This window comes from Bidens hawaiensis, unplaced genomic scaffold, assembly GCF_021521415.1.
Source record: "Bidens hawaiensis isolate Kalapana, Puna unplaced genomic scaffold, B.hawaiensis_p1.1 tig00000459_1, whole genome shotgun sequence".
Classification (NCBI taxonomy): domain Eukaryota; kingdom Viridiplantae; phylum Streptophyta; class Magnoliopsida; order Asterales; family Asteraceae; genus Bidens; species Bidens hawaiensis.
In genome coordinates this window covers 1,029,618-1,095,817 of record NW_027491031.1, presented here as the reverse complement: position 1 = coordinate 1,095,817, position 66,200 = coordinate 1,029,618, and the positions used below count along the sequence as shown (strand labels likewise).

The 66,200-nt window shown below is 35.8% G+C and overlaps 3 protein-coding genes and 2 long non-coding RNA genes across 16 annotated transcripts; 1 reads left to right on the top strand and 4 right to left on the bottom strand.

Annotated features, from left to right (window-relative positions):
* Positions 1–8,409: 8,409 nt before the first annotated feature.
* On the bottom strand, positions 8,410–44,248 carry LOC143630155 (ubiquitin C-terminal hydrolase 13-like). 12 transcript variants are annotated; one of them, XM_077099251.1, is made up of 11 exons: positions 42,893–43,643; positions 42,010–42,062; positions 41,737–41,920; positions 35,302–35,403; positions 35,157–35,228; positions 33,755–33,820; positions 33,577–33,642; positions 8,989–9,069; positions 8,788–8,904; positions 8,616–8,690; positions 8,410–8,535 (listed from the first exon to the last, which is right to left on the bottom strand). In XM_077099251.1, exons 1-11 carry the CDS (start codon positions 42,917–42,919, stop codon positions 8,485–8,487), a joined length of 894 nt encoding a protein of 297 aa, XP_076955366.1. In that variant the 5' UTR covers positions 42,920–43,643; the 3' UTR covers positions 8,410–8,484. The 12 variants fall into 12 exon arrangements, 6 of the variants coding, with proteins under 6 accessions (XP_076955366.1, XP_076955361.1, XP_076955372.1 ...); XM_077099246.1 differs by lacking the exons at positions 8,410–8,535; positions 8,616–8,690; positions 8,788–8,904; ... (3 more) ...; positions 35,157–35,228; positions 35,302–35,403 and adding exons at positions 30,852–31,637; positions 40,499–40,573; positions 40,665–40,777; ... (3 more) ...; positions 41,371–41,442; positions 41,530–41,631 and having other exon boundaries at positions 42,893–43,645; XM_077099242.1 differs by lacking the exons at positions 8,410–8,535; positions 8,616–8,690; positions 8,788–8,904; ... (3 more) ...; positions 35,157–35,228; positions 35,302–35,403 and adding exons at positions 40,023–40,428; positions 40,499–40,573; positions 40,665–40,777; ... (3 more) ...; positions 41,371–41,442; positions 41,530–41,631 and having other exon boundaries at positions 42,893–43,650.
* LOC143629750 (uncharacterized) lies at positions 9,479–10,112 on the bottom strand. The gene is made up of 3 exons (XR_013153024.1): positions 10,056–10,112; positions 9,639–9,970; positions 9,479–9,552 (listed from the first exon to the last, which is right to left on the bottom strand). It is a non-coding gene; the product is annotated as an uncharacterized LOC143629750 (long non-coding RNA).
* Positions 44,249–45,689: 1,441 nt separating the features above from the next.
* LOC143629743 (uncharacterized) lies at positions 45,690–46,703 on the top strand. Its single transcript, XR_013153023.1, has 3 exons — positions 45,690–46,025; positions 46,105–46,616; positions 46,656–46,703. It is a non-coding gene; the product is annotated as an uncharacterized LOC143629743 (long non-coding RNA).
* Positions 46,704–47,211: 508 nt separating this feature from the next.
* On the bottom strand, positions 47,212–48,527 carry LOC143629735 (uncharacterized protein At5g43822-like). Its single transcript, XM_077098930.1, has 6 exons — positions 48,356–48,527; positions 48,149–48,267; positions 47,882–48,061; positions 47,566–47,622; positions 47,346–47,410; positions 47,212–47,270 (listed from the first exon to the last, which is right to left on the bottom strand). The coding sequence occupies exons 1-6, from the start codon at positions 48,482–48,484 to the stop codon at positions 47,227–47,229; spliced, it is 594 nt and encodes a 197-aa protein (XP_076955045.1). The 5' UTR covers positions 48,485–48,527; the 3' UTR covers positions 47,212–47,226.
* A 1,567-nt stretch (positions 48,528–50,094) lies between these two features.
* Positions 50,095–52,101, bottom strand: LOC143629726 (uncharacterized). Its single transcript, XM_077098924.1, has one exon. It carries the CDS (start codon positions 52,095–52,097, stop codon positions 50,262–50,264), a length of 1,836 nt encoding a protein of 611 aa, XP_076955039.1. The 5' UTR covers positions 52,098–52,101; the 3' UTR covers positions 50,095–50,261.
* Between the last annotated feature and the right edge of the window lie 14,099 nt (positions 52,102–66,200).

Genomic DNA, 66,200 nt, shown 5'->3' with positions numbered 1-66,200 from the left:
ATGGTTTCTTAGATGTCAGTTCTGCACAAACGAGATATGTGTTCATTCGTTTATTATATAAATGAATATTCCACTGAATGATTCACTGAATGTTCAATTTGGTTGCCGGCGAAATAACTTTATTAACATAACATTTGATAAATAATTAATACCTGACTGTTACGAACGTCAAACGTGTTCCAAAAAAGATGGAACGTCAGGATAACGATATTTAACGGTTCCAGCCTGAAGTCTCTGAAAGCAAATGGTGTCCCCATTTTTAAGCTAAAAAAAAGAAAGAACTGTGACACTTGATTAAGGAAGAAATTAAGTGAACATGCCTGACTAACCTCATATGTGAGCTCTTGATCAATATGCTTACATGTAGCATAACCTTTAAACTTAAATTCCTGAATGAAAAAAAGGATCAATATAAATGATTCATTATAAAAAAAATAAATATAGATTGAAATAGTGACCTCAAAAAGTTTTATTTCTTGATCAGGAGCAAAGCCAGCCATCTCATTTAGCTTTCTCACTATTTCTTTAGGCTTTCCTGTATCGTTCACAAAGAGTCGCCCGACATACCTTTAACACTCGTGTTAAAAATGTTAAAACAACTAAACAAGATAAAACGAAAACAATAACAAGATTAATACTTAAATAAATAAAAAATAATGGCTACCGAAGCTCTTCTTTTAAAGGATCATAGAGCTTGAAAAAAAGTAGAATCTCATTCATAAGTTTCGCAGGCAAGGGAATGTGCCGTGAATCCTACATCAATATAACCGAACTTATAATATAGAATTTTGAATACTAATATACAACATGGAGTTGATATTAATGAAAGCATATCGATGAATGATTACCCGTCCAAGTTCTACCTCCAAAAACAACTTAAGTTCAACATTGTTAGTGTCCTTTGATACCTCACACAATTTCCCTACCTTAAGAACATATCAGAGTGTTAATGATCACCAAAACACTACATAAATGAATGATTTGTTTTCTATTTCGAGTATTAACCCACATATATTATCACTATATATAAAAGATGAGATACATACAGGCTGAGCTTCTTCTTGTGGAGTCAACGAATGATGAGGACGGTAAGTTTGATTTGCACGTTTTGCATCTTGTAGCTTCAACATACGAGACTTAAGGCAAAGACCACTCTTTGCAGGTTTTGTTGAAAGCCAAAAACGTTGATAGTGTACAGGTATACCAAATTCTTTAGCTACTTGCTCCTGAAAAATAAAAACATTTCGGAGTTACTAGAGTATACATATACAATATCAATGTTTTTGGCTTTCTATTACCGATCAACATTGTAATATATAAATGTACATTAAAGTTGATCGGTAACCAGAGATAATACCTTGAAAAGAGCAAAAGAGATTCGCTTTTTGACACGAAAACTATGAATCTTATCATAATCCGCTAGATCAAGAAATATATGTTTCCCTATTTGTTCACGAAGATCCTCGTCACGAGCAACCTAATCACATTAATTCATCGAGTAAAAAAAAACAATGACCCTATATAAGTATTTTTTAAACTTAAAGTTGTAACCTTTATGATACATAGATGTGATGGTTGAGTATTTGAATCTAAAGTGGAATATTGTGACTTCTTACTCATCTCCTCACTCAAAACACTATTTCTAGCCCACTGCATTGAAATAACACCATCTTGTGACGAGTTTAATATCGAATTAGTTTCAAGTGTTTCCCATGAATCTGGTAAAGTACCAAGAAGCAAAATTCCTTGAACCTCGTCATCAAATTTAATACCGGTTTCAGAGAGCCGGTTAATAATTCCCTGGAAAATATGCAAGTGATCTAGCATTGCAGTTCCTTCATGGTACCTTAGAGGCTTAGACACATCAGTTGATTTATCATAAACAATTTACCATGACATGATTTTTGAGACCACAACTGTCCGAGTTTATTCCACAAGGTATGCGCGCTTGTTTCTCCACTAACGTGAGTTAACATGTTGTCATCAACCCATTGTCTAATGTACCCACAAACGCGACGGCTTAACAGGTTCTATTCGTCATCCGTCATGCCACGAGGTACTTCAGAACAAATAATTGGTTGATGAAGTCCGTTAACATAAAGAAAATCCTCCATCCTAGTTTTCCACAGCAGATAATTGGAATCATTTAGACGAAGGGCAAAAGTAAAATTGCACTAATTTTGACGTTATTTTACTAATCTCGTGAAAATAACGTTAAAAGTGGCGGAAGGTTAATCAGGCATCATGTGGTGGCGTTGATAGCCGAAAGACAAGGGCACATGCACCGATCAGCCGGTGTCCCGATGATTGAGTGCTATGTGCCTTATGTCCAAGGCTTGATACAAAACTACTATCGAGCCGGGGGTCTCACCGGAAGCAGCCTCTCTATCCCTATGGGATAGAGGTAAGGCTGTCTACATCTTACCCTCCTCAGACCCTACCATAGCATTGCTATTGGTGGGATATACTGAGTACGATGATGATGATGATGATGTATTCCTGTAGTATTCTCCATTCTTAATCTGAAAAGAGAATGCACCATTGTAACGGGTTAGACACACCATATTAAAACTCGTTACAACATAAGCAAATTAAAGCTTATTGAAGAAAATGTTGTAACAAGTTAGACGTAATATTTTTAAAAATGTCGTTTTAGAAAAGAAAGAAATATGACAAGACTCTTCAGTCGTCAATGATGGGAAGCTGATTCACGAGTTAGCAGACTCTTATTTGACAAGCTTGATAGAGGAAAATGGCAAAAAGAGTTAAAACATACAAAAAATAATAATAACTTGGACTACGAATGTGATTACGGGTCCCATTTGTTGAAAATCAGGTCCAATAATAAAACACAAGAACACACAAATATTATCATAATGAATGAAACCACACCATTTACAATGTCCCTACACCTCTATTTATACTAACTTAAACCCGTTTCCTACTCCAACTTTAATTCCTAATAATACTCAAACTAATAATAAAATAAATTTTATCTTTAACTCTTAACAATTATCTTCTAACAATAAAGTGTTTGACTTAACTCTGATCTTAAATTCTTAATCTTCAAATTTTTTATTCGATTCACTCCTACTTCTCGGTTGTTCATATTTAACCTCGTTCAATCAAAATTATATCCTTGGTAAGGCTAAACGTACTCTCTCATCTGCTTGTCATACCCATCCCCTAAACTTTCAATTCCTTTAACAATTTTATTTGACATATTACTCCATTCTAATAAATTTTTTTCATTTTATAGTTTCCATTTAAAATATTAAATCGAAAACTATGATTAAACTACCTTTACAAATATAAGCTCTATAGTGGAGAAGTAAACGCCCGCACGTTATGGAATAAACTTGTGCCACTGTGTGCTCAAAAGACATGTCATGAAAAGATGTTTTTTATAAAACAACTTATGGGTTTGAGGTACCATGATACAACTGCAATGGCGGATCACTTGAATTATTTCCGGGGAATCATTAACCGGCTTTCTGAAATGGGTACTAAAATTGATGACGACGTTCAAGGATTGTGGCTTCTTGGTACTTTACCGGATTCATGGGAAGCACTTAGAATTTCGGTATTAAACTCGACACCGAATGGTATTATTTCATTGGAGCTGGTGAAAAGTAGAGTTTTGAATGAGGAGATGAAAAGGAAGTCACCAGGATTAGGATCCACTCAATATACCATTATAAAGGTTACAACTTTCAGTTACCCATTTGAATGAGATCCCCCCCCCCTTTTTTTTGAAACGGGATAAAAATACATGCCATAATGGTTTCTGGGAGAGAGACACAAGTCATTTTATTTCTAGGCGAAATGGCGGAACCTAAAATGTGTTATGAGGACGTTCCGGACGTTTAGGCGGACAGATATCCTATCCTGCGGATGACTTTTGAGGATGCCAGGATGCTTCCGCATGTGTTATGAGGACGTTCCTCCTTATTCGTGATATGCGGGTGATCCATGTGTCCCGCGGGTGGTTTATAAGAGGATTCTCTGTAACCCGCGGGTGGTACTTAAGGGTATTTGGGTCTTTTTGGTACCCTACCTCTACACTTATAAAGTTTAACTTTCTCAAACAACTTATAACTTATAAGTCATTAGGAGATCAGATAAGAATCCCTAAAACAAATGTGGTAATATTTTTGAAAGTTTATAAAAATGCTCCATTTTTTTAATAATCGGCAAATAAAGCATAGATAGTCAGGGTAAACTAATGGCAAAAGGCGATCTCATACATCAGCGCTCGTGGGCAGCTTTGAGTAGCCCTAGCCACTATCTATTCGCCACTCGAAAGCCCATTGTGGTAAACCCGGTTGGATTGGATTCGAACTTGAGACCTTGTAATCTCTAGCTCAAATCTTCACTTCCTTGCTATTGTCAGTTGAGCTAAAGCTCGTTTGGCTTAAAAATGCTACATGACGTTGGCGTTTTTATATGAAGCTATAATATTTTTATTTAACAATAATCAAAACATTTATTAAAAAATAAAAGTATATACCTAATTATACTAATAGTTTATACATATGAGCTAATAAAATATTATATTAGTAGTATTAGTTTTCATGTAAGGAAAATATTCAAAATACAAACGGTTTAAAAATGAGAAAACTGGAATGTCAAAACCCTTTAAAAATTTTAAGAAAAATAAAATAAAAAAAATCATAACTTAAAAAGTAAATAAAAACTTAAAAAATTAAAATATTTCACCAGTTGTCCTTATTAAAAATGGAAAGAAAGAATTCTGACCCTTCTCATTTATATGACCCTGTAAATAATAATTCCAACTCTTCATGCTAATAATTAATTGATATGAAAATTTGTTCCTTTTTTCTCATATATTATACTAAACTCACTTATATTTATGTTTTAAGTCACTCAACTTTTTTGACTTTAAAATTTAAATCAAGTATTATAATTTGAGTCGTAAAATGTCAATCTTTTTAAAACTTATAATCTAAACACGACACACTTAGCTCATCATTTATCTAAACGTTTTATATTGGTTGAAAGGTTGGTGGTTAATAGTCAAAGGTGTAAACATGTTAACTGAGTTGGTAAGTCATGTCATATACAGATTAGTAGGTTGAGAACTATTTAAACAAAAATGTCAACCTAAGCACGACACCAGGCCCAATAGTGTTAACGGGCCAAGCCAGGGCTTGACTGCTTGAGCACTCACAAAATAAAATAAAATGGCTCCATTTTTAAAAATAAGCTTTATATATATTTGGGCTTATGATGCTCATATTTTGGTCTTGGGCCTGCTAAATGTTTTGATATACCTGTACAATGTCAACGTTTTTGGCTTTCTTACTTACCGCCCGTATCATCCATTGAATCCCCGAGAAGAAGAGCAGCCTGTATGTATATAGAGGGGGGGGGGGGGGGGTACACAATAGTAACTTACTTTCCGAATCTGACACTCAAGTTTCGTTATTTAGTGATTTTTTTAGCTTCACTAGCACCTCCTACTTCAAGTTAATTGGAAAGATATAGCGATTAGTAACCAAGATTCATATATGGTGCATTTGACTCACTTAATTTTAGAAATGTTTACATTTACGGAAAAAAAACATAGAATTGAAACACCTTACGAAAATTAAGTGACTTTAAAGGAACAAAATAAATGTTAATTATGTTACAAGGTAACGAACAACCTATACATATAGTGTTTTGGAGATCAATAATATGTTAAATCTTGTGTGTTTTTAAGGTTGAAAATTTGAGGGAGATATCAAATAAGGCTAACACTACTGAACTTAAACTGTTTCTAGAGATAGAAACTCGACAGATAATATTTCATTCATAGCATTCATATACATATATATATAACCATTCATAGCATTCATATACATATATATTCAACTCTATATTATAACCATCTTGCGCCGGTACTTTCATTGATGTAGAATCTATCGCCAGTTCCTTCACCTGTGAAAACTAATAATGAGATTCTACTTTTTTTCAAGCTCTATGATCCTTCGAAAGAGGAGCTTCGGTAACAATGCTCTCACTCTCTGTGTGTAGGTATATATAGGGAGAGGTTCATTACAATAACTACGATAGACTAAATTGTTGCTAGCTAGAAGATAAAGAAGAAACCTAAATATTGAGTTTTTTTTCCTAATCAATGGTTGATATTTTTTTAAAACTTTTACTTCTTACATAATTGCCCTGCTTGCGGTGCGCACATATAATGCATATATGTGTGAACCCTCGGGTTGGCAAAAGTGAAATTGCACTAATTTTGGCGTTATTTTACTAATCTCGTGAAAATAACGTTAAACGTGGCGGAAGGTTACTCAGGCATCATGTGGTGGCGTTGATAGCCGAAAGATAAGGGTACTTGCATCAATCGGCGGTGTCCCGATGGTTGAGTGTTATGTGCCTTATGTCCAAGGCTTGATGCAAAACTACTATCGAGTCGGGGGTCTCACCGGGAGTAATCTCTCTATCCCTATGGGGTAGAGGTAAGTCTGTCTACTTCTTACCCTCCTTAGACCCTACAATATCTTTGCTATTGGTGGGATATACTGAGTACGATGATGATGATGATTTTACTTGTTACATACAAATGTTAATGTTATATATATTAAAAACTATTACAGTAACTTGTTCATATGTTTTTTTTAATTTATTTTTAAACGTTTACCATCACGTGTGTAGGCTGTATAAATTAAGAGATTTTGTTTATATATTCTATTAGATTATTTAAAGAGATGAATAAACATGGCATATAACCGTTTTTTTTCATATTTTATAGTTTTTATAAAATAAAAACAATTACGATTTATATTTTGTTCCTTTTTATTATCACAAAAAAACTGCCTTCTGCATAGAAGTATAGAACCCTCCCTCCCTATATATGTGTGGGTGTATTGACATATATTTTATAGTTTAAACGCAGTTATTTATATGCATTTTGTATTTTTGGCTGTAAACTATATGTCTTTTAACAATATTAATCCTGTTATTATTTTCATTTTATCTCGTTTTAACATTTTCTAAACACGTGTTTCAAAGATATATTGGGCGACTTACTCTTTGTTCCGCTTACAGGAAAACCTAAAGAAATCGTGACAAAGCTAAACGAGCTAGCTGGCTTTGCTCCTGGTCAAGAAATACTACTCTTTGAGGTCCCTTGTTTTAATCTTTATTTATTTATTTTTATAATGAATCATTTAGATCAATTAATGACTCTTTTTTTCATTCAGGAAATTAAGTTTGAACCTGTTAAACAAGAGGTCACATATCGATATAGTCACGTATATATGTTTCCATATGATCACCATACCAGTTTAATTTCTTCCTTTAATTATGAAGCATCATTGTTATCATATTTTATTTTTATTTTGTTTATAGCTTGAAGATTGGGGGCATCATTTGCTTTCAGAAACTTCATCAAGTTGGAAGCGTAAGATGTTCCATCTTTTATGCAACATGTTAATAATCTCAGGTATTAAGTTTTCAACTTTCTTGTTAGTTAAACTGTTGTGTGTTGAACAATCTCTAAAACTTTTAAGAAAAATTAAAGTTGTATGTGATATTCTTTAGAAACTTTATGAAATCGCTTGTGTGCCATTGTTTAATCTCATTCGACTAACTAGGATCTCTATGCATGGGAAACATACTCTAGGTATGTTCAGTCATGCGGTCATAGAATCTTAGACATGTATACATAACATAGGAACACCAAGCTAGTCAACTACCTATGGAGTGTGATCGACGTCTCTAATTTGTTAAACATATGTTTGCGGAATAGCTTTTTGGATTATTTAGCAGGCGTATGGATGCATTCTAGGATATGATATTATTATTATTATTATTATTATTATTTTCTTGTTTTGTGACAGGTAATTAGGATGGGTTGATTGGTGCTGTACGTGTGATGAAAGCTATGGGAGTTGGAACTTGCGTTAGAGAGTTTATCGTTAAGATTGGAAGCTTAGAATTAGTATTAACGCTGGTGATGAATTTAGACTTCGTAAGCTGACGGTTTATTTTGTTTCGTATGTTGCTCTTTTAAGTACATCTTTAATTTGGCCTGAACAAGTTATGTTGTCATTTGATGTAACCTTATGTTCACATCAAAGGGGTTACATATAACTAATAACTTTTATTATATATAATCACAAAATCAATCCCTGTTAAAACAAGATATTTTTATTAATGCCTCGGACTAGTTTTATATTTCAACTTGAACAAAAAGATTAAGTAGTATACAACATGAGAAAAAAAACAAATTTTCATAGTAAGGTTTAATGAAACGACCGTTAGAACCGGATATATCCAGGCCTAATCGCACGATAATAAGTTGCATTATGAACATGTACAGTCTAAAGTTACTACTAGCCTTACAAGATCCACTGATTGTTAAGTACCCATGATTCTAAATAATGGAAATAAACATTACAGTAAACAAAGGAAATAGTTGTATCACTGATTTGCAGCATATGAGCGTTCGATGTAGTGTCAGTGCTCCAATCCGAGGTATTGTTCCCAAGCACCATAAATATCTCTTCCCTGAAACCATAATAATAATAATGATAACAACAACAACAATACGATAATAAAAAATAAATAAAAATGAAAGAGATTTTAACCTGAAAATGGTTGTAGACAACATTAGAATCCCGAAGGTATGTAAGCTGACCCAAAGAAGAAAATGCGAAGTCCCACTGATACATTATGATTTACAGTAAAAATACATAGTTAAAGCAAAATAAAAAATATTAATAATAATTTGGTTTATGACTACTAAGCATGTAAAAGAACCTTAGAAAACGCCTCATCGGGAACCCGTAGTTTCTTCTGTATGCGTATTTTAACTTCCGTTAATGTTTCACCCTCCCGGATCACAAGGAAAAACGGTTCCCCAAAGTGTTGTAATTGCTGTTAGTACAAAGTTATATAAAAGTGAATATTAAATTGATATTACTATTATTATGATTAAAAACCATAAATAAAGATTCATACCATGTTTAGCATGTCTTTTTTAAAATGATAAACATGAATTATATGATCCTGTGGACCAAGATTCTTTTCCTCCTCTGGAATCTGTAACAAAGCAAAAATAAAAAAAAAAAACAATCAAGTAAGTATAAATTGTATAAGAAATTAAAAAATACCTCTTCAACACGTAACGTCCAATATCGATCAATGTTCTCTATTTTTTCGGTCAGAGGAAAAATCTGTTTATACGGAATATTTCAAAATCAAAAAAAGTAATAAGGTTAAAAAAAAGTTATAAACAAAGTCAACAAACTCTTAAAAACCTTGTAGATCTTGTGGACAAAAACTTCAAGCATTCGAAGCTCTGCATCTTTATGAGACAACTCAACCTGTATGTTTCATGATTACATTCACCGGTCAACTACAAAAGACGTGGCAATTTTGATACGTGTCTGGTCAACCAAACCCGACCTGTTTTGACCGGTTATTAGGATTAGGTAGAGTTGATATTTTTACCTTTGTCTTAAGATCATTTAAGATATCATTCACAGTGCTTTCTTTTGGCAATATAATAGTATGTATGACTACCTATCAATAGTTAAAAAAATTATAAGAAAAAAATGAGAAAGTCAAACATAGAAAAGAATAACAATAGTTACAAAGTCAACACTTACTTCATCTTTTGTTGCATGATGAAAAGCAACCTTTAGGGATTTGAGGCCTTCCAGTTCAAAATACAAAATATCTGAACTCTGCATAACAAAAAGAGCATAATAACTAAACAAATGTAACAAAATCAACCTTAATTTGAAGGTAATACTAAATAACCTTATTGTTGTTGGCCAGGAAGTCCGACAGATTGTCAAAACCTCGGTATTTGATTGGTTGAGGTTTGCTTGTTTTGGCATAACCATAATGCGGCGTAAGTCTGATTTTAGACGGATCGTCTAAGTTTAAATGATAGGCAACTCTTTGAACAACATCATCATAGTTATAAAATTTTGATCTGAAATTTAAATAAACAACACAACTTAAAAGAAAATTATGAAAAATTCGTAAAATAAACACCGAGCAAATCTTGTACTACTCACAATTCCAATGAGAACTCATCCTCCTTCGGTTTCTCCAGTGAACGAAAACGCACAACCTACGTAAGTCATTTAACATCAACATATGAAACTAATAAAGCGACCTTCACTAACTAACTCAAGATAATCATCATCATCGTACTCAGTAAATCTCACTAATAGCAAAGCTATGGTAGGGTCTGAGGAGGGTAAGATGTAGACAGCTTTACCTCTACCCCGTAGGAATAGAGAGGCTTCTTCCGGTGAGACCCCCGGCTCGATAGTAGTTTTGCATCAAGCCGTGGACATAAGGCACATAACACTCAACCATTCGGACACCCGCCGATTGGTGCATGTACCTTTGTCTTTCGGCCATCAACACTACCACATGATGCCTGATTAACCTTCCTCCACTTTTAACGTCATTTTCACGAAATTAGTAAAAATAACGTCAAAGTTAGTGCAATTTCACTTTTGCCCACCTGAGGGCCCACATATATACATGATATGCGTGCACTGCAGCCAGGGCGCTACTCAAGATAATCATGAAACATAATGTACAAAAAACATGACTAACACAAAAACTAATACATAATGATATGGAAACAAACCTGAATAGCCCTAGCCCGAAATTTACGCTTTTTATCCACATGTTCACAGTTTTGTGACTTCCTTCTCGGCTCCTCGTTCAATGCATTATTTTTAACCGCCTCCACTGAAATAACATCGTCTGCTGTCGAGTTAATGTCTTTGGAGCATACAGTTGCTCAAGTTTACTCAATAAGCTACGAGCATTTGTTTCTTCACTAACATGACTTAGCACACTGTCATCAACCCAATGTCTAATGAACGCACAAACCCGACGATTTAACAAGTTCCATTCTTCATTCGTCTTGTCATCGGGCTTTTCAGAACAGATCATTGGTTGATGAGATCCGTTAATATAAAGAAAATCTTCCATCCGAGTTTTCCACAATCGGTAATTAGAACCATTTAAAATAATCATTCGCTCCATTGTTATACAGCGCGCTTACTTAATTGTAATATCCTGTTAATAAATTAGCATTAATAACAAATTAATTGACCTAAACAAAGTAACACTAATAACTCAACTTATGGCAAGATCTTCAAACATCCATCAATAAAATGGTCTTTACAATACACACAATTTGCGATTTTTAAGAGTATAATCATAAAAATATGCAAAGCAAACAAAAGGTTATTCAAATATAAATATAAAATGAACTAGGATCGAGCTCAGCTCGTTTACTATTTACTATATATATAGGGGAGATATAATCTGAGAACTTGTTGAGTTTTAAGAACCTCATTCTTAACTACACTTTTAATTAAATAGGTTAGATTATGTGGTTGAAATTAAATCTAATTAAAAAATTAAGTAGAAAAGATAATAAAGATGTACAGTGATTACACTAACTTAAATGTTCGTTACACCTATGTAAAAAAGTCGATTCGGTGCGTAAAAAATGTTGTAATTTTTCTACGTACATGTGACCTGCATATGTAAAAAAAATAAAAAATAATAATATTACTTTGAGTTATTTCGAGTTCTTAAAACTCAAAAGTGGTTTTCAAATGAAATCAACTCTATACATATATTAGTAAATTTTTTTTTTTTTTGTATTTACAAATATATTTTTACTTATTTAGTAAAAATTTTATATCTTATTTAGTTATTTTTATCATAATTTATATATACATATGTTTGCTTATTTAATAAATATATATTAATAAAAAATTAAATAAATAATAGGCATGTTTAAGCTTGTGAGCCTGCTTGGGCTTGAGCTCGTTTAACCTCGACTGGATTAGAGTTTTTATGCGAGCCAATCTCGAATAGCTTGTGAGCGGTTTCCACCCAAATTTCAAATTAATTACCAGTGATAAAACCCTAATTTTAATGTATATGTTGTATAAAAGAATTAGACATCCTATGCATAAAACAACAAGTTCATGCATTTGTAAAACCTTTTACATAATCTTTGAAAGCATAATTACTTCACTATCATCAAGCATATATTTTAGCCCTAAAAACAATAAAATAATATTTTAAAGTGGCCTCATAGAACTCACCTTAAATAACACGCAAACTAATACGAACTAGATCAACAAGAGGAGATGTTTAAGCAACCTTATGACTAAATACACAAGCTTGCTTGCATGCAACCCGTACGGATTGTCGAGATCGAAGGAACTTATAGGTTAGGCTTCACGGCATAGTGTATATATATATATACACACACAAAGAATATATTATTGATTAATTACCAAGTTTCACTTTAGCCCCTCAAGAATCAACAACATATTAACATTCTATTCACAAAGTAAATATATCACCACGATCCAAAGACAGAAATCTTTGGAATATTCTGAACCATTTATGAGACAAGATTTCCAATCCTAGCAGGAACGAAAGGGAACAAATACTCAATTTAAAGTGAGTAAACAGAAATCCATACTTGATTACATATATACATATAGAATTTTATATTTATAGTATACGTAATTAATCATTACTAGAATTTTACACGTGCGCTTCGCGTCAGGGAGAATCGATTTTAGCGAAGTTTAGACGCAGCTAAAGTATATATTTGAATTTAACCAGTGTTGATGGCAAACAATCAAACACATAACTAAAAAACAAAATCTTAAAAACATATCACAAACTTGAAGCATGTTCAATATAGATAGTGTAAGCTAGGTTACAACTGAAACAACCTAAGATACTAGCTTATGATGCACAATTCTCTCAAAATTATATATATATATATATATATATATATAAATTATAAGATAATATAGTAGTAATAAAAAGAAAAAGACCATTCATATCCTACCCACCAAATTATGTGAGTCCGAGGTTTTTATAATTTAGGAAGTCGTTTAGAGTGTTGTGAGTGAATAAGGGAGAAAATGCATTGATCTTTTTGTATGTTTGAAAATTTTCTGTAGCATCCTATAAATTTTTTAATATATTTAAAAATTGGTTATGAGTAGAGGATAGATAAAAGCTAATAATTATAAAGGTATAAAAAAGTATTATTTAACTGAACAAAAAAGAAAATGCGATTATTTTTAGTGTAATTTTGAATTTAAAGATATGGGAAAGGATCAGAATGCTCTTGGTTAAGTGGCATATCGATAAAAAAGTAATTAATAACATTAGCGACTTCAATTAATCCCGTTTAATAGATAAATAAATTATATGACTATGAAAACAGGCGTTACAAAAATCTAGTTTCCTTTGTGATTTACTTTGATCATCATTTGAGATTTATATTTGTGCAATACGGTCTACATTCGTGCGTGTTGGGCAGTTAAATCGGGCGTATGTTCTTGTTTTGTAACAAGTAATTAGGTTGGATTGGTTGGATTTGTTTGATGAAAGCTACTTGGAGTCGGAACTATGCATTAGAGACTTTATTATTTTTATTTCGTTAAGATTTGAGGCTTAACACAATATTTACGCTTGTTAATGAATTTAGACTTTCGTACTTAATTCGGTGAATTATGTGTATCCTTTTGGAGTTAAATTGCTCTCTTGGCATTTGATATTACTTCATGTTACACAATGAACGTAGTGACAAAGCTTGAACGAAAACAGAGAGCCTTTTGAAATGAGATATTATTAATGTCCCAGACTAGTTTTATATCTTTTTGAAGATGAATAATTTTCCAAAATATCTTCTTGTTTTCACTTATCTTTATTTTAAACTTACGATGTCACCGTCGATCGATGGCTGAAAAGAGCAAAAAATTTTATACGAGTGTCATGTAATTCATAAACCACATCAAAATCAACGAGTGTCTCGTTTTGCTGGGAAGCCTATCCGGTGCGACCTGTTAGGCATAAACTATATAAGAACCCTGATAAAACTCAATCCAAAAATCCGCACTTTCTAAATCCATCTTTAATTCATTAACTCAATAATCTATCAACAAATTTCTTCAGCAAATATAACGCCATATATGGATCGCACTGCATGAACAATAACCGAAAGACGTAAACACAACGTTTGAAAAAATTGAGCTACCTGCATTTTTAAAAACCAGATAATTAGTAACAGAAACTGACTTTATCTGTTTATTGTTTAGAGTAAGACACTTCAAACTGCTTATTCAAAACAGCTTATTCGGTTCCAAAACACTCGAAAACAACTCATTGTTGCATCAAGATATGATATATATGCAGATAAACTGTTTTAATATTATTCTTTCAAACACTTTATTTTTACCTTCTTTGGGGATATTCGGTTGATCTTCCAAAAGTTGTTCATAAGCTTGTAAATCACTAACACTGCAATAAGTTAATCAGAAGCATATTCTTTATTAACAAAAACAGGAAAAATATTACCTTCATATTATATATGACATTATCAACAAGAACTGCAGATTCAGGTTATGTTTTATTTGTCGAGTCTAACTGCTAAAACCAAAAAGGGTTAGCTAAAACGGAAACCGGTCGAAATTAACTAATTAAGTCTACCTTCTAATGCATAAAACCTCCATAACGGGTGGGCTAAAAGACACTATATATAAATATTCAAGATGCTTCAAATGACATCTCTTCTGTTTAAGATGATAATGTCTCAACTATTATAAAAACAGGTAAAAAGACACTTAAAAGTGAAGACAAAAAGAACGCATCCATCAAAGTTCCTTCATTGCAGGATTTGAAGAAGTATCACGAAATGTCGAGCAACCAAAGGAAAGCATCTAGCAATCTCAAAGAACCAGAATTTATAAAATGTTGTAATTACAACGAAGGGGGAACCCTCAATGTATAGGAAAGAGGCTAGACAACCTATCTTAGGCCCGTGGGCGAAACATAACCGAACCGTAGCTGGAATTTAGAATCCAAACACAAACAGGAATCTAGGAACAAACAGAAAAAATGACAATAGAAGGGAACAGTCAATATATACGGGAAATAACCTGGCCTACGAAACCTATATGTGCCTAGGGCCATAAATGAATAGTAACATTCTATAGACACTATAAACAAGAAATTTGTTGGTATATTGAGGGAAGAATTTACTAACAAGAAAGATGATAAATTAATACCTCCCGTGAACGAACATGTTTCAAGAAAGATCGCATGTCAGGAAAAACAGATTCTACGTTTCCACCCTTATTATGAAGTTTGCGAAAGCAAATGATGTCCCCATCTTTAAGCTATAAACCAACATAAACAACAAACAATGTTAGAAGAGACACCTGGGAACTCGATTAAAAGATAAAACTGCTACGATGATATTGAAGCATACCTTATTAGCCCGACATGTATCATCATTATAAAACGTACCTACAAAATCTGGTTCAAACTTAAGCCCGACATGTATCATCATTATAAAACGTACCTACAAAATCTGGTTCAAACTTAATTTCCTGATTGAGAAAAGGGTAACTTAGATAACAACATATTTTTTTCATAAAAGCATTATAAGAAAATAAATAAATATCAAACGACTGACCTCAAGGAGGGCTAGTTTTTCATCAGAGGAGCAAAGCTAACAAGCTCATTTAGCCTTTTATATATATCTGGAGGTTTTTCTGAATCCTTCACCAAGAATCGCCCAGCATATCTTGACACGATAAAAATTTGTTAAACTTGATTTATGTACTTAAATATATATAAATATGCTTTACACCCTTGCCAAAAAAAACACAAATTATGCAGATTTTGTACCAAAAGTTAAAATACAAATATAAATTATGTAATAAAGTGGGAAATCTGAGACTGGTCAACTAGCAAAAGAACTGAAAACTTATATGATAACTTTTTACGCATATTTGCATTTAAATAGACAAAACTAAATAAAAATAATTTTGTTAAAAAAGAAATTTTACTATTAGTATTGCCTAAGTGGCTAAGTATGGTTTATTTGTCTTTAGCTCACGTACAGCCCTGAGTTATGTTTCTTAAGCGTATATATTGACGGTTTCCCCTCCGGTCTAATTACACAATTCAGTTAAAATGTATGTTAGGGGTGAGTATCACGGCTATCCAAGAAAAGAAAAGAAGAAACGAAACTGCAGCAGCGGATCTGCTGCTGTTGACTTTAGTTTGACTAGTGTTGACCAGTCAACTGTTAACTGGAGGTGGCAGAAAGGTGGTGCCGGCAGCAGGGTTGGTGACAAATACCACATGCCAACAGGCCCAACACAAACAACACAGCAAACAGAAAATAAAGAAACACGAGATATATATGTTGTTTGGTCTAAAGTCTTAACCGCCCTACCTCCACGACTGTAACTAGCAAGACAATTATATCTCGTGTGTGTGTGTGTGTGTATATGGCTAAACAGTTAGGGAGAGAGAGTGAGCAGCTACCGAAGCTCCGCTTTTGAAGGATCACAAAGCTTTAAAAAAAGTAGAATATCCTCCTTAGTTTTTGCAGGTGGGAGAACTGGCAGTGAATCCTACTTAATTGAAAAACCAATGAAGTTTATGCTATAGAACAATGAATATTAATATATAATATGGAGTTGAATACTAGTATATCAATGTAATATCACCTTTCCAATTTCTACCTACAAGAACAATTTAAGCTCACCATTTTTAGCCTTAGTTGATACCTAAAATCACATAAGATTCCACATGCTAATGATCACCAAAAAATCAAATATCATTACATAATAAACAAAATTTATTAAACAGCATACAGGTTGAGCTTCTTCTTGCGGAGTCAAAAGATGATAAGGGTGGCAAGTATCATTTCTACGCTTTCCGCAAAGCCAGAAACGTTGATATTGTGCCGGTATACCAAATTCTTTAGCTACTTCCTCCTGGAAATATAGCAATCGGATGCTACCACTGTAACATTAATTTCAATATATAAAGTATATAATAGTGAAAATAACAATACCTTGAAAAGGGCAAAAGAGATTTGATTTTGGATACGAAAGCTAAAAACTTTATCATGATCCACTAGATCAAAAAATATATGTTTCCCTATCTGATCATGAAGATCCTCGTCACGAGCAACCTACTCACATTAACTCGTTGGATAAGTAAAAAATGGCATACTAAGATTTTAAGTATTATTCAAACGGGCCAATGAAAGTTGTAACCTTTATAATAGTATATAGATGTGATGCTGCAACAGATAAAGCATTTGAATCTAAAGTGAGATGTTTAGAATTCAAAGCACTATTTTCAGCCAATTCCACCGAGATAGCATCATCTGCTGTCGAGTTTAATGTCTTTGGAGCATACAATTGCTCAAGTTTACTCCATAAGCTGCGGGCATTTGTTTCTTCACTGACATAATTTAACACACTGTCATCAACCCAATGTCTAATGAACCCACAAACCCGATGGTGTAGCAAGTTCCATTCTTCGTTAGTTTTGTCATCGGGCTTTTCAGAACAGATCATTGGTTGATGAAATCCGTTAACATAAAGAAAATCTTTCATCCGAGTTTTCCACAATTGGTAATTAGAATCATTTAGATTAATCATTCGTGATGTATTCGTCTCCATTGTTAAGCGCGTTTACTTGTAATATCCTGTTAATAAACATTTATAATAAAATAGTTAAACAATTTGAATAACCCAATTTATAGCATAACCATAATATAATAAAGACTTCAAACATCCATCAGCAAAATGGTGTTACAAGTTACTATACACACATTTTGGAAGTTTCAAGAGCATAACATATATAAGTATGCAAAGCAAACAAAAGGTTTATCAAATCTGAATACAAAATATTAGGCCTGTAAACGAACCAAACGTCCGGTGAACTGTTCGGCGGGAAGTTACGAACGAACACGAACAAAAAAATTGTGTTCGTTTAATTAAACGAACGAACATGAACACATATTTTGTTCGTTCATTTATGTTCTTAAATGTTCGTTTATTTATGTCCGTTTATTTATGTCCGTTTATGTTCGTTTACATATTAATAGCAAATAATTAAACATTATCTGGAAGAGTTATCTACTTAAAGTCTTAAACTTAATGGTATTATGTTTGTTCATTTGTGTTCATATATGTTCGTTCATAATTGTTTGTGTTTATTTACAGTTGTTCATATATGTTCATTACTTCATTTATGTTTGTTTATCTTTGTTCATTTATGTTCGTGAACTGTTCGTTTAGATTTTAAACAAATGAACATAAACGAACACGAACATGTTCATATTTTAAATAAACAAACACAAAATATGTGTTCGTGTCCGTTTAAAGTTAAATGAACGAACACGAACATTCCCTTGTTCGTGTTCGTTTCGTTCGTTTACAGGCCTACAAAATATTATGTGTTTGTAAAATCCTGTTTTATTCGACAAAGATTCCAAACACCAAATGCCAAAACAAAACACAGACGAACATATTTAACAAGCAGAACATGCTTCAAAAAGAACAATTTAGTGGTCTTAATTTAGCTTCTTAAAACCACGATGTCCGTTAAATGCACACAACACACGAGCATCAAAACTCATTACAACAACAAATCAAAGCTTGAAAGTTGAACACACTGTTGTAAAGAGTTAGACATGTTTTTTTAAAAGAGCATATTATTTATCTGAAAATAAAAAAAGAAATGTGGAGTTTCATGTTTGTTTGAACTTAATAAGAAGTGTTTAATTACAATAATCTTTCAAATCTACTGACCATAAATTAATTAACAGATTAACAATTAGGAGTTGATTTGAAAACCATATAAAGTTCCAAGGGCTAAAGTTTCCTATTTGTAATATATAACATCCTTTAGCAAAACTTTGAATATTCCAGGGACAATTATTATAGTTTTTATATGAAGAATACAACAAAAAAAAGTAGTTGGTCCCCACTTTCAACTAATTTCTTGACCCAAAATTTACCATTTGTTTTCACCCAACTTGCATTATTTTATATATTTTAGCTCCACTATGTTCCAATATTTACACCAATAAGCACATTCAAAATTGGAAATGTAAACGAGCCGAGCCGAGCACGAGCTTAACTAGGCTTAAGCTTGGCTCGTTTAACTTAGAGAGGGCTTCACATCAAGCTTGGCTCGTTTAACTTAGAGAGGGCTTCACATCAAGCTTGGCTCGTGAATAGTATTTCAAGCTCTAGCTCAGGCTCGGAAATCATTTAATTTACATAGAGCTCAACTCATTTCAAAACTCAAGCTTGGCTCATGAGTACTATTTCAAACCCGAGCTTGGGTTAAGCTCAGACTCAGCTCGCTTATTAATATTAATAATGCATATATAACTATTTTTAAATATTTATAATTATCTTTTTGTATCTATTTAACTATAACTTTATACATAACCTAATATATACTATCTAGTTATTTGTATCATAATTTTATTATACATAACATCAATTATTTAATAAATATATACATATATATTTTTAGAAAATATTTTGGCTTGTCTCGTACTATCTATTGATTGATTAATTGCTAATGGTGTTTCAATCAAACACTATAAACATGAATAAATAAACAGTGAATTAACGCGAAACCCTAATTTTAATGTATAAAATAATATAGTGTAATGCAGCATTAATAATATCGAGTTGAAGTTGAGAGATTTACCTCGAAATGGATACCAAGTTACCAACTCACTCCTGCACTTGAGACCTCAAGGAAACTACTGTTTCTTGACCAGTTTATGATCGGTTTCGGTTCAGTTAACCTGTTTGAAACCGGTTTTAATGATTTAAGAGTTTTTATTTGTATAACTTTCGTCAAATCTGTTTTATTATATTTTAAAAAGATATGACTAGATTATATTCTACACTATACTATACAGATAAAAAGCAATTTGTCGGTGCCACTGAAAACTTATGTGTTCTTTTAATAGTTTCTTCTTCTTCTTCTTTTTGGGTGCATTATGATTTCTAACCAATTATGATGGTGTGGTGTGTTGGTTGTTCTATTGATAGGTTAGTCTTGGACAATAATTAGGTGGCCAACAATTTTTGCTACTTTTGTTATGTTTATATTTGATTATGTTATATGTTTTTTTAAAATATTTTAATTTGATAAATTTGTTATTTGGGTTTATTTCTGGACCATAACGAATATATCCGATATTGTCTGAATTCACGTCTGCCTGTCGTCACAATGTCTGAGTTTTATCAACCTTGTAGGTTTTATCCATCAAATAAACATCGTTTTAATTATTGACAATAATCTAAAGGGTGATTTGGCTGATGTAATAAGAGACCTATAAATTGGTAGCAACTATATTGAGGGAAGAATATACTAACAAGAAAGTTGATAAATTAATACCTCTCAATAATGAACATGTTTCAAGAAAGATCGAATGTCAGGACGATTATATCTTACGCTTCCAACCTCAAGAGTTTCATGAAGCAAATGATAAGCTTTAAACCAACACGAAAAGAAAAAACACTGTTCAAAAGAGTCTGTTGTTAGACACAAGATTAAAAGTCGAAACTACTAGCCCGAAATGTGCAGTCAAAAACATACTAACCTCTCAAATCTGGTTTAAACGATTTCTAAAACTTTTGAGAAAAAAATTATGTAGTATACAAAGTTATATCCGCATACGAAAATAACAGTTTTACATAGTTGGGTTAATGAAACGGTCTCAAGAACCGGACATTCATCGACCTTTTTGATCACATGTTACTACGTTGCATTATGAGCACTTACAATGTAAATTTACAGGCTAGGAATCTTGAATTTCATGAAAGAAGCAAGCATATGAGTTAAATACCATTTCGTTCGAGAACTCATCAGTGACGAGATCCAGCTCCGATACTAATTAATAGGTTCAGAACTGGAGGTTAGCAATTAGAAGGAAATAAAGGAAAGCATAAAGGCTAAACATATAGTCTTACAAGAGTCACTCATAATTATACACTACTACCAGTTATATAACAACCATTGATTCTAAATAATTACTAGCTGGAAATAGACGAATTTTTTTTCAAATTGGTGTTTATTCACAAAAAAAAAAAGGAAAACGGGAAAGTAAAAAAAAAAAAAGGAAAATGGTGTATCCGCTGCTGCCAGCAGCGGATTAGGAAGAATTGGAAGCTAATCCGTCACCGCCAATGGCGGATTAGGAAGAACATCTATACAATAATCGAAACCCAGATACAATTTATTATTATTATTATTATTATTATTATTATTATTATCATTATCAACACACACTCTTCAATTCATCCAAAATTAACTCAGTTCCACAATTAATCGAAACCCAGATACAATTGAAATGGGTACTACTCGAATTTGAGTTTTGTTGGTGTTTGAATCACAATTGCAGCTCGAATTCGAAAACCCAGTTGGGAATTTGAACAATAATGCGAGAAAATTGGGGGTTTTGTTGATATTGGATTTCCCGATCTGGATATTGCCGGAATCTGCGATTGGATGTCGCCGGAGAAGATGTTCTTGTTCCTAATCCGCCATTGGCAGTGAAGGATTAGCTTCCTAATATTGATCCGCCATTGCCAATGGCGGATCCCAGTGAGTTTCTTCCTAATCCGCTGCTGGCAGCAGCGGATACACCATTTTCCGTTTTTCTTTTTGACTTTCCCCATTTTCCTTTTTTTTTCGTGATTAAACACCAATTTGAAAAAAAATTCGGAAATAGACGATACAGTAAACAGAGGATGTAGATAATTAGGTTGTTGCTTCTTCTTTCATGTTACGACATCGACCTATGCATGCATGGCTAAGGGAGAATGTTGTATCACTGATTTGCAGTACATGACTGTTTGGATGTAGTGTCGGAGTGCTCCAATCCCAAGTGTTGATCCGAGTCTCCATATTTTTTTTTTCTGAAACCATAATAATAATAATAATAACAACAACAACAATAATAATAATAATAATAATAATAATAATAATAAAACCAAAAGGTAAGTGTGTTAACCTGAAAATGGCTGCAGAGGACATCAGAATCCTGAAGGTATATAGGCTGCTGGTATGCAGGGTGATGAAAAGAGAGAAATGCAAACTTCCACTGATACATTATGGTTTAGAATATAACTAACTATATAGTTAACAAGCAAAATAAATATAATAATAATAATAATAATAATAGTAATAGTAATCATTTGGCTTATGACTAATAAGCATATACAAATACCTTAGAAAATTCCTCATCAGGAACCTGTAGTTTCTTCTGTATGCGTATTTTAACTTCAGCAAACATTTCTCCCTCTCGGATCACCAACAAAAATGGCTCCCCAAAGTTTCGTATGTGCTATTGATACAAAGTTGTATAATATTATTTTGATCAGAATGCAGAAAAATAAACATCCTATAAAAACAAAAGCACAAACCTGGAACGGAGATGTGTCTTTTGTATAATGATAAACACGAATTAGACGTCTCTGTGCATCAAGGTCCTTTTCCTCTTCTGGAATCTGTAATAAAACAAAAAAGTCAAAAATAATCCAAGCATGAATTTTGTAAGCATTTAAAGATTACCTCCTCAGCACGTAACGTCCAGCATTGATCATTAAGGTCCTGAATCTTTTTGTTTAGAGGGAAAATCTGCATATACAGATTTGTTGGGTTATGAAGGCCTTTGGGCCGGTTTTATTAGAAGGCCCGGTTTTGGCTCCTAATTATGTTTAACCCTAATCTTGTTTATTATATATATCCCATCATGTAATTGTAATCTTGGTTCTGAGCTAATAAGAAAACCTAGTTGCAGCCCGTGGACGTAGGTCCCCTCGCGGGGACCGAACCACGTTAAATTCTTGTGTCGTTTATATTTTCGTTTATGTGTGTTTATCGTTGTGCATGTGTGTGCTGTTTCGCTTCCGCGCGCCGCTTTGTTCCTAACAAGTGGCATCAGAGCTTTGGCTCGTTGTTTACACACGGTTTTGCACGGGTATCGATCGGAAAAAAAAAAAAAAGGTAGAAGAGGCTGGTTTGAGAAGGGCTGCTACAGTGCCGCCGCTACAGTGCCGCGGTGAACAGTATCCGGCATGAACAGTGTTTCCGGCCGTGAACAGTGATTCCGGCGGTGAACAGTATTGTCAGAGATCTTCGTTTTTCTGGTTAACAGGGCTGTTCGGGGCTGTTTTTCAGGGCTGTTTGGGACGGTTTTCCGGGTGATTTTGCAATTAGAATTCCTGTTTTGGACTTCTTGGAGTTGCAGGTTTCACTCGGGCGTTGCAGGTGAAGCACCGGGTCGGGTGTTTCGGGTTTTAGGGTTTTTCTTTGGAGGTTGCTCGGCTTCAGGGAACCGGGTTTTGTGAAGACCATTTAGATTCGGGTTCAGATTTGTTTGCAAGAGATTAGTCTGAGTACTGGTGATGGATAAACTTGGAGAAAATGGAACCAGCGGGTGTGCTGGTGACGGCATAAGTGAAAAAAAAAATGAGGTTAGTGGCAAGTCATGTTAACTATTGCTCGTTTGGATGATCTTTCGGTTAGGGTTTGAGTTAACTGATCGTGTGTACGGTCATAGAACCCTTGGTACCGCTTGATTTCATGAAAGTTCTACTGTTGTTATAGCTGTTTGCCTGTTAGCTGGTTCGAAACTGTGATTATTACTTCTTGTTCGTTTGGAATTGTGAAGTTATATCTTGTTTGGTGGTGATCAGTGGTACACCATTTGAGAGGTTCATAATCTCGTGTTGGGTAAAGTTATTTGCCGGGATAGTACGAGTGGGGTTCATCTCATGGAGTGTTGGTGTGGCATGGGTTGGGATAACAGGAACAGTGGGAGCTGGGCATAGTCGACTTGGTAGGTTGCGTAGAGGTGAGACATTTTAAGAGTCGATGTCGAAAGGTTTGGAATTCTGCTTTTGAGAATGTATCTGGGGTTGATGCATTGAGACTCAGTGAAGGCGGTGAAGACTCTTGGGTTCAAGATTCTAGTTTGCTTTATTTCTTGTTACTCACTTCAATGAAGCATTTGTTGAATCTTTTAGTTAAAGACTTTTGGGAGATACGGTCTCTGTATCGTCGGAAGAAGTGAACCAACTTCCGAGTTATAAGGTCTTGGCTCGCTGAATCGGGTAGAGCTAAGGGGTTTCAGTTTGCAGACATGAAGCCTGGAGCCACAGTGATGTTAGCTTGAGCGTATTCGGAGGTCTGAACATGTTCGGGGTTTTGGTAACAGTGGGAGCACGCGGTGTGTTCTAGGTTTGTTTCCAAAGGGACGTTGAGTTCGGAAGACTGGGAAATCCGAATGTGAAAATCTCTCCTGGTATAGTCTGCTGATTTTTGGAGAGTGATTATCCTCTGGAAGTCTTTGGAGCCGGTAGTGTGAGTAAGTGAGGGCCGGTTAAGATTGAGGATGAGCCATTGGCGGGTTTTGTCATAGCTGGGTCTGTGATGACCGGATTGGAGCTCTCGGGAGCTTCAATGGGCCTTTCAGGTAACTGATGGGAAGGGGCGCTGCAACTGGTGTGGATTGGTAGAAATCTTAGTTTGTTCCTAGAGAACTGGAGGCTTGGAGAACTTCTTTTGTTGAAGTTTTAGCTTGTTCTTGGAACTGGAGGCTTGGTTGATTTCTATTACTGAAGATTACTAGAGTTACTGGATGAATGAGATTGTTATATTTACTTGGATGGCAGGCTGGAATTTATCGCAAGGCCTTCAAGTGGGAGATTGTTGGGTTATGAAGGCCTTTGGGCCGGTTTTATTAGAAGGCCCGGTTTTGGCTCCTAATTATGTTTAACCCTAATCTTGTTTATTATATATATCCCATCATGTAATTGTAATCTTGGTTCTGAGCTAATAAGAAAACCTAGTTGCAGCCCGTGGACGTAGGTCCCCTCGCGGGGACCGAACCACGTTAAATTCTTGTGTCGTTTATATTTTCGTTTATGTGTGTTTATCGTTGTGCATGTGTGTGCTGTTTCGCTTCCGCGCGCCGCTTTGTTCCTAACAAGATTATCTCAGAACCAAATTAAAAAATGTAATATGGTAAAAACACTTATAAGCCAAGTCAACATTTATAAACAGAATTTGAAAAGGTTGAATGCCTTGTAAATCTTGTGGCCAGAAACTTCAAGCAATCGAAGCTCTGCATCTTTATGAGACAACTCAACCTGTTTGTTCCATGATTACATTCACCAGTCAACTATATAAGACGTGGCAGTTTTGGCACATTTCAGGTCAACTTAACCCGACCCGCTTGGCCTGTTATAGTGTATTAGAATTAGTTAGAGTTGATATGCTTACCTTTGTCTTAAGATCATTGATGAGATCACCCACAGTGCTTTCTTTTGGCAATCTAATAGTATGTTTGACTACCTACCAACGATCAAAAAAACAAATCAACAAAAACAAAAAAGTCAAAACATAAATAAGAAAAATGATAAGTCATAAAGTCAACACTTACTTCATCTTTTGTTGCATGATGAAAAGCAACCTTTACGATATCCAGGTCTTGCAGTTCTGGAAGAGGAATATCTAGTACCTCATAAGACCAAATATGTAAAGTCTGTGCAAAACAGTTGCTAGAGTTACTTTGCCAAAACTCAAATCTAAAAAAAATAAATAAATGCGTGAGTCGTCTTTGTATGCAATAATAATATGCATCAGTAGTTACAATTTGTATCATGGAAACCTAGTTCATCACAGTTATTCTTTTGAAGCATAACTAAGCAAAAAAGTCAAAATAACCTTCCTGTTGTAGGGCAGGATGTCTGACAGAAGTTTGAAACCTCGGTATCTGATTGGTTGAGGTTTGCTTATTTTTCACCCCTTATGCGGTCTAAAAAATGTAAGTCTGATTTTAGACGGATCGTCTAAGTTTAAATGGGAGGCAACTCTTTCAACAACATCATCATAGTTGTTGAGTGCTGACCTGAAATTTAAAATAAACAACACAAGATAAAAAAAAAAAAAAAACTATTCAAATACGTAAAAACAAAAACCGAGCAGATGTTGTGGTACTCACAATTCCAATAAGAACTCATTCCTTATTGGGTTCTCCAGTGGACGAAAACGAACCTGCGTCATTTAACATCAACCAATAAAAAATGGTTCATAAAATAATAGTCCCTATTGAGTGCATACCTTTTAAAGCGACCTTCGCTTACTAACGCAAGATAATCATGAAACATAATAAACAAAATAATCACAGTATACCTTGCGAATATTAGAATAAGACACCAGAGAAGATGAACCGTTAGCATAGAGATGTTTTACAGTTTCAACCTGAAGAGGTTTCTAAAAACAATGCAGGTCATTTTTGAAACACTTGATTAAATAAACTGCTATATTGATATCGAAACAAACCTGACTAGCCGAAAATGTACGTTTATTATTAACAAGTTCAAGATTCTGTGACTCCCTTCTCGTCTCCTCATTCAAAACATTATTTTCATCCAACTCCACGGAAATAGCATCGCCTGCTGTCAAGTTTGATGTCTTTGGAGCATACAGTTGCTCAAGTTTACTCCATAAGCTGCGGGCATTTGTTTCTTCACTAACATGATTTAACACACTGTCATCAACCCAATGTCTAATGAACCCACAAACCCGACGGTGTAACAAGTTCCATTCTTCGTTCGTTTTGTCATCGGGCTTTTCAGAACAGATCATTGGTTGATGAAATCCGTTAACATAAAGAAAATCTTTTGTCCTAGTTTTCCACAACTGGTAATTAGAACCGTTTAAATTAATCATTTGTGATGTATTCGTCTCCATTGTTAAATGCTCTTACTTGTGATAGCCTGTTAATAAACATTAAACAAACCATTTGAATAAAACAAAGTAACACTAATAAAATAAAGATCTTTAAATATCCATCAGCAAAATGGTCTTACAATCAGGCCTGTAAGCAAACCAAACGTTCAGTGAACTGTTAGGCGGGAAGTTCGTTTATGTTTGTTAATTTAATATGAACGAACATGAACAAAATATTTGTGTTCGTTTGATTAAATGAATGAACATGAACACATGTTTCGTTCGTTCATTTATGTTTGTTTATGCTCGCTTGCATATTAATAGAACATATTTAAATATTATCTGAAGGATTCATCTACTTAATGGTATTCTTTATGTTAATTTGTGTTCATTTATGTTCGTTTATGTTTGTTTATCTTTGTTCAATTATGTTCATTTAGGTTTTAAACAAACGAACACGAACATGTTCACTATTTAAATAAACTAACATGAACACAAATATTTGTTTGATTAAGTGTTCATCATCAGTTAAGGTTAAATGAACGAACACGAGCATGCCCTCGTTCGTGTTCGTTCGGTTCATTTACACCTACTTACAATACACACATTTTGGACGTTTCAAGAGTATAACATATAAAATTTAAAAATATGCAAAGCAAACAAAAGGTTTTACAGATCCGTTACAAAATACTTGTTTGTAAAATCCTAATTTATTCAACGAAGATTCCCAATCACTAAAACATAAAATGACCAAATTAAACAAACAGAACATGTTAACAAAACAGAACAAATTTAGTTGTCTTAATCTAGTCTCAAAAACCATGAGGTCCATTATATACATATAACACGCACGCATCAAAACTCATTAAAACAACAATTAGAACTTAAAAGTTGAACACATTGTTGTAATGGTTAGATGTATTGTTTTAAAGAGCATACTTTCTGCAATTAATGATATAATCTAAAAAACTAACAATTAGGTGTTGATTTGAAAACCATATGAAGCTCCAACGAAACTTTAGCCCTTGGAACTTCCAAGGGCTAAAGTTTCATTTTTAAAAATATAGAAAATCCTTTAGCAAAACTTTGAATATTCCAAGAACAATTATGAAAAGTTTTACAAAAAAATACCACAAAAAAGTATCTGGTCCCCTCTTTCAACTAATTTCTTGACCCAAAATTAACCATTTGTTTTCACCCAACTTGTATTATTTTATATATTTTAGCTCCGTTATGTTCATTTACACCAATAAGCACATTTCAAATTGGAAATGTAAACGAGCTGACCGAGCCAAGCCCGAGCTTGACTAGGCTCAAGCCTGCCTCGTTTAACTTACAGAGAGCTCCACCTCGAGCTCGGCTCGGCTCAGGATCAGGATCGTTTAATTTACAAAGAGCTCGGCTCGTGAGTAGTATTTCAAGCCCGAGCTCGGCTTAATCTCAGACTCGGCTCGTTTATTACTAATAATACATATATAACTATTTTTAAATACATATTATTGTCCTTTTGTATTTATTTAATTAAAATTTTATACATAACCTAATATATACTATCTAGTTATTTGTATCACAATTTTATTACACATAACATCAATTATTTAATAAATATATTATATTATATATTTTTATAAAATAGTTTGGCCTGTGAGCCTGCTCGAGCTTTTTGTGAGCCGATCTCGAGTAGCTCGTTCTTTACCCCTATTCGAAATGAAATTTGAGTTTAATTTTAGTAAAATCAACAACAACTTAACTTAAGTTTATAGTTTATAAAGCCTAAAAACTCAGTCTGTTTGATTGATTGATTAACCGCTAATGGTGTTCCAATCGAACACTGTAAACTTGAATACATAAACAGTAAGAGTAAATCGAAACCCTAATTTCACTGTATAGTTATTGCAACAATAATAATAATTATTAATTAGAGCTTGAAGTCGAGATTTTACCTCGAAAATGGATACCAACTCACTCCTACACTAAGACCTCAAGGAAACTACTGTGACTTACTATATATTATTATTATTATTATTATTATTATTATTATTATTATCCCTTTTCATTTTATCGCCACTGGTGGTCCCAAATTAAAAAAAATGGCCCCCAATGGTTAATCGACTCGTATCCCCCTAACGATCAAAAGCCCTAATACATTGGTTTGAAATTCAAAAAAAACTATAACGTCGTTAAGTCATATTTAACGGGGGGCCATTAAGGGCCAACTTTTTTGAATTTGGGACGCTATAAAATGAATAGGGATTATTATCGGCAATTACCATTCAATAGGGATTATTAAAATCCAATATTCCTATTATTATTGCTTCAAAACTCGTGTAATGTTTTACACTTTTTTGATAAGTTAACTTTCGCGAATGATTACCGAGCTCGGCTCATTTAACTTATATGAAGCTCAATCTCGTTTCAAGCTTTATTTTTAAAGCTTGAGTTCGGCTCATTTACTCTTTATTAATTTCCTTTATATATTTTTTCATAATATTATATATATTAATTAATGATTATTAAACATATATTTTAAAATTATTATATATAACAAAAGATAACTTTGGTGCTCAAGTGCCCGACTTGGCCACTTGACGGCACCTTAGTGGTCGACAACACTTTATTGGTTTTTTTAGTTTCGACACCGTAATGAATATAACATAAATCGATCAAATGTCAAATTTGTTTTTTTTGTTGTTTTAGTTCCGGGACCGTAAATAATGTGAGGGAAACCGACCGAATTCGCGTAGACTCGCCGCATTTTGTTTTAGTTCCGGTACCTTAACGAACGTAACAAAACCAACCGAATGCTAAATTTGTTTTCCTATCTTTTTTTTTTGTTTTAGTTTTAGTACCATAACAAACGTAACTAAGACCGGCCGAATTTGTGTAGATTCACCCCCTCAACAACTGGGATTGACAACGTTTAGCTTTACCGACGCCCGAGTTTTAGTTTCGATACCTTAACGCACTTAATTAAAACCGACCGAATTCGTGTCCACTTACCGCCTTAACGTCTGGGGACCGACAATGCTTGGGTTTTACCACCGCCCAGGTTTTACCGATCTGTCCCGACGCAACGCGTCGAGTGAAAACTAGTTTTATATAAATGACATGTTCATTTAGGCGCGATATGTGAAGCTCGGGCTCGGGCTTGATCTCGTTTATTAAACGAGCTTACTTTAGGCTCGATCGAGCTGATCTCGAGCAGCACGGCTCATTTGCACCCCTGAAAATAAGGAATTCCAAACACCCCCTAATTAATAAAAGTTATAAAGTTAATATAGATTTTATTAAAATTATGCCTTACATACTTAATAATTTATATGGCAAAATTGATAAGCTAAACTCAGTTAATGTTCTTTTTAGTTAGTATTTAGTTATTTGATTTTTTAGTTAGTATTTAGCTAAATACTTATGTATATAGTTTGTGTTTGTATATTTGTGTTCTCATTTCTTATTTGATTTTTTGTTATATTATATAGTTTATTAATTTATTGTATAGTATGATTTAGAGTTTTTACTTGTATAAATTTCGTCAAATCAGTTTTACTATATTTTAACAAGATATGACTAGATCATATTCTACATTTGGCATCTAATATTGATTGTTATTTCAGTTTTATCTTTAAATTTATCGTAATTAAGTTAATTGCAGCACTAAGATTGAAATTGTGGATTCATTCACAAGAGCGTTGCAAGTTAGAAACTTCGTCCGACTAAAGGAAAAGTTAGGAATGGGATCCGTCGTGCTATAACGGTGCGTTAATGTGGGTTCGATGGCCCTACACTATATATGCATTTGAGACTATAATTACTTCATTAAGATTTGAACCTTAAAACTAGTATTTATGTTGTTAATGAATTTGACTTTCGTACGTTGTTAACTTAAGTGAACTTAGACTTTCATTCTTCAAACAGAAAGTCGTCGTTTCTAAAAAAACCCAAAAAAGGAAACTAGTCGTAAGTCTACCTTCTTATGCGTTAAACCTCCAAAAGGAGTTAGCTAAAAGACATGGTACTATAACTAATCAAGATGCTTCAAATGCACAGATTTCAGGATGATCAAGTCTCTGCTATAATAAAACAGGTAAAAAGACACTTTAAAGTATATCAAATGTCGAGCGAACCAACGAGAGCTATATTTTCAGCTACTACAAACGAGAGAGAGCGAAAAGATCTAATTAACATCAGAACCTGAACTTTCTCAAATCCGTCACAGCAGCCAATCTTAAAGAACCCGATTTAATAGAATGGTACTTTAGCAAAAGCAAATGTATTTTTATCTTCAACAAGGCGATTTGTCTAAAGTCTAAACGAATAAAAACAACAAACAACAATTGCAATTATTGACAAGAAACCAAAGGGTGATTTGTCTGATATAATAAGAAGCAAATGATAAGCTTTAAACCAAAAAAAAAAAAAAACACTGTTCAATCGAGTCGGTTGTGAGACACTCGATTAAAGTTGAAACTACTAGCCCGAAATGTGCAGTCAAAAACATACGAACCTTTAAAATCTAAGTTGCGTTATGAGCACGCACAATTTTAATTTACTAACTAGGAACCTTGAACTTCATGAAAGAAGCAAGCATAGAAGAGTTAAATACCATTTCGTTCGAGAACTCATCAGTGATGAGATCTGGCTCCGATACCAATTAATAGGTTCAGAACTGGAGGTGAGAAATTAAAAAGAAATAACGGAAAGCATAAAGGCTAAACATATAGTCTTACAAGACTCATAATTAACTAATAACTATACATAATACACTACTACCAGTTAGTTAACAACCGATGATTCTAAATAATTACTAGCTGATAATGGAAGATACAGTATACAGAGGAAGTAGATAATTAGGTTGTTGCTTCTTCTTTCATGTTACGACACCGACCTCGCATGCATGGCTAAGGGAGAATGTTGTATCACTGATTTGCAGTACATGACTGTTTGGATGTAGTGTCGGAGTGCTCCAATCCCAAGTGCTGTCCCCAGTATCCATTAAGACCACTTTTCTGAAACCATAATATAGTTATAACAACAACAATAATAAGAGATATTAATAATCCCAACTAAATGTTATTGGTTGATAATAATCCTAACTGAATTTATTGCCACCGGTGGTTCCAAATTTAAAAAAGTTTGCCCAAGTGGTCCCCTGTTAAAAAGGATTTAACGGCGTTATATTGTTTTTCCGAATTTCTATATGATGTTTTAGGGCTTTTGATCGGAATGAGGATATGAGTCGATTGATGTAAAACTTAGTTCGAAACGATGCTCCAAAACGACGAATCAATGTTTCAATTCTAGTGTTTGAACTTCCAATTAACAAAAATCAAGCCATTTGGATAACCGTTTCAAGCTAAGTTTTACATCAATAGACTCGTATACTCCTTCCGATCAAAAGCCTTGAAAATTAGTTTGAAATTCATAAACAAAAAAATATAACGTCGTTGGGTCTTTTTTAACGGAGGACCACTAAGGGTAAACTTTTTTAAATTTGGGACCACCAGTGGCAATAAACTCAGATGGGATTATTATTAGCCAATAGCATTCGGTTAGGATTATTAAAATAAGAATAAGAACAAGAATAACAATAACAATAACAATAATAATTATTATGGGTTAGGTTATAATAGGGAAGGATAAGAAGTAATTGATTATAGATGGTTAAGATTAGTTTATGGGTGAAATCAAGTGTTTCATAAAGGGAAGGGCATAATAGGGATGATACATTTGTTGACTTTCTCTCGTGTCAATTCCTCGTCATTTTAAAACGACCATAATTTTTTTATACGGCATTTTGAAAAAAAAAATCACCATAATGAGTGTTTTTTTAACTTTTATATGAGTACCATATTGCTAAAAAATAGTGGGTTTTTTACAAATTTTGTTTTACAATAATTGTGTTTTATAAATTTGTGTTATACAAAATTGTGTTTTATCAAATTGTGTTATACAATTGTGTTTTTTTCCATTTGAGTTTTTTCATAGTGATCCTCATTGTCCTTTTTCCGGCGACTTCCGTTGAAATTTTCCGGCAAAAATTCCCGGCGACTTATCCGGACAAAAATTTTTTACGACTTTTCCAGCGAAAAATTCAAACTCCTTTTCCGGCGAAAAATCCTGGCGACTTTCCGGGTAGGTGGTGGCCAATGGAGTGGTGGTGGTTGTAGGAGATGAGTGAAGATAAGTGGGTTTTTGAAATTACATTAAGTGGGTTGTTGAGATTAAAGAAGTGGATTTTTGAAATTAAAATTAAGTGGGTTTTTGATATTAAAGTAGTATACCAAAATGTCCTCCTTCCTAACCTTCCTAAGAATATCAAACTTGAATCCAACCCTAATAATAATAATACTAATAATAATAATAATATAACCAAAAGGTAAGTGTGTTAACCTGAAAATAGCTGCAGACGACATCAGAATCCAGAAGGTATGTAGGCTGATGGTATGTAGGGTGTTGAAAAGAGAGAAATGAAAACTTCCACTGATACATTATGGTTTAGGATAAAACTATATAGTTAATAAGCAAACTAATAATAATAATAATAATAGTAATAAATTGACATATGTCTTGGAGAATAAAAGTTAAAATAATACCTTAGAAAATTCCTCATCGGAAACCTGTAGTTTCTTCTGTATGCGTATTTTAACTTCAGCTAATGTTTCACCCTCCCGGATCACAAAAAGAAATGGTTCCCCAAAGTTTCGTACTTGCTATTGATACAAAGTTATATAATATTATTTTGATCAGAAATTCAGAATGCAGAAAAATAAACATCCTATAAAAGCAAAAGTACAAACCCGGTACTGAGATATGTCTTTTGTATAATGATAAACATGAATTAGACGTCTCTGTGCATCAAGGTCCTTTTCCTCTTCTGGAATCTGTAATAAAATAAAAAAGTCATAAATAATCCAAGCATAAATTTTGTAAGCATTTAAAGATTACCTCCTCAGCACGTAACGTCCAGTATTGATCATTAAGGTCCTGAATCTTTTCGTTTAGAGAGAAAATCTGCATATACAGATTATCTCAGAACCAAATTAAAAAATGTAATATGGTAAAAACACTTATAAGTTAAAAGCCAAGTCAACATGTATATACAGAATTTGAAAAGGTTGAATACCTTGTAAATCTTGTGGCCAGAAACTTCAAGCAATCGAAGCTCTGCATCTTTATGAGACAACTCAACCTGTTTATTTCATGATTGCATTCACCAGTCAACTATAGAACACGTGGCAATTTCGACCCGTTTCAGGTCAACTTAAACCGACCCGTTTGGCCTGTTATATCAATCAATCATACCCAGTAAAGTCCCACCAATAACATAGCTATAAGTAGGGTCTGGGGAGGGTGGGATGTAGGCACACCGTACCTCTATCCACATAGATAAAGAGGTGGCTTCCAGAGAGACCCTCAGCTCTGAAGTACATATGTATGAAGCAATACAAAGAAAATCAGAGTTCAACAGTAATAATAATAATAATAATAACAACAATAACAATAACAATAATAATAATAATAATAATAATAATAATAATACTATTTATGTAGAGAAAATATTATTATGGTGTGTGACTAAAATAAGGTAAATAGAAGCCCTAAGGTATTCATTTCTCCCTAAAAATCCTTAACTTTAATTCTACTTCTCCAAGCATTCCTATCCTCAACCATGTCCTCGGAGAGGTTTAGGTCTATCAAATCATTCTTAATCCTCTCATCCCAAGTCAATTTAGGTCTTCCTCTACCCCTTCTCCCCTCTATAGTAATGTTTTCTATGGATCTAACAGGATTCGTCGTTTGTCTTCTCTTCACATGTCCAAACCATCTCAATTCCACTCTCTTATCTTGTCTGCTATGTTCGCCACCCCTAATCTCTCCTGAAACACGACGTTTTTTATTCGGTCTAACCTTATGTGCCCACACATCCAACGTAGCATTCTCATTTCTGCCACCTCCATCTTCCGCACTTGTGCCTTCTTGATGGCCCAACAATCTGTTCCATATAGCATTGCAGGTCTTACTGCAACCCTATAAAATTTTCCCTTTAGTTTAGTTGGGAAACTCTTGTCGCACAATATACCTGTGGCTGCTTTCCATCTACCCCATCCTACCTGAACTCGATGGGTCACATCACTGTCTAATTACCCATCGCTCTGGACAAATGATCCTAGATACTTGAACTTCGTTACCTGCGGAACCACCTGCCCTTCAATGGTAATCTGTGCGTCCTCATTGTCATTTACCCCTCCAAAAGCACAGTGGAGATACTCCGTCTTAGATCGACTAATCCTTAAACCTTTTGTCTCTAAGGCTGTTCGCCACTCCTCAAGTCTCATGTTTAGAACCCGTTTTCTCTCGGCAAGTAACACAATATCGTCTGCGAACATCATACACCATGGGAGCGTCTCCTGAATCGACTTTGACAACTCATCCAAGACTACTGCAAAAAGAATTAATGAATTAAGTAGAGTTGATATGTTATAGTGCATTAGAATTAATGAATTAAGTAGAGTTGATATGTTTACCTTTGTCTTAAGATCATTGATGAGATCACCCACAGTGCTTTGTATTGACAATCTAATAGTATGTATGACTACCTACCAATGGCCAAAAAACAAAAATGTCAAAACATAAATAAGAAAAATGATAAGTCATGAAGTCAACACTTACTTCATCTTTTGTTGCATGATGAAAAGCAACCTTTAGAGTTTTCAGGCCTTGCAGTTCAGGAAGAGGAATATCTAGTACTTCATAACACAAAATATTTGAAGCCTGTGCAAAACAAAGACATAACAGTTGCTAGAGTTACTTTGCCAAAACTATAATCTAAAAAAAAATGCGTGTTTCGTCTTTGAATGCAAAAAAGTCAAAATGACCTTTTTGTAGGGCAGGATGTCTGACAGATGTTTGAAACCTCGGTGTCTGATTGGTTGAGGTTTGCTCAATGTTTTATACCTCTTATGCGGTGTAAGTCTGATTTTAGACGGGTCGTCTAAGTTTAAATGGGAGGCAACTCTTTCAACAACATCATCATAGTTGTTGAGTGATGACCTGAAATTTAAAATAAACAGCACAAGATAAAAAAAACTATTCAAATACGTAAAAATAAAAACCGAGCAGATGTTGTGGTACTCACAATTCCAATGAGAACTCAATCTTTTTTGGGTTCTCCAGTGTACAAAAACGAACCTATGTCATTTAACATCAACCAATAAAAAATGGTTCATAAAAAAATAGTCCCTACTGAGTGCATACCTTTTAAAGCGACCTTCACTTACTAACGCAAGATAATCATGAAACTTATTAAATAAAATAATCACATTATACCTTGCGATTATTACCATACGTCAGAGAAGATGGACCGTTAGGATAGTGATGTTTTACAGTTTCAACCTGAAGAGGTTTCTAAAAACAATGTAAGTCATTTTTGAAACACTTGATTAGAGAAACTGCTATATTGATATTGAAACAAACCTGACTAGCCGAAAATGTACGTTTTTTATTAACAAGTTCACAATTCTGGGGCGTCCTTCTCGTCTCCTCATTCAAAACATTATTTTCATCCAACTCCACGGAAATAACATCGCCTGCTGTCGAGTTTGATGTCTTTGGAGCATACAGTTGCTCAAGTTTACTCCATAAGCTGTGGGCATTTGTTTCTTCACTAACATGACATAACACACTGTCATCAACCCAATGTCTAATGAACCCACAAACCCGATGGTGTAACAAGTTCCATTCTTCGTTCGTTTTGTCAACGGGCTTTTCAGAACAGATCATTGGTTGATGAAATCCGTTAACATAAAGAAAATCTTTCGTCCTAGTTTTCCACAATTGGTAATTAGAACCATTTAGATTAATCATTCGTGATGTATTCGTCTCCATTGTTAAATGCTCTTACTTGTGATAGCCTGTTAATAAACATTAAACAAACCATTTGAATAAAACAAAGTAACACTAATTAAATAAAGATCTTTAAATATCCATCAGCAAAATGGTCTTACAATTAGGCCTGTAAACGAGCCGAACGTTCAATGAACTGTTCGACGGGAAGTTCGTTTATGTTTGTTTATTTAGTACGAACGAACATGAACAAAAAATTTGTGTTCGTTTGATTAAACGAATGAACATGAACACATGTTTCGTTCGTTCATTTATGTTCATGAACATTCTTTTATTTATGCTCGTTTATGTTTGCTTGCATATTAATAGAACATAATTAAATTTTATCTGAAGGATTCATCTACTTAATGGTATTCTTTCTGTTAATTTGTGTTCATTTGTTTGTTTGTGTTCATTTACATTTGTTCATTTTTGTTCGTTTATCTTTGTTCAATTATGTTCATTTAAGTTCGTGAACTGTTCATTTAGGTTTTAAACAAACGAACACGAACATGTTTATTTATTAAATAAACTAACATGAACACAAATATTTGTTTAATTAAGTGTTCATGTTCATTTAAAGTTAAATGAACGAGCACGAGCATGCCCTCGTTCGTGTTCGTTTACAGGCCTACTTACAATACACACATTTTGGACGTTTCAAGAGTATAACATACAAAATAAAAAAAAATATGCAAAGCAAACAAAAGATTTTACACAAATATTCTTTCTTAATTTACATAGAGCCCGACTCGTTTTGAGCTCTTATTTTAAAGCTCAAGCTCGGCTCTTGAGTAGTATTTCAAGCTTGAGCTTTATGTGTTAATACATATATAACTATTATTAATATTTATAATTATTAACTAACTCTGTTTGTTTGATTGATTAACCGCTAATGGTGTTCCAATGGAAACCCTAATTTCAGTGTATAGTACAACAATAATAATAATTATTATTATTATTAATTTGAGCTTCAAGTCGAGATTTTACCTCGAAATGGATACCAAAACTTGAAGTTCAGATTTTGCGCCACTCTTACACTGAGACCTCAAGGAAACTACTGTGAGTTATTATTATTATTTATATTTATATTCTACATATATAATTTGAACACGTATTTCTCCTTTAGGTGTACGTGTATGTATGGTAGACAGCGATGGCGGTGCATTTGTCTCTCCCTTCGGCTACTTCCTCTATCGATAAAAAAGAACGGGATGGGTTTAAAGATCAGACTTAACGGGGTTAATATGGTCGGGTTTAATTGAAAGTAAAATGAAACCACAGGGACGAAAATTGCAAATTTGAAACTCCACGGGGACGAAAACGCAGTTCACTCTGGATTTTATTAATATTATGCCTTAATTCATACGGAAAAATTGATAAGCTAAACTCAGTTAATGTTTTTCTTAAAGTCACTCTTGAAAATCCTCTTCAACATAACTCTTGTTTGTAAGACAAAGCGTACTCGTGAGTTATGATAGGCGTTTTGTAGTATAACGCCGGGGGGCCCACCGCCCCCCCCCCGGCGTTTTGAGTTTTTTTTAAACGCGTTTTAGATAAAATGCTAGAAAAGACACAAACATAAAAAAAAATGACCGTTGCATTGTACCGTTATGGAGCCGTTGGATTTAAAAAAAATTATTAATTAAATTTATACTATAAAAACAAACCAAACTCATTTTTTTAACACATTACTCCCACTTCTATACCAATTATATTTTTTACACAAATATATCTACAAAATGTTTCTGAATAACAACCAAAATGTTCTCGGTTTCGGTCAATATGTCCGTCAAGGCAACCAAAATCCACAACCGAACCCATCTACCGCCCCGTTGCCAACCGTACCCGCCCCGAATCCGTTCGACCCGCAAATGGCCGCGTACATTGCATTTTTACAAAACTCTATGCCAGATGCGGTGCCCGGTTTCCAAAACCCAACGGCAAACATTTTTTTCCAAAACCCAACGGCAAACATTGAACTTGTAATGTTTTTATTTTTTTAGCGAACTATCAAAAAACTGTGGTATTTTGGCACAAAATTAAAGCGTTGTTCCACGAACTTGACCGGGACTCGCGTCGAGAAAAAGATTCGTTACTGTCGAAATGGGACGACATAAACACCAAATGCATGGGTTTCCATACGGTTTTCTCTCGGATGAATCGAACGAGGAGTAGCGGTGTGTCGGATGCGGATGTCATGGAAAACGCGTTGACAGAGTATCAACATAAGATCTCGGGGTCCTTCAATTACTTTGACATTTGGAAAGACTACTTGAGGTTTCACCCAAAATGGGCCAGGTTTGGATGCCGAAGCCGAATGTGGTCCGCATAATAATATGTCTAAAACATCGTCTTCGGTTGATCTAGACACGCCCCGTTCCGACGCTCGAAACTTCAACCTAAGCGATAATGAAGCGTTGAATACTATCGAGATGCCTCAGCCGGGGGTAGAAGAAGCAAGGGCAAGGGAAGGGGGAAAGGGGTCGTTTCGTCGTCGGCAACGGGTTCGAATGCCGAAATGGAAACTCAATTCAAAGAAATGAACTCTCGACTCCAAGATTTACACGAACTTGGAACCCAACGACTTAAAGTAAATTTGGACGCCGTTGAACTACTTAGAAGGAATGAAATAGACAAAGACATTGATATTTTATCAAGCGAGCTAACCGAAGACGACCCGAGAGTCCGATCTCTAAAAGCCGCTCGACAAGCGAAAATTTTAGAAAGATATCACATGTAGTTTTATTAGTATTATTTATGTATTTTTTGTTTAATTTGATGTATTTTTTTTATTTTAATTTAGTTTTTATTTGGAAGTTTAATGTATTTTTTAAATTTTAATGTTGTTCTTTAATTTTATGTTTAATTATTTAATTGAATTATTATTTAAAATAAATAAATAAAATTAATAGTGACTGGGCGCCACGTGGCACATAACGTCTGGGGGTGGAGAGTTATGACTACACCCTGTTTTTGTAAAAAATCATAACTTTGACTAGGCGCCACGTGACGCATAATGTCTGGTTGTGGGGCTTTATGACTACACATGGTCTAAGGATTGTCTCGACTGTAGGTAGTTTATTCTACACCTGTTATTTAATAATGCTTGTTATTTCAGCTTTATCTTTAAATTTAGCGTAGTTAATTTAATTACTTATTATGATTATAATTCAGTATAATACTATAATTTGCATATTTAGTTACCGTTTGTTTGTTTGTTTGTTTGTTTGTTTGTGTAATTGTGCTATTAGGAATTGTTAGTTGCCTTCATTCATACTTGTTATTACTCAAAACAGCCAACTATTATAACTTATGTATTTAGTTAGTGTTTGTATTTTTGTGTTCTCATTTGTTATTGATTTTTTGCTATATTATATACGTTTATTAATTTATGATTTAGAGTTTTTAATTGTATAACTTTCGTCAAATCTGTTTTATTATATTTTAAAAAGATATAACCAGATGATATTCTACATTTGTTATTTAATATCGCTTGTTATTTCAGTTTTATCTTTAAATTTATCGTAATTAAATTAATTGCAGCACTAAGACTCAAATTGCGGATGTATTCACACGAGCATCACAAGTTGGAAACTTCATGCGACATAAGGTAAAGCTAGGATCGGGAGCCGTCTATCAGGACATTAAACATTAAAGATATAAGTTAGATGGCATGTAGTAAAGAATGCGGTAGTTAATGTCAGTTATACGCCGGTTTATATTAAAACATCACCAATAAGGGAAATATATAATTAGTTTGTTGCTACTCGTTTGATGTTACTACAACTTCTGCATGCATGGCTAAGGGAGAATGTTGTTTCACTGATTGGCGGTACATGACTGTTCGGGTGTAGTGTCTGAGTGCTCCAATCCCAAGTACCGTTGTTCCCAAAGTCCGCAAAAAGCATCTTTCTGAAACCGTAATATAGTTACATTAACACTGATAATAATCTAATAATAATAAAAAGATAAATCTGTTAACCTGAAAACGGTTGCAGACAACATCAGAATCCTGAAGGTATGTAGGCCGACCCAAAGAAAGAGACGCAAACTTCCACTGATATATTATGGTTTAGAATAAATAATAATAATAATAATAATAATAATTTGAGATATGCATTAGAGAATAAAAGTTAAAAAAAAAAAACCTTAGAAAATTCCTCATCAGGAACCTGTAGTTTCTTTTGTATGCGTATTTTAACTTCAGCTAACGTTTCACCCTCTCGGATCACAAACAAAAATGGTTCCCCAGAGTTATGTACTTGTTATTGATACAAAGTTATAAATTATTATTATTATTATTATTATGATCAATATGCAGAAAAATAAACATCATATAAAAGCAAAAGTACAAACCGGGTACCAAGACGCGCCTAATGTAAAATGATTAACATGAATTAGACGATCCTGTGACTCAAGGTTTTTTTCCTCTTCCGGAATCTGTAATAAAACAAAAAAGTTAAAAATAATCCGAGCGTTAATTATATAAGCGTGTAAAAAATACCTCCTCAGCACGTAATGTCCAGGGTTGATCATTAATGTTTTCGATCTTTTCATTCAGTGGGAAGATCTGCGCATACAGATAATTTCAGAAGCAGATTAAAAATTAGAATATAGTAAAACTACTTATAACTTATAAGCCAAGTCAACAAATTGCATACCTTGTTTATCTTGTGGAAAGAAATTTCAAGCAATCGAAGCTCTGCGTCTTTATGAGACAACTCAACCTGTTTGTTTCATGATTACATTCACCAGTCAATTATATAAGACATGGCAATTTTGACACGTTTCTGGTCAACCTAATCCGACCCATTTTGACCCGTAATTAGAATTAGGTGGACTTGCTATGTTTACCTTTGTTTTAAGATCATTGATGACATCACTCACAGTGCTTTGTTTTGGCAATCTAATGGTATGTATGACTACCTATCAATGGTCAAAGATACCATATTAACAAAAATGAGTAAGTCAAACATAAACAATAGTAATAATAATTATAAAGTCAACACTTACATCATCTTTTGTTGCATGATGAAAAGCAACTTTTAGAGTTTTCAGGCCTTGCAGTTTAGGAAGAGGAATATCCAGTACTTCATAATACAAAATATCCGTAATCTGTGCATAACAAATTTATAAAAATTCAATAAATTTAATGAAAACAACCTTAATTTGAAGACAGTTGCAAAGTTACATATAAAAACAATAAAAAGTCAAAACAACCTTATTTTTGTGGGCCAGGATGTCTGACAAATGTTTGAAACCTCGATATTGGATAGGTTGAGGTTTGTTTGCTTTGGCGTGACCATTATGCGATGCAAATGTAAGTCTGATTTTAGATGGATCGTCTAAGTTTAAATGGGAGGCAACTCTTTTAACAACATCATCATAGTTGTTGAGTTTTGACCTGAAATACGAAATAAACAAAGCAAGATTAAAAAAAGAAAAGAAAATTATTCACTTTAATAAAAACCGAGCAAATCTTGTAGTACTCACAATTCCAATGAAAACTCATCCTTAGGAAACTCCAGTGAACAAAAATGCACAACCTACGTCATTTAAAACTAATAAAAATGGTTCATAAAATAATAGTCCCCATTGAGTGCATACTTCTTAAGGAATATTTACAAACTTTCCTTTACTTTATCATCTGGATTCCTAAGTTATAACCGGTGGTTTCATATGTAGGCCTGTAAACAAACCGAACGTTCAGTGAACCGTTCGGCAAGAAGTTTGTTTATGTTTGTTTATTTAATAAACAAACGAACATGAACACATATTCCCTTTTTTCTTTTATGTTCGTGAACGTTCGTTTATTTATGTTCATTTATGTCCGTTTATTTATGTTTGTTTACATATTAATAGAAAATAAATAAATATTATTTCTTGAATAGTCATCTATTTAATGGTTTTATATTTAATCATTTGTGTTCGTTTAAGTGTGTTCATTTATGTTTGTTTGTATTCATTTACATTTGTTCATTTATGTTTGTTTATCTTTGTTAAGTTATGTGCGTGAACTGTTTGTTTAGAATTTAAACAAACGAACATAAACACAAAATATGTGTTCGATTAAGTGTTCGTGTTCGTTTAAAGTTAAGCGAACACGAACATGCCCTTATTCGTAGTCGTTCGGTTCGTTTACAAGCCTATTCACATGTATCTTTCAAAACAGTCAAACCATCATGTAAACTATTTCAAAACACTAAAAAAACATAAACTGTTTCACTAGATAAAGTATTATCCGCGGAGATGATTCACACTAGTATTTTGAAACAATAGTTATGAAACTAATCCTCATGCCATCTTATAAAGCGACTTTCGCTTACTAACTCAAGATAATCATAGAACTTAATAAGTAAAAATAATCACAGTATACCTGGCGATTATCACCATGCTGCAGCATTGATGGACCATTAGGACAACGACGTTGTGCAGTTCCAACTTTATGAGGCTTCTAAATACAATGTAGGTCATATTTGTAACATAACAAACACTTGATTAAAGTAAGAAACTGCTTTACTAATACGAAAACAAACCTGACTAGCCTGAAACATACGTTTTCTATTAGCACGTTCACAGTTTTGTATCTTCCTTCTCATCTCCTCTTTCAAAAGATTATGTTTAGCCAGCTCGACTGAAATAACATCGTATAATGTTTTTGGAGCATACAGCTGCTCAAGTTTACTCAATAAGCTACGGGCATTTGTTTCTTGATTAACATGAATTAATATGCTGTCATCAACCCAATGTCTAATGAACCCACAAACCCGACGGTGTAACAAGTTCCATTCTTCGTTAGTTTTGTCATCTGGCTTTTCAGAACAGATCATCGGTTGATAAAATCCGTTAACATAAAGAAAATCCTCCATCCTAGTTTTCCACAGCTGGTAATTAGATCTGTTTAGATTAATCATTCGTGAAGTATTCGTTTCCATTGTTAAACGCTCTTACTTGTAATAACCTGTTAATAAACATTTATAACAAAACATTTAAACTAAAAGCTGTATTAATGACATAAGTCCATAACCATAACATAATAAAGTTCTTCAAACATCTATGAGCTCTTTTCAACCTCTAATTTTAAAATCGTGCTTGGCTCGTGCGTAGTATTTCAAGCTCAAACTCACCTCGTTTAACTTACAAAGAGCTCGGCTCATTTATTATTAATTTTACTAAAATATTATATATAACATAATAATATATATTCTTTTGAACGGTCAACAAACATAGAATACCTAGGTACTCCGTACGGCATACGGGTTGACCCAATGGATAAAGGCCACCGCCAGCTGGCCCAACCCAGCCGTACGGAGCCCTTAAGCACCTCCAAGTTATCTCCAGTTCCGGGGAAAACCCGTGGTAAAACCCGGATGCCCTCAGGATCGATCTGGAGATCACAAAGATCTCATTCTTCTGTCATTGAGCCAATATATATTGAACATAATAATATATATGATACAATTATTTTTATCATAATTTTATTATACATAACATCAATTATTTAATAAATATATAGTTACAACATATGTTGGCTTGCAAGCTTGCTTGAGCTTGTTTAAGCTCGGTTCGATGCTCGATACGAGTTATTTTGCAAGCCGATCTCAAGTAGCTCGCGAGCAGCCACCCCTATTTCAAACGAATTATAAGTTCAATTAAGTTAATTTATAAACCCTAAAAACTCACTATGTTTGATTTATTAACCGTTAATGGTGTTCCAATCGAGCACTGTAAACATTAAAAAATAAACAATTAATTAACTCGAAAACTATTGCCCGTTTGCCTGTCACTTTATTGTAATCGTTTTGTAGTAACCTTTTGCGGTAATATGAAGATTTTAATTTAATTAAAAAATGTATAATAAAATAATAATATAATGCAACAGTAATTTCAGCTGGAAGTCGAGATTTACCTTGAAATTGGTATGAGTTTGTAAACCGAGAGCAACTGATAATATTAATTAGTTGGGTTTACAGTTTTTGTTGAAAAAGTTTAGAATACTAAAAGAGAAACTTGTGCTGCAAGGCTCCTATTAAGGGTATCTTAGTTTGGTCCAGCCCGTGTTTTAAATATCGGTTCAAACCGATCGGTTAAACTGGATTTCGTTGGTAAAGACCCCGTACACCCGTAGTCACTGTTGCAAAATTACAACTAGCCTCCATTAGTTGCTAGGCCCCACCTTACTGATTATTTTTTGGCTAGTTGGCCAATTAATAAGTCAATGGTCAAAATTGCGATTAATCGGCTTTAGTCGGCGTTTTCTGGCGAGATCCCGTCCAATTTCAGCGGTTTCCAATGAAATTCAGGCCAAATATTGCCCAAAATGTATATGTGTATATATAAAACTGAAATTTACATACAAAAATGTGTGTGTGTGTGTGTATAATTGAAATTATACATTAAAGTTCGATCCGATTAATCCTGATTAATCACTAGTCCTCACCCCCACCGCCCGACTAGCAACTAGCGACTTTTACAACACTATCAGTAGTTACAAAATTCATATGTCTAGACCACCTTAGTAATACGCATGTAAATTTTTGGACGAAAACGCGTAAATTTACACTGCTGAGATAAATGGGTCACTTTAAAGCTTTGCCCATGATCCGAGATAGCCTTATTGGTCGCTACAATCTTTCCATCTTTATATATACAACTTATATGCTTATGATATTGATATACATATTCAAGAATATTTGTTTTTCTCTTATATACATATACTGACTTGACCGTCAGAGTGTCTACGAGGCTCCAATCTCGTGAACCTTCTAACAAGTTGTTTTGGGATAATACTAAGAAAGACGAGATTTGATACCACACCGCTATCGGGACAAGCGCAACCTAGAGAAGTCCTCTTCGTTAAATCGGTTATGAAGTATCTAACTATTGATGCGGGTCCAAAGTATAATTACTAGTTCACATGGTGCAATTGGGTACCTTTCAAGTGTAACATCTTTGGTTGGAAGTTGGAAATGGATCGTATTCCTACTTTGATGGCTCTTCGTGCTCAAAATGTGTATTTGGAGTCCGTTATATGCCCGTTATGTGGTGAATCAAGCGAATCTTCGGTTCATTTGTTTACTTCTTCCTATACGGTGTCAGCTCATTAGCAATTGATGTAATATTCCTCAAATTTATGTGTTATCGGTAAACAACACTATTTATTTATTGAAAGTTGAGAATAAAAGCACATGCCTTGAACAAATTGTTTACAAATTACAACCAATTTTATGCCAAAAAGTTGGTAAGATTCTCATTGAAGACAGCTCCAATATGTTTTGGTTTTTCTAGTTGAAATAAGTTGTTCAACTCATCTTACAATTTAACTAGAATCTTTTGACTATAAATATACATATGTAAAACTATAACATCAAGATCAAAACACAGTGTTAGAACTTAGAAAATGAAGTCTAGTGTTCTTACTTTGTTCTTGGTGGTTCTCTACACACTTGTCATTGTTTCTTCGGCCGGAAGAACGACGATATTCGAACCACAGTTTCATAAACAAACAGGTAATAACATCAATCACAGTATATCCATACAGGGTTTATGTATATATATTAATTTGTTTGTGTTTATATATGTATGTAGGAGATGTTAGTGTTGAATCAGAAAAGGTGGTTCAAACAAATAGCAATTCTTTTAGCTGGTGGGGTTGTTGGCCAAACCACCCACACCATGGCGGTCAAGGTCATCTTCGTTAGACTCGTTGACTGCAATTGGTGGCGGTTTGTATGATTGTAGATTGGTAGTAATAAACAACTGATCGATCGTGTGTTGGGTTTGTGTTATTTTCTTGAAACGTGTAACCGAAGAAATAACAAATTTGTGGCAAGTTCAAGTTTGGAAATGAATCTATGTTCATTATCGCTTTCTCCTTTTTATGTTTAACCAAACAATACGTTTACAATCATAGTTGGGTTCATGAATCAAGACGAAGAAAAACTCTCACTGGTTTTGACCCGTTACCCAACTGGCCAGTCTCGATATCTAACAAAGGGTTTTGCATGTGAGTGTCACAGGTTTTAAGTAAAGATTTCTTGTAATGATGCTATTGAGCAAAAAGATAGCTCGGGCGAGAGGTGGCCAAATGGGCGGGTTAGGTAAGGGTCAAAGTGGGTTCGGCCAAATGGGCGGGTTAGGTAAGGGTCAAAGTGGGTTCGGGTTGAAACGGGCCGAGTCAAATTGTATTGACCTACAGGCACTAATCTTCTAATAAGGTGACATGGTAAGAAAACAATATTATCAAAATAATAATCTAAATCTTTGAATAAAAGTATAAAACAATATATAAGATTAAACACATTACCATTTAAACTAGAAATCAAGTGAATTTCAACCCGTTAGACTCGTTTGACCCTTTTCCTGTTTACCTATTTTTTACATTCGACCCGAGATTTAAGAAACTTTTTTGCTTGCTGCTATCATGTTTCTGATATTCGACACTACAAAAAATCTAATAAGAATATACAGTCTAGCTATCAAGAGATAAACTATAAAGTATACACACATATATACCTCAAGCTTAAAAGCCTAAAGCAACTCCAAAATCTTCCAAAACTTTATCGAGATTACACGCTGAAGTTTATAACTTGAAAAGGAAAACTTACACTTCATATACTAAATCTACTGGTGTTCGTAAGCAGGATTGGAAAAATGAGAGAACTAACAGAGTAAATATAAAAAAAAAATCATACTTTTTTAAATAATTTGTCAACAAATATCTTCAGCAAATATGATGTCGTATATGGATTGCACTGCACCAACAATAATCAAAAGAGGTAAATACCATGTTTAAAAAAGTTAAGTTACGTTTAAACACTATATTTTACCTTCATCTTTCAGGATATTAGGTTGATCCACCAAAAGTTGTTCAAAAGCATGCAAATCACTAACACTGCAACAAGTAAATCAATCATAAAGAGTATTCTATATTTCTATATTAATAAAAACCGAAAGGACCCAACCCGTTTAGGCCCGTCACCCAACCTGATGGGCCCGTCCATTTTGCCACCTCTACTAAAACATAGAACAAAATTTCTAGAAACATACCTCGGCTTCAAGGCAAGACTGGCAAGTGCAGAAACCACTGATGATTTAAGCAAGTACCTGAAACAAAAGATTATAGGTTAGAATACAATATTACAAAAATAGTACCTGTGGTATGATCATATCCCCCCCCCCCCCCCCCCGTTTCGAAATTGTCAACCTTAGACCAGCTGGTTGTACGAACGTAACACCATTATTCACTGAAACGGAAAAAGGTTAACTTTTCCCGTAAAGACCATGTGAAGTGACCAAAATACCCTTAACGTTAAATAAATTATATGAAATGCATAAAATTATTGGAAAGTGTATGAGTTCATACTCTGATTGATACATCTCGTGAAGAAGGCGAAGCCCTTCTAAGCAGTCTGCAAGACTCAGTTTCATGCCAATGCGGTTATTTAACTGTTTCTTTGATGATTGCACAGAACCACCTTTTATTTGCTGCTTAGCATCACGAAAAGTTTTCGCAAGCGATAAAACAATACTATCTAATTCCTCCCTGATCACATCAAGATTAGTTGGAAATAGATCTCCCAAATGAGTAAAATATATTCAAAAAAAAATAAAATTCGAACACCAAACTTACAGAGTTTTAGTCATTGAAAGCATGATCGTCTGTAAAGATTCCAACTGCTTTCTCAAGATTGAATCTTTAATGTTATCTACGTTTTTCAAAGAACCGTAGTTTTTGGGATCTTCAAGCAGCTGATCATAGGTAAATAATAATTAAACTGTTAAGTTTCAAGACTATGAAACATAAACAAATATGATTCGTTTGCAGGATGTGAAGAACCTGCAGCCTTCCAATGATGGAAGAAGCATTTCGAAACTGTGAAATTAATCTAGCTTGCAGATCGTCCCATCGGTCCATGTCATCTTTTACTTTTTTAAACTTCTGGTATTTTTTCACCATTCCCTCCATTATTAACCAAAGAGCTTGCTAATATTCTAGTAAGATACGCTCGATTCTGCAATTTTGATGTTAAATAATCAGAAGACCCATATACGTAAAGAGGTGCTTTATGCACATTGTTAAAGTGATTATAACAACTTCAACAATCAGTACTAGATTAGTATTTAGTAGAAAGGTTAATTATGCTAAAAGGCAACCTACTTAATGCAGGGTGTGCTAATAACTGAAACACCAATATGAAACCGAAAAAACCACATAGAAACAAAAACCGACGGGTTGGTTTTACGTTTTTGTAAAAACCAAACTTACGTTAGGTTTTAGTTTTGCATGCATTAAAAACCGAAAAAAACAAACCAAATTTATAGATTTTCATTTTTTTATCTAAGCAGTTTATAAGAACTTAATAAGTATTTAATGCAAATACTTTAGCCCAAATGTATGATATCAATTAGTTATTAATTAACAAAGTAGTTTAGGCCAAATTCATTATTTTAGGTCAAATTTGTTTTCGGCCCAAAATTTTCTCTCTCAAATGGCAAAACCAAACCCAAACTGAAAAAACCGAGACCGAACTGTTTGAGCGCAAAACCGAACCGTGCACACCCCTAACTTAAAGTAACATATTTTCCCCTTTTTAACTACCTAATGTAACTAACATACATAAACAAAAAGTGAAAGTATGTTGCATTTTGGTGCAATTCATAACCTCATAATATGATTACTTGAACCCTAAATAATAAAAATTGCAGAATAATAATAATAATAATCACTTTCAGCTAAAAACTCAAATAAAATAAAATAAAATTAGAGTGCAGAGGAAACCCTAACCTGATTGGAGGAACAAGAACAGAAGAAGAAGAAGCGTCCTATTATTATTATTATGGTCCGGTGACGAATGACGGCGAATTACCGTCGCCGGAATCTGCGATTAGAGAAGCAGAGTTAGTGATTTTGACCGTGTTTTTAATAGTTTGACCATATATAACGCTTAATTTTAAATAACAGGATTTCAAACTGTATTATTATTATTATTTATTTAAATTTAAATATTTATGGATACAAATTAACATAAATATTTTTTTTCCTTTAAACGGCCAACAAACAGATAATTGTCTATGTACTTTGTATAGGGTGACCCAATGGTTAAAAGGTCAGGGTTCGAAGGTCCTCTGATGGTAAACTCGAACACCCTTAGGATCAAAGTGGATATCAGTCTTCCTTTATTGAGTCATCCATGCCTCCTAAAGTGTTGTTTGTGAAATGTATTTCGTTTTAATAAGTATAATTTAAAATAATAAGTAGATTCTTTTTTCAATGACACCATAAGTGATGGTTTAAAAACTTGGACGAGTCAGGTTTGGAGCGTCAAATAAGTATGGACGATTAATATCCCGTCTCAGAAGATCAATAAACACTTTTTAGTTTGGTTCTTTAATGAACACTATAAATCATTAGGGATAGCAGCGTAGCTTGTTCCCGTTTGCCTTCTCTTTCAAAGTAATCACTAATTTTTACATTAAAAAAATGATAGCTTTATATTACATAATAATCAAATATTTCAATCTTTGCTACTCTGTTTCTTTGATGGTGAATGGTAGTAAAATAGTTTAATGTTCTGCACTAGTTCAATACAGGTATATTGTGCAGGTCAATTCTTCTAATTTGGCCCGTTAGAGATCAAACATAACCCGAACCTATCCATTAACAGGTAAACGGATAAAATCGCCACCTCTAGTTAACCATACCAAACAATAAAAAATATCAACTTTGTACAATGATCTTGGGATTAAACCACCTTTTTAACCGAATAGTCTAACTGTCCACACGACTGAAATCTAAGCAACAACGCTTCTGTATACGAATCTAACTCGAACCCATTTTCACTCAACATTTCAAGATACCGAATCGCGGTTGAAATCTCATTTTGCAACAAACACCCTTGAATAACAGTATTATAAGTACACCCATCCGGCAAACAACCACTCTCCTCCATCTTAACAAACAAATCGTTCGCTTCATTCAACTTCCCGTTCCTACAATAACCATTAATCATAATCGTATACGTATGAACATTCGGCTCGCAACCACTCTCCTTCATTCTAAAAAACAACTCTTCCGCTTCACTTAACCTCTTGTTCCTACACAATCCACCGATCATTGCAGTATACGTACACACATTCGGTTGTAACTCTCTAGAAAAAACCTCTAGAAAAAGCTCGTTCGCAGCATCAACGTTTCCTACTTTACACAACCCGTCGATAACAATAGTAAAAGTATACACGTCCGGTGCCACCCCTGCACCATCCATCAACTTAAACAACGATAAAGCCTCGGTAACTCGTTCATGTTTACATAAACAATCTATCAAAGTACTGTAAGTAACCACATTAGCCATCTCACCACAATCTTGCATTTTATAAAATATTACAAGCGCTTCGTTAAGTCTAGAAACAAGACATAAACCACGTATAACAGTAGTGTATGTAACCACGTTAGGATTAATATTAAGTCTACACATTTCATTAAACAACCCCAACGCCTCGTGTATATTGCTTTCCTTACAGTACCCGTTAATCAAAACATTAAACGTTATAACGTCACGACCACAACTCATGACATTAAACAAGTGTCGAGCATCGTCTAATCGACGAACCAAACAGTACCCGTTTATCATAGTGTTGTACGTAACAGTATCGGGAATTAATCCTCTTTCAATCATAAAATCAAGAAAATTACGTGATTCCACCATCCAACCTCGTTTACATAACGCGGTCAACAACACGTTAAACGTCTGTAAATCGATGTTAATCACGTTACTACATAACATATCATCCAACAATCTTAATGCTTGTTCACGTAACCTGAAACTACATAAACCGTGCATCAAGCATATGTACGTTACAACATTCGGTGTAACACCTTTCGCAATCATTTCATTAAAAAGACTCAACGCACGATCAATGTCACCGTTTTTGCATAACGCGTTTATGACAGTACTATACATAACAACACCCGACGAATCCGAAAACTCAAATTCTTCGGTTATTTCATTAAGTAACATAACCGCGTGATCAATTTCCCCAATTTTACACAACCCATTAATCAACACACCATACGTTACGCCATTCGGGTTAATTCCACTCCCCGACATTTCATCGAACACTTGGCGTGCATAATTAAAACCACCCGTAACGCATAATCCGTTAATCAAAGTATTAAATGTGACACAATCGGGTCGATACCCGCGTTTCAGCGCCTTACCGAAGACCGACAGACCGAGATCCACTCGGTTTAATCGGCAATAACAATTAATAGTTATGTTTGTTGAGTATATATCGGATTCGAGAGGTAAAGTGTCTAGTCTTTGAATGAGATTAATGGCAAGTGGGTAATGGTTCATGTTGACAATGGAAGTTAATAGTTTGCAAAAGTGTTTAATGGCGGGAAGAGGTTGGCGGGTAATTAGTTGGTTGAATTTGAATAACTCGTCGTATAAAGCGAGGCTGGTTTCCTCGGTTTTGCGACGGTATTTGTGTCGGGAAATCGGTTTGGGTACTTGGGATTGAAAGAGTTTGCGTACTGGTTTTAATGGAGGGAGATGGTGTTGATTGATCATCCTCATAATTGCATCTTCTTGTTCTTCACACCAATCCCGAAGTCGAACCCGACTCAAATAAAGCTAGTTTAGTTACTGAGTTTGTGCCCGAGCTGAAGTATAGTATAGAAACATTGTCTAAGCTCGCCGAGCCTTAAAAGAGTTTGTGTGACTTTAAGTTTCAACTTTTTTTTTAATTTTATTAATTAATTTGACACTATAGTGTCAAGTTTGGGCCGAGCTTGGACTCGTATAGAGGTGCACAAAATACTTGTTTTTGGACCTGACCTAGAATAGGTTTCGCCAGTACTTGACTCGCGGGTATGAGCTGGTATTGGGTTTCTTTCCGGACGTGCACCCGAAACCGGTTCCACCTTTACCCGGTCAAAACTCAACTTGTCCCTACCCGAAATAACCCGGTCAACACTCAAACTATACATGGAACCGGTTACTACACTGTTTTGGTTTCTAAAAATACATGTTTATGCATCTCTATGCTCGTTTAACGTTTTTCTCAGATTAGCTTGTGCCAAGTTGGTCTCGAGCTTCAATTTTTGTATACGAGCCAAGCTCGTAATATTTTTTGATAATCGGTTTCTTCTTATTCTTTGATCAATGTAGATACAAGAATAAAATAGAGTTGAAGGAAAAATAAATATGGGAATGCAACCCATTAAGGAATAGAAAAAATAAATAAGAAAAACAAATATATCTTCAAATATCTTTTCCTCCTTTAGCTCGAGTCTAAAGGTATGGTATACGCAAATACGTGCCGTGTGTTAAGCTCTACCTTTTTCTAATGTCTTTGTTTTTGTCTTCTTTTTTTAAATATGTTCGTTTTATGAAATTGTTTTTAACCTAACCGATACCGACCGAATTTGTGTGTTGAATAACAACCGCAACACTCGGGCTTTACCGATAGTTGTTTTTTTGATGCTTGATCATCTTACAAATTTGCTTCTTGAGTTTAGCTCCGATGCCGTAAAAAAACCTAACCATCAACTGATACCGACCGAATTTGCATCCAAATAGGCGTTACGACGCCATAGTTTTACCAACTCCCGGCTTTTAATAATTCTTGTTTTTCTTTTTTGTTTTAAATACTTTAATGTTATGAAATAACCACGTGATACGCACAATCAATCTTAAATCAAACTTATTGAGACTGCATCGATCTATACTAACAATACAACAAAACTTTGGTGCCTTCAATATAGTTTCAGAATATTTACAAAAGTTGGTAAGATTCCCATTAAAGACAACTTGTACTTGTTGCAACTAGTTGTTCATAACTTCATATATGTGTGCAATTAATCAGCATCAAGATCAAAAAAACTAAGTGTTAAAAAATGAAGTCTAGTGATCTTATTACTTTGTTGTTGGTGGTTCTGTATACACTTCTCATTGTTTCTTCTAGCGGAAGAACGACAATTCAACCCGAACTTCATAAACAAACAGGTAACATCCGACTTTTCATATCACCTAACATTTTCGCATAAAGAATTCATGTTTTTTTCGTTATCTATCATCCAAACTCAATACGCCCAAAATATGTCGTGTGAGAACAGAACAATATTGGGTACACCCAAATAGATATATATCTCATACATATACATATGCATACGAATATGCATATTATACATGCATGGTAATTGCTAAAATGCTTACATAGTAACATGCTAACACACATATATATATACTAGCTTACTTAGAACCCATGTACTTGATACTTCATGAGGTAGAAAATATCAATACGTACAAAAAATATCGAAATCTTTTTTTACATCTTATATGTGGAAAACATGTATTACATATGCTAACAATAAAAAAATATATATCAAAATACATAATATAAAAATTAATAGATAACTAGGAGTCGAAAATACATTTATTATTTTTAATGTGATTTGTTTTCCATTTACTTTTTGATTGAAAACAAAAATTACACAATTAGCTAGATTTCAGGGTTCTTTTATAATAACATATATTTTCAAATAAATATGTTTTCTTAATATAGTTAGTATTATAAAAAAAATCATTAGTGAAAAGATTGATATATTTAATTAATAAGAGAATATACAATAGATATACACATAGTAATATAGTATGTTGAAGAGGTAGGTCCCCGCAAAGCCCAGTTGGACCCGCAAGACACACCTTGAAGAGGTACGTCTGTGCAAAAACCAACTGGTTCCGCAGGACCCACCATGCTCAGAGAGATGAAGACCTTACACGCAGTAAGCCAGCTGTTCCCGCAGGAAAGCCTCCCTTGGTACAGTACCCTGCCTGTCCCCGCAGTTGTGGGTACAAGCCAAGAAGGAAGGCCAACCACACTAACAGTAGGGCTACACGCATAATGCACTAACTCTTAATACTTCAGTAATGTCACCTGAAGAAGGAATGAGCAGGGCGGGAATATTCCCGCCCAAAAGAGCTAGTCCGTACGCTTCTGGAAGATCTTTTGTACTATACCTGCCAAGGTATGGACAAAATACACAAGATCTGACCAAAGCAGCCCATGAACCAATCACAGGGTGACAGCTCACCGACAATAGTACGAGGAGGAGCACGCTCCAGTACAAAATGTCACTATCAGCCGCTGCCTACCCACCAACTCCCATCGTGGCACGTACATAGCCCGTAGTTGGTGGAAAAGGAATATTATACAGCTGGCCGTACCTGCTTGGAAACCTACCTTCGGCTATAAATACTCCAACACCTTGGAACGGTATTATCATCTTATCTTCTCTCTAGCTATTCCTCTCAATATACACTTATATTCAGAGCAATCTAGTCTGATTCTCACGCCGGAGGGTGGTCACAAGGAGGAACCCCCCCCCCCCCTTCTCAGTGACGAGCTCACAGTCTGTTTTGCAGGTCAAGAAGAATAACCATCTTTGCCGGACCTAACCCTCGTGGGAAACATCTACTTAACCCTAAGATTATCCGTAATCTGTCAGGGTCATTTAGTGTTTCTTCATTGGCGCCATACGTGCATTAAGCTAGAACTAATTCTTTTTCTCAGTTTTTTCAAAATTTCTGGAAAGATGGTTAAGGTTACTCCGAGGCCAAGGCCACCGAGTGACCAAGAAACCCCGGTAACCACAACCCCAGCTACTGGGGGGAATACCGGTGAATACACGGTTTTTACGAACACTACCCCAGCTACCCAAGCCGGGGTAAGTGTAGTAAACAATCCTCCCCTGGGATTCATTGATACCCAGGTGGAGAAGCAACAAACGAGGCTTCCCCGCCAAACACTAGATCAAGTTAAAGCTTGGGCGGAAGCACGTCAGAAAGAATTCCAAGCTGAGTTGGATGAACGTTTACGTTCACTCCAACAGGCCAACGACGAATTCGGAAGCACTCGACAACAGCTCAACACGAGCAATGCTTGCGAGTATTCGGATGACGATTGGGAAGAATCTGACAGTGACGCAAACCCTCGTCATAAGGCGAAAGGGAAGCGTAAAGAAGTAGACTTCTGCTCGAAAAGAAATTTTGGAGAAACTTTCAAGCCAAAGAGCACGGGGGGAAACCCACGTGACTTCTCCAAAACTTTCAGACCGACTGTTGCAAATGCGGGAACGTCCAAGTTTGCAAGAGACATTGCGGAAGCAATCGCTCCAAAGAGTGCCAAACAGATGTCCAACATAGGCACTTATGATGGCGTATCCGACCCAGACGATCACTTGAACAGATTCATAGCGGGGGCAACCGCAGTAATTGGACGGAACCCACGTGGTGTTACATGTTCCAAATGACGCTCGTTGGGGCAGCCAGAGCGTGGTTTGATCGTCTACCGGTCCACCACATCTATGATTGGGCAGACTTCCAGCACAAGTTCAGCCAGCACTTCAGTCAACAAAGAAAATATACTGAAGAGCAGTGGACGATCCTCAACTGCGTCCGAGAGGAAGACGAATCTTTGCTAGACTTCATCACTCGCTTCAACTCAAAGAAGCTAAGTCTAGGCACTATAAGCGAAGATCTTGTTCGCGCCGCTTTCATCCAGGGCGCCGAGTACCCAGAGCTTATCCGCACTTTGACGGGTAAAGATGGCATGCCATCTACGTGGGATGCCATCATGACGGCAGCTAAACGCTTGCCGAGACGGAGAAGCAACTGAGTAGAAATATTCCCCAGAGCACAAATCTCTACACGCAGAGGACCAGAGAAAATAACGTCCGTACCGCCCGACAAAATAAGAAGAGGAAGCTTGGTATTTGGCAGTCAAGGATAAACTTTGACACCTCATCCAGCTCTCGCCCTCTCTTAGGCGGAAGGGACAACACGCACTCATCAAACAGGAATCCCAGATGGACGCCACTCACCAAAAGCGTCACCGAGATATTTGCCACCGAGAAACTTCCATGGCCAAAGGCTCCAATAATCCGACAGCGTCATAACGCTGATCAGAACAAATCCTGTGACTTCCACGGGACAAAAGGCCACACCACAGAGGAGTGTACGTCTTTGAAGGATATTGTCGAAACATTCGTCAAAGATGGAAAACTTACACACCTCGTGGCGTCGATTAAGAACGGAGGGAGAAATGACAATCGGTACAAGGGCAACGGACGAAAGCCCGTCGACATCAGCATCCACATGGTTCATGGCAACGTTAGAGGAAGAAAACGACGAATGACAAAGCCAAGTGCGTGGAAGGAAGCTGAAGTGCGCTTCCCGCGTGTACCAGGAGGGCCCAACAAAGAAGGCCCCATAGTGATCAAAAGCCAGCTGGGGCACTACATCACTTCCCGCACTCTTGCTGATAACGGCGCTTCGTCAACGGTTATGTATAGGCAATTCTTCGACAAGCTAGACGACGAAGACAAAGAACGCCTAGAAACGGTCTACGCCTCAATGGAAGGGTTTGACGGCAGCACAAACACCCCCTTGGGGATCCTATCCTTCCCCGTCACTCTCACAGACGGGAAGTACTCCCGCACAGAAGACGTGGACTTCGTCGTAATGAGGAAGCCACACCACACGTACGACATTCTCTTCGGGAGAGATGGGATGGCAAGATTCAATGCTGTGGTGTCGTCGGTCCATGGTATGATGGGATGGCCAACAGCTGAGGGCGTTGCTATGATCACGGGCATTCCCCAGGTATGCATCGCATCTGTCTCATCCAAACTTAAACCAAAGATGGCTAAACCAACAACCTCTGAGCCAGAAGAATGGGCATTCAATGGCAAATACCCTGACCAGGCTGTTACCATTGGCCCAACGATCACTCATCCCACACGCACCCTGCTCAAACGCTTGTTGCAAAAAAATGCTGACATCTTCGCGTGGACACCAGCTGACATGACTGGTGTACCCCGTAGTAGGGCTGAGCATAAGCTCAAGTGTGACCCGGCGTTTACGCCGATCATACAAAAGCTTCGCGTGATGGGGACTGAGCAGGCTAACGCGTGTAGAACCCAAGTTAAGGAACTCCTTGATGCAGGCATCGTACGCGTTAGTAAATATCAAACATGGGTTGCAAATCCCGTCATGGTACCTAAATCCAACAAACAATGGCGCATGTGCATAGACTTCAAAGACCTAAACAAAGCATGCCCCAAGGATTGTTACTCATTACCCGAAATTGACCTTAAGGTAGATTCGTTGGCACCGTTTCGCCTTAAATGCTTCCTTGATGCGTATAAAGGATACCATCAAATCCACATGGCCGTTGACGATCAGGACAAAACCGCATTTCGGACGCCCGATGGCACATTTTGTTATCAAATGATGCCATTCGGACTTAAGAATGCCGGGTCCACATACCAACGCCTGATGGACAAAGAGTTTCACGCCCAAATTGGGAGGAACTTGGAAGTTTACAAGGATGACTTGGTCATCAAAAGCCTTGGGCCAGAAGCGATGTTGAAAGACATCGAAGAAACTTTCAACACGCTCAGAAAAATAAACATGAAGCTCAACCCGAGCAAGTGTTCCTTTGGGATGGAAGAAGGGAAGTTCTTAGGAGTCATCGTTACTAAAGATGGCTTCAGAGCGAACCCTGAAAAGGTCAAAGCCATTATGAAAATGGAATCACCTACTACCATCAAACAAGCTCAGACACTGAATGGACGACTAGTCGCACTTAACCGCTTTTTGGCAAACCATGCGGATAGGTCGTTCCCATTCGTGTCAACATTAAGAAATTGCTTGAAGAAAACGCACTTCCGCTGGACACCAGAAGCGGAAGCAGCTTTTCAGGAGATTCGGTCACGCTTGATCGAACTCCCAACGCTCACAGCACCAGAAGCAGGGGAGGAATTAATTCTCTACCTCTCCGCCACAGACAGAGCAACCGGGGCAGTCTTACTAGTAGAACGAAAAGGCATCCAGATGCCTATCTACTATGTTAGCCGCGTCTTGACAGACGTAGAAACCCGATACTCTACCCTGGAAAAATCTTAGCGCTTGTACAGGCTTCACGCAGGATAAGACGATATTTCCAAGGTCACCCAATCACCATTCTCACCAACTTCAAACTTGCAAACGTTCTAGGCAAACCCGAGTTGTCGGGACGCCTAGCCAAATGGGCAATTGAGTTGGGGGAATACGCGATAAAGTACAAGCCAAGACCAGCCATAAAAGGCCAGGTCTTGGCCGATTTTATTGCAGAAGTCTCCGCATCGCGGGAAAAAGAGTGCCAGGAAGAGGCTCAACCCTCTCCAGCACAAGACATTAACGATGTCTGGTGACTCTATACTGATGGAGCAGCCAACAACGAACCTTCAGGCGCAGGGTTGAAACTAACTAACCCGGCAGGCCAAGAATACACTTACGCCATTCGGCTTGATTTCCCAAGCACGAATAACGAAGCGGAATACGAAGCATTCTTGGCCGGGTTAAGAATTGCGCGTAAGATGGGGGTGAAAAACTGGAAGCCCACGTGGATTCCATGCTAGTAGCCAACCAGATTAATGGAACGTACACGGCCGTAAACGACACAATGGCCCTGTACCTCGCACAAGCAAAAGCCCTTATGCGCGATTTTAACGATTGCAAAGTTATGCACATCAAGCGAAGCGAAAACAAATCTGCGGATGCGTTAAGCAAGCTTGCATCGTTAGCCTTCACCCACTTGGGGAAGGACATCCGCATTGAACTTCTTGGAGCACCATCAGTCCCGCATAAGGAAATTTGTGTCATCCAAACCGGCACGGAAACATGGATGACACCAATCATAAATTACCTTGCAGCGGGTATACTACCAGAGTCGAAGACACATGCAAGAAAGATACGCTGTAAATCACTGAACTATCAACTTGTTGATGACATACTTTACAGGCGTAACTTTCTTGGCCCACTCCTCAGATGCGTGGACGACCAAGATGCCGACTACCTCCTAAGGGAAGTACACGAAGGCATCTGTGGAGTACACGCAGGTCCACGCGCAGTTGTAGCTAAGCTAAACAACGCGGGATACTTTTGGCCGGGGATGCACACGGATGCGCTGGCCTACATCAGAAAATGTAGATCCTGCCAGCTTTACGCACCCAACACGCATCGCCCGAAGAACGAACTTGTTCCAGTCACGTCGTCGTGGCCATTCCAGAAGTGGGCCATCGATGTGACAGGCCCATTTCCCACAGCAGCAAGGAACGTTCAGTTCCTAGTGGTAGCCATCGACTACTTCACCAAGTGGATAGAAGCAAAACCCCTAGCCCAAACAACCGCAAAACATATCAAAAAATTTATTTGGGAATTTATTATTTGTCGTTTTGGACTTCCACAGAATTTGGTAAGCGATAATGGCACCAACTTTGTTGACCAGAAGCTGCAAAAGTGGCTGAAAGAACTTCAAATCACCCACACCTTTACCTCAGTGGCACACCCGCAGGGTAATGGTGAGGTGGAAAGAGCAAACAAGAGCATCGTCGACGGCATAAAGAAAAGACTCTTGGAGCATAGATCCGGCTGGGTGGACGAAGTTCCACATGTCCTTTGGGCGAACAGAACGCTAAAAAAGGCAAGCACGGGCGAAACCCCGTTCAGCCTCACCTATGGCACTGAAGCCATGGTCCCGGTCGAAATTGGTCTACCCTCACCAAGAGTCATAACTCAACCAGAAGACAATGATGCGGAAAGACGGTTAGACCTTATGCTAACCGAAGAACGCAGACTTAGCCGCAGCGCGTGAAGAGAACTACAAGCGACAAATGCAAAAGTACTACAACACGCGGGTAAAACTCTGCAACTTCAATATCGGAGACTACATACTGCGTAACAACGAGGCTTCGAACCAAGAGCGCCCAGGAAAGCTGGCCCCGATCTGGGAAGGGCCATACATCATTAAAGAGGTTTTGGGAAAGGGCGCATACCGGCTCGAAAGGCTCGATGGCACTCCCATCCCAAGAACATGGAATGGAGCTCAATTACGCAAATGTTACATGTAGATCAGTTCCAAAATTGTAAAGAAAAGGCCTAGAGCCACTTCTAATGGAAATGATTCTCCTTTATCACATTGTGTTGATAGCCTTACCTTTATACTTATGAACTGACCACACTGATATGCCGGTGTTCACCGCATAAATAAGTGTGGGAGGAAGTAAGTCGTTGTGTGTGGAAAGCGGCACAACCCGCATAAACACAAAAACAGTAAATATTTCTAAGAGGAAGATGAGGAAAACCTTCACGCAGGACAGATATAGGTAAAGTTTGGTCATCTTACTAAGTGAAAGTGACGGGTGTACCCGCACAATCATGATAGAGGAAACAGAACATTAACCTATTATCCAACACGCGTCGAAAAGTTAACTTATTCAAAACACTTAGAAAATTGCTAAGTTAAACTAAAATATGCATAAGCAAATCATATAAGGTTTACAGGGCAAGGCGTTAACAAAATATTTATATTCACAATAAAAATTCAAACATTACAAGAATGGCTAGTTATCTACCCACCTACAAAATTACAAATCTATCCTAACGGTTGGAAGGGATCTCAAGGTTCAAGCTTCAGGACCACTCCCTCCAAACCCACTCGAACCCGCACCATCAGTTGTCTGCGGCGGTTCGAGGAAAGCCTTGAGAACAGCTAGCCCGTCATCAGCAGCCGCAATTTCGTTCACCTTCTCCACAACCGGATGCGGGAAGGCAGCATACTGGTTCACAGCTTGGTTGTAGGCAGCTTCAGTGTCTACATCGTGTAAAGGAAAGTTGGAAGGCGGGATGCCCTTCTCTGCAAATCCTAGACCAAGCAGGAAACCAGCCTTCTCCCCGTCCTCATGAGAAGCGTTGAGGGCTGCACTCATGGCATCGTCATAAGATGTGTTCGCGAAAATCCGATGCACAACCTACAAAAAAATATATATATATATCAAAAACTTTTCTAAGTATAAAGAAAAGCGTAAAGCAAAGGAATTATTAAGTTATGCGTACCTGAGGCAACGCTTCTCGTAGAAGCCACTCCTTAGTGATCAGAGCTTCTTGGAGGGTAGCTTGAGCATGATCGCGGGCACGTTCGGCTTCATTTTTGTTGAGGTTGGCAAGCAACACATCCTTAGCAGCAGCCTCTTCAACGCCCCTAAGCTTGCGCTCAGTGCGATCAAGCATACCCTTCTGATCCAAGAGCTCTTGGAGCTTCTTGGCATCTTCCAAAGCCAAAGCATCATGAGCCTGCTGAAGCTTCTCTAGTTTGGCTTTGAGCTCTTCGTTCTCAGTGCGCAGAGGCTCAGCAACGGCTTCAGCTTTGGTGGCCCTCTCGGTCGCATTACGCGCGGTTTCCTTGGCCAACCTAAGCTGTTCATTGACAGCTTGGGTAGCCTTGGAACGGGCCTCATGCCTGGCCTGAATCTCGACCTCGAGGTCCTTGAAGGCCTTCTCCTTCTCCGCAGCGGTGGCAGCGAGCCTCTTGTTCTCCTCCCGCAATGTTCGCGCTTGAGCCACTTCTAGGCTACGCGCCGTCTTTAACTTGTCGTTTTCACGACAAAGTAGCTCGACGCGCGGCTGCATTCGGGCAAGGAGGATTCGGAGCTCATTGGACAGCCTACCTGTCACACCCCGAAAACCTTAACTTAACACAGCGGAAGTCTTAACTTTAATTCGTCGGGTTATGACAGACGCCGATAGTCAACAATAATAAACAATTAATAATAAAAGCATCATCTTTTATTATAAGGAAATATTTTACAACATTAGAGTTTACTACACGTGCTAATGCACGGTTTACAACACATCACTTTTGTTCAAACACCCCACGCTCTCATTTCCATGCCACCTCGAAACCTTCACTTTCCTGCAAAGCATATTTAAATAATTTTTGGGTCAACACGAATGTTGGTGAGTTATTCCTGAGAAGAAAAACTTATTATATAAATGTAAACAATTTATATATAAACAACACATGAATATAATGGTGTACGGCCATTATACTCCCAATTAAAGACCGATCAAACACGGTACACACAATAACGAAACCCGCATTTTACCTTTAAGCACAAAAAGCGTTAGTTGTAGACTAGCTACGAATACAACGCGTGTATGACTACCAATTTGATAACTCGAAACGTACCATACTCAAAATATTCCCACTTTTAACCCAACGCGAATGGAAGTGGGGGGCGTCACCCCGATAGATCTACCAACATTTCTGTGCCCGCCGTCCGGTTAACAGTTATTTAACCAAATTGATTCATCCCACAATAACGACAATTTGTAGTATAATGCGTTTTCAAAACATATATATATATAAATACGAATATAGATATACAATATGCTTTTCGGAGGAAGAACTCACCTTTGATTTCGGGTTTTTGAATAAACGTTCGTTCCTATATTAGTACACGTTCGTTAAATATATATATTCTTATTCTAAAAATCCACACAAGCACATAACGCACAAAGTTTACTACTTATAATCTTATAATTCTATACTTAAAAATATAAACAAGTAATAATCAACTAATAATTGTTTTATTTAATAATTTAATTTAATTATTAAAATTTATAATATTTATTACCTTTAGTTGCTGGAGTGTTTTGGAAAAATTCAAGTTATCATTTTATTTAAAATTTTGACTCTATTATAATCGGTTTTGTCGGTTTTGCCGGTTTCGTCGGTTTTGAGCTTAAAAACGAACCGGTTGCCCTTTTTTTATGAAACTTTTAGTTTTAAATTATCTAAAACACTTTTTATATGGTTTTTAGTCAAGTTTTATTGGTTTTTCAATAAAAATGTTTTGCTTTTTATTTTATTTCCAATTTCTTAAAAATGCCAATTTTTAACGTTTTCGTGTCGGTTTTCGCGACACGAACCGTGTTGGTTTAAGTTTTGCTATTCTTGACTTTTCTTATACTTTAACTTATGTTAAATATAAGAATATTATGACTTTAGGAGCTGTTTTAATTCAGTTCCAAAAACTCATGTCGGTTCACCTTAAAAGTCGAACTTTCCGATCGTTAAAGTCACCGACAAGCTATTTAAGTCACAATGTCAAAACCAAACCATTTGGTAGAGCAAATATACACATAATAACAAATAATATATCATCATATACATGTTTGATCATCTAGCATCAAGTATGCACATAAAACAAATTTTTAACTACACATGTTCAAGCCTTAGCTTAAGTTTTCAACTATACAATATACATGTTATTTCTTCAATCTCTACAAGGTGTTTATGTACCAAAATTTCCAGATCTTACTAATCCATAGTAACATATTATTTCATTCCATAATTATCCTTTAACAAACACATTCTTGATTTCTTTAACAATAAAGTTTCTATTATTAGTAAGTAGCAATTTTTCATAACCTTATTATCATACTAACAATCTTTACAATGGAGTTTACAAAAGTAATCCTAGCCACAAGTCTTTAATCATCCACACAAGACTATGTTCACTTATCAAATCATTTTGCAAAACATCTTGTACAATTTATAAAGTTTCCTTTATTAGTAAGTTTAACACAAACTCTTGTTTATCTAAGTTATTATGTTTCATGCATCCTAGTACTTCTAGTAGATTTCATTCCTTTCCATATGTCCCATTCAATCACTTAGTTTGTCATTTTCAATCCATATAAAACAAGTATGAGCTTTATGATAAAAATCAAATTTTGTATTACTTGCATGTGTAAGTGACTTTCCATCAAAGTCAAATCCCTACACTTTTGTCAACCCTTTTCCGAGATTCTTTCAACACCATTATTATTATTACTTACAACTTTTTCAAGTAATCAAGTATGTGGGTTTTCAAGATTATCACTCTTCTTTAACCATTTTACCATTTAACAAACTTACAACTCCAATCCATTACCAAAATCAAAATTCATGGTTCTAATGAGTGTTTTTATCCATAATCCATTTCCAATCTTTTGACCATTTTCACATTTACTTCCAATATTAAAACAATACTTAAACTCATTTGTTAAACAAACTCAAGTAACATCCATATGGACAATCTATACAAGCTAAAAATGTAACCATATCAAGTCCTATAATCAACAAAACCCATCTTATGCATTCCTATGTAAACTCACGGCTACATACATACATGCATATATCCATATCATGCTTGCATGTATACTACCAAACATACTAGAATCAAACCTTAAACATCAAATAACAACTAGTATACACAAATCTTTGAAGTGGGTTACCTTGGGTTTCGGATTTGGTGCCTATGGTGGTGATAATGTGTCTTTGGGTTGGCTATAATCCTTCCTTTGGCTTCCTACTTCTTGTAATATGCTTAAACCTCCACCAAATACCTCCTAATCAATTGTTGTGTGTGTAAAAGTTTGAAAATGTGAGATGGTAGGAAGGTGATGGGGTGGCCGGTTATATAAAGGGTGGCCGGTTAAACATTAACTAGGTATTAATGTTTAACGTATCTCGTAATTTATCTAGCCAAACGACTTCCGTTTCTAATAATTTTTATCAGACTTTGAGCGAAATTAGATTACAGTCAATGTCTGCCTAAAAACATAATTTTCTGAAAAACTTAATGTCGGGCTCTTACGGTGTCCTCTACTGGCTTTCGGTTACTTATTTTCTAATTTTCGCGATTCGAACCTTCTAAAATTAAGTTTATACACTATCTCTAATATCCTAACATAAAATTTTATTTTTCGAGGTCATCTTGACACGTTTATGAATTTATCCGTTTTGAGATATTACCCGGTGTCAATCTGTACAGTGTCAGCTACACGACAAAATTGAACCTTTTCGGGTTCCATATTTTAAAATTCAACTAAAGTCAATAACTTTGACTAAAAATATTATTCCTATGTACTTATTTTACTAATTAATACGCGATTACGGTTAATATAATTACCAGATTAGTCTAATTTTTGGCGGTTGTCACACTACCCTCCTGGTAGCTGGCCATTGCCTCCCCCAACGCACCGCTTGGGGCGGCGTGGCGCGCCCAGTCGACGCAGTCCGCAGTCGTTCGGAGGGTCATTCCCCGGCGGATATTCCACCGTGGAGCGTACACCTCATTGGAATCCGAAACTGCAAAAACAAACAGTTAGGAAAAAAATGACAAAAATGGATGATAGGCCAAAACAACCCCACGCACCTGTAGGGTCGGTAACAGGCCGGTAGCCGCCAAACCCATCACCCGAACCTAGAGGATATACATCCAAAAGGTCAAGGAGATGGGAAGGAGGCAAAGATTGGACCCCCTCATCAATAGAGGTAAGTCCAGGGGTCCCAACCCCAAACATACCTGAAGAACCGGCCATGGACGAGGTAGCCGCTGACACCGGAGGGGGCATGGTAGAAGCCACCGTGGTAGAGACCATCGGAGGTGAACTCATTGGAGATGAACTCACAACCGTGGTTGCCGTTGCGGATGAACGCAGAAAAAGTCACCGCCGGCCCAGTGAAGGATGCGGTAAAGATGGCACTAACGGCCGGCGGAGACGACATCATAACCGGAACAGTTGACTCAACAGTATGAGCAACTGAACCAGCACTGGAAACAGGCGCAGCCGCCTGGGTCATCGCCTCGGATAGGTTGACCAAACCTATCGTCGTGGGTCCTGAACTACTTCCTCCCACACCGCTCTGGAAAGCGGATACATCCACTCCTGCGTGAAGACAACAAAAGATTAAAAACAATGGCGGAAAGAAATGCGGGAAAGGTAAAAAATTATACTTACGGGTTT

What these genes read in the sequence shown, in the direction of transcription:
- LOC143629726 (XM_077098924.1), bottom strand. Translation starts at nt 52,097, where the DNA reads ATGAGGATGATCAATCAACACCATCTCCCTCCATTAAAACCAGTACGC.
- LOC143630155 (XM_077099242.1), bottom strand. Translation starts at nt 42,919, where the DNA reads ATGCTGCAGCATGGTGATAATCGCCAG. An exon ending in GGACATTACGTGCTGAGGAG is followed by an intron (nt 40,957 to 41,020) that starts GTATTTTTTACA and finishes GTTTTATTACAG; the next exon opens with ATTCCGGAAGAGGAAAAAAA. An exon ending in TTGTCTGCAACCGTTTTCAG is followed by an intron (nt 40,429 to 40,498) that starts GTTAACAGATTT and finishes TTACGGTTTCAG; the next exon opens with AAAGATGCTTTTTGCGGACT.
- LOC143629735 (XM_077098930.1), bottom strand. Translation starts at nt 48,484, where the DNA reads ATGGAGGGAATGGTGAAAAAATACCAGAAGTTTAAAAAAGTAAAAGAT. An exon ending in CACGAGATGTATCAATCAGA is followed by an intron (nt 47,623 to 47,881) that starts GTATGAACTCAT and finishes CTTTTGTTTCAG; the next exon opens with GTACTTGCTTAAATCATCAG. An exon ending in TAATATCCTGAAAGATGAAG is followed by an intron (nt 47,271 to 47,345) that starts GTAAAATATAGT and finishes TTGTTGGTGCAG; the next exon opens with TGCAATCCATATACGACATC.